This window comes from Ahaetulla prasina, chromosome 3 (genome assembly GCF_028640845.1).
Source record: "Ahaetulla prasina isolate Xishuangbanna chromosome 3, ASM2864084v1, whole genome shotgun sequence".
In the NCBI taxonomy this organism is placed as follows: Eukaryota; Metazoa; Chordata; class Lepidosauria; order Squamata; family Colubridae; genus Ahaetulla; species Ahaetulla prasina.
Genome location: NC_080541.1, coordinates 135,288,080 through 135,349,027, shown reverse-complemented (window position 1 = coordinate 135,349,027; position 60,948 = coordinate 135,288,080). Strand labels below are relative to the sequence as shown.

At 38.8% G+C, this 60,948-nt stretch overlaps 1 long non-coding RNA gene across 1 annotated transcript; it reads left to right on the top strand.

Annotated features, from left to right (window-relative positions):
- Nucleotides 1–24,112: 24,112 nt before the first annotated feature.
- Nucleotides 24,113–48,750, top strand: LOC131194714 (uncharacterized). Its single transcript, XR_009154280.1, has 3 exons — nt 24,113–24,186; nt 27,141–27,205; nt 48,740–48,750. It is a non-coding gene; the product is annotated as an uncharacterized LOC131194714 (long non-coding RNA).
- The last annotated feature ends 12,198 nt before the right edge of the window (nt 48,751–60,948 follow it).

Below are 60,948 nucleotides of genomic sequence, written 5' to 3'. Positions count from 1 at the left end.
CCCTTCCCCTCTTAAAATTTTATTAGTTGCACATTTCTATCAAAACATTTGTTCTGGCCCTTTATCCTGAATGGTATTGAATCAAATCTAGTTCCCACATTTTTGCTCCCTTTCTTGCCCCTCCCTTCTTCATTAAACAAAATACAGCCATACTTATCCCTAATGTTATCAAAGACAGACCAGTAACAAAAAAGATAAAAACAAGGTAATCTCTATAAAAATCTCTCCTACATTAAATCTCACCTTAATTTCAAAAAGGTCTCCTATCACCTATTATTTCATAATCCCATTTCAAATAAGAAAAAATTAAAAATAGTAAACAAGATAAAAAGAACAAAATGAAAAGGAGCAGACATATCCCATTTCTCACATAATTCCCTAGTTATAGTATATTCAAATATTCTATTGGAAGTTTTATCTCAAATTATTTCAATTTCACTACATATGCTTAAAAACTGCATATTTTCTTAACTTATTAGATTCCTTGTTACCCCATCCTCCTCTTCTCAACATTTTTATAATTCTCTAATCTTTAACATAAATTTTAGTTTTACATTATTATATCATGCTTTTTATAGTCTTCGCTATCATTGCCACATGCAGCTCATTTCTTTAATATTCCAGTTCTGTGATCATTTCTTATATTTCTTGCTTAAATGACAGTCATATACTTCTTATTGTCCATTGTTTTCTGCTTTATTCTTTGATGTTATGAATCTTAAATGTCAGCCATCTGGTTACAAAAATCCTCCTTTGAAATTGTCCTGAAATCACAAAGACATTTCTTTTCTATATTTCTTCCTCTGCCTTTAGGTGTCAGTCTTTAGTGTTGTTTTCTGTTTTATTCTTTGATGTTATGAGTCTTAAAAGTCATCTATCTAGTTGCTGAAATCCTTTGAAATTGTCCTGAAATCACGAAGACATTTCCCTCCTGTATTTCTTCTTCTGCCTTTAGGTGTCAGTCTTTAGTCTACAGTTACAATCCACAATTAACAAAGTATCCATTTTTGAGCCGCACCTTTTTTCTCTTTGTTTCAATTTGTTGCCTCTTTTTAGTCCTGTTTAAATAGTTTCATTATAATCCTTTAAATCCAAATTTATAAAGAATAGAGGAACTGGGAGATGCTCAATTAAAATCCATTTTTAAAATCTTAGTTAATTCCTCTCTTTTTTCTTCTTGCTTATAATCTTTAAATAATCGATAAAAGCCTCCAAAATTCTCCAAAGTCAATTTTAATTAAAAGCCATATTTTCCTCTGTTTTCTCTATTCAGTCAGGGCTCTAGACTTAGGTTCCAAGCCAACTTTTGTCAGGTTTTAGGTATCATGAATTATTTCCTTCTGTTTTCATTTCCTGTTTAAATTAGCCGCTATTTCTCAATTTTTCTTTAAATGCTTGTTGGCAAAATTGCTCTTAGTGCCTCTTCGTGAGCTGGTATTAACTCACCCGGCTTTAATATCTTGTTCAGTACTTATGCTTTATCCTCCTGCCCGTTCTTGTGGCTGTCTTGACTTCAGGCAGCTGTTGATGGCTGCGGTCCTCCTCGCTGGGTCGAGGGGAAAAAGCCAGAGCTACAGGGAATTTGCAACTACCCTGACCATTCCAGTGGCTCCCTCATTCTTTGCTGCCCCTGCTGGGCCGCTATGGCCCAGACCGGACCCCCATATTGAGGGGATTATTGGCATTCACCCCGGAGCTCTTGGAGTTCATGTCCGTTCCGTTGCTACGCTGGCCACGCCTCCTCGTTTAGTTTTGGCTTTGTGTTTTGTATGAATTGTGCCATTGCAGTTTGTGAAACAAAATATATGACAAAGGTTTCTGTGATGTAGTTCCAGCCCTCCACTGTTCTGTTTCTCTTTTTTGTTCCCAAAACACTGAGAGAAAAGTTAGGTGGGAATTAAATTAGGAAATAAGTGTATTGGTTTTCAGCAGATCTGTGCTCTTACATAAAAGTCAGGGCAATGTATTTCACAGACTAATACAAGTAACGAATAGTGAAAGCTGCCCAAAGGTAAATCTATTAAAGTCAATTTTGCATACTTATTCTGCAGTTTTTGCCATTTTGCATAATGTAATGTTCAATGTTCTATCTGCTTATCATGGAGACAGAGAAGTGCCATCCTTTGGCAATTGCAAAATGTATTTAATCATTTTTAAGCTTCATCATTTTGCTACCCTTTACCATACAAGGAATAGTACAATGGAAAGCAAGAGCCAATTTAATATAGTGGTTACAGCAGGGGTGAAATCCAGCAGGTTCTGACAGGTTCTGGAGAACCGGTAATGGAAATTTTGAGTAGTTTGGAGAATTGGTGAATGCCACCTCTGGCTGGCCCCAGAGCGGGGTGGGAATGGTGATTTTGCATATCCTTTCCCCAGGAGTGGGGAGAGAATGGGGATTTTGCAGTATCCTTCCCCTTCCATGCCCACCACGCCACACTACACCCACCACGCCACACCCACAGAACCGGTAGTAAAAAAATTTGGATTTCACCACTGGGTTACAGTGCTGGTCTAGGAATAAGGAAACCTGAGTTCTGGTCGTGTCATAGACCTCTCAGTAGAAGCTAGTGTGATGATTTAGAACCATTGGCCATAGGAAGAAGGCAACAGCAAACAAATTTATTTTCTCATTCTATAATACTTCACAATCCTGGTATTTCCTAGTGGTCTCCTGGTCCAAGTTCTAACTTAGTGATAGTTGGCTTTCTCACTATCATCTAAGATCAGCTAAATGTTGCACAAGGCTATTCAGTTATTTTTTTTAAGGGAATTGGGGCCGTTCACTCAGATAATTTTCCTCTAATAAGATAAGGGCCTTCTAATTTTATGACATAAGCAAATCTCATAATCACTGATTTGCTCCTGACAATCCATGGGATATTGGATGAAATAAGCTATTTCTTAAGTCCCATGAAATTTAGTAATGACTCTTCTCCAGTTTTAAAGTTTGTCTTTTAATGAAATGTCTGAGTAACCCTTCAAACTCCTGAAATATCCCTAAGGTCAATTGAATTTAAATAAATGCTAACTTCATTAGATGACATGGCCTGTCTTCTACACTTCAATTCATTTTATCTCTGGATGCTGATTCCTCAAACAGATTGGTTTCATGAATAATTATGTATAGGTGTGCAATATACCAGGTGTATTACTGAAGCGCAAACAATAATACATAGTCCCTAGGTTTTTTTAAAAAAATGTAAACTATCAGTTTCTTAAATAAATATTTTCCATTTGTCCTTTAATAGTGATTTGTAAAAAAAACAAAAACAAAAAAACCCCCAATGAGATAGGTATAATATACTGAAATTTGCATACATTATTTTGACCTTTAGCTGTGAATGACATTATGCAAGCAGTATTTTACTGTAAGTACAGTAATTACCTAGGATTGCATAAGATAAGTATTACCTAATGATAATTCTTTCCTTTCTTCTTTAGCAGACACAAGATTAGTTAAAATCTCTGCTAATGGAGCTGCTAGTCTGTATGCCAAGTCTCTATTAAATACAGAGACTTTCCTTGCTCTGAACTTTGACTGAAAGGTTTCGGATACTTGATAATTCACAAAAGTGTGAAGAGATGCACTGTTTGTACATCTTCTGTCAGAATAAGCTAGAGACAGTTTGCGAACCTCACTGCAGAGTGCAAGTGTATACATTCTGTTTGGATTTTAGAAAGAAGTAGAGAACAATATTTATAATATTGTTTTCTACACGCATAACTGCAGTAGAGTTATAGAATTCGTTTTCATTTAAAAGAGCGTGGGTTTTTTCTTATCCCTGGTTATGAATTGACTTTCTTTAACGTGAACAATAATAGAAGTATAGCATATTGCAGTCAACCCTATTAACTAGTGAGACTAGAATACTTAAATTGCACTGATAGCTTCTCCAGCCTATGGAACTTTCTTTTTCTCTTAATAGCTACTCTGTATTATTCTGGCTTGATTGGCTCTTTCAATGGTTTGCGACTTGTATTTAGACCAGTAGTGGGCAATCTGTAGTCTTGATGCATTTCCCATCACCCCTTTCCATCTTGTGGCAGACTAATGCTCTGACACTTTACAGTCTAACAAAATGATTTTTTGAGGGTGTGAAAATTTATTTTTCCCAGAAGTAAGAGTAGAAGTGGGATCAGAAGCATTCTGGGGCCAAAACACACACATTTCCACCCTCACTCTAACTCTCTAATCACCCTGGAATTTCAGAACCAACATTTGGTTATTTTCCTGGTAAATTTCAGACACAAAAATTTTGGGTGTTTGGGTGAGATTAAGATAAATATTACTATAATGACAAAAATGGCAACAGTTGGTTTTTTGAAGGCCTCCTGTTCCCATTCCCACTTTCAAAAAGAAAGCAGAAGGTAAGGAACAAATTAATGTGATTCTCATCTCTGATAGACTATTAGATAAGTTTTATATTTACGTTCATTACATATGAATTGTCTAATTAGTCTTCTGATTGAAACTTCTGGCAATAGAATAATTCATTCATTCATTCATTTTATATAGCTACCAATGGTTGCTCACAACTGGACTATTGAAATGTGCTCTATATGGGGCATCCTTGAAGACCACCTAGAAGCTACAGCTACCCTAGTTCAAGATGCTGTGACACAAGCAATAACCGGAGTATCTCAGTTGCCCAGGTACTCCTATGCTAGCTGCATTGCATAGTGCTCTACCATTCCTATGCAAGCTGCATTGGTTGTCAGTCAGCTTCAAGGTGCTGGTTATTACTTATAAAGCCCTGTATGGCATAGGGCAGGGGTCCCCAACTCCCGAGTCGCAGGCCACTACCTGGCCTATTTGGAATTGAGCCACAAGAGTGGCTGGCTGGAGTGCACACACAACTGAATTTTGCGTAAGCGGCGGGCTGGTGGGCACTCATGTGAATGCCTGCCAGCTTACTGCTGGTGCACATCAAGCTGTGTGCATGTGCAGCCTAGTTTCCATCTCTCCCCCCTCAGCTGGGCCGCCAAGCCACAAAGGTTAGGGACTGCTGGCATAGGGCCTAGGTATCTGAGGGACTGCTTATTAGATTATTTTAGTCTGGGATATTTGTTTGATTTATTGTTTTAATTGCTTTTATGTTTTTTCTAGTACACTGTCCAGATTCCACTGGAATTGGGTGGCCAATGAATTTAAGTAAATGTCTTTGAAGAGCATTCAGAAGCTTCAACTAGTGCAGACTGCAGCTTCTCAAGTAGTAAATGGTATAGGATATTCAACACATGCAGCCTCACTACTGTCTTAGCTGCATTGATTGCCAGTATGTTTTCAGGTGCAACTCAAGGTGCAAGTTGTCATGTTTAAAGAAATTCATGGCTTGGGCTTAGATTACCAGAAGGGTTAACTTCTGATAGTGGTTTCTATCCATCAAATTTGGTCTGGCAGGTTGGGCATACTATGGGTTCCATCAACCAAGGAATGTTGGTTGGCAAGAATTAGGAAGTTTGTCTTCTCTGCTGCTGCTCTCTGAAGCATTCTCCCTCGAGAGATTAGGATGACCCCCAACCCCTTTTTGGCTTTTTGGAAAACCTTGAAGATCTGGTTACATGACCGGGTATGATTATGTGCCTTAAGGACTCCATTTCCTAGTAGTATTGATATCTATGGTTATAATCTCTCTCTCTCTCTCTCTCTCTCAGAATGATGAATGAATGAATAAGTAAATAAATAATAAGCAAGTAAATAAAAATCACATATCTGACAAACGTTTGCATATATTCAAATATAAACATGGGTAAATTCTTCAGACTACTGTATAATTAACAAAGAATAGGTATTCCATTGTTATCAAGGTATCATCCTTTTCATTTTTTTTCTGATCCAGTGGAATGTTGGAAATTAATTATGTAAAGGATGTTTTATTTCTCTGTCAGCTGGATAACTCTGAAAATCTAGTACAGAACAGGATTGGCTTTGTGAGGGAGGGGAGCAGGAGGAGTAAGCAAATGTAAAACTGGGTTGTCTGAAGTAATAAATAAATACATCTGTCTCTTGTTCAAATGTCCATTTTCCTCATCGTTTTTTCAGTTTACAGACTTTTGATATGTAGTTAAAATACAGATGGACATTTAAAAAAAATGAGACTTCCAAACCTAAATTGATACCTGAGATAACTTCTAAAAGTGTGGCATTTTGAATAGCACATGTCAACAATGAGGAATTCCTAAAGTTCTTTGTACAAAGACAGAGCGGGATCCACAATAACACAAAATTTCTTGTCAAATAACGGTAACCACGATGTTAAATATTCAGAAATAAAGGTGTACAGATACTAAAATAGATTTATCATACATTTCCACTGAATATATTCAAAAATATGTGGACACATGGACTACAGAATTGGAGTAACCAATACACGTGCAACATTAATAATTAAATAATTAATGATATAAATAAAGGGAGAACTCAGGATTTCTAGACCCATCCTTAGCCAGCACCCCTTTGGGAAAATGAGCCTAAAGCTGTTTTTAGCACTTCAGGTAATATCACCTGTCTTCTGTTACGGTTACCTGCAGCTCTTTAGCTGGTGTGGCCAGTTTCAGATAGACCAGACAGGAAACACAACCAAATGAACTAATTCCACTTTGTTGTAAGGCAATGTGAACAAAAGCTTGTAAATTTAAAAGTACAAATCTCCTGACATCTCTTTTTACAACCTGGTAAGCTAGGGAACTAACTTCCTTTCTGAGTTTGTTTCCCTGCCTGTTATGCAGCTGTGGGCTTTCCCTGTCTTATCTGAGTGTTTTTCTAGGCAGCATTTCTTCTGCCCATATCCCAAGGACGTTCCCACATACAATTACCCCAACCCTTGGGAAGATGCTCACACTTGAGGCAGACATTTTGTGAGGAACATATTTACCTGTTTGCTGCTATAAGTAATAAAATGCATAGATGTGGCAGACACTTGGGCTGTATATTCTTTGAAAATTATTCATAAAAAGTAATTTAGAACTTGTGCAACCTCAAACACAGCACCTATTCAGGCTTCTGCACAAACCTGAGGAAATGCTCCTGCTCTAACTGAAAGTTAATACAATTCTAAAACCTGAGAAAGGTTTTGTGAAATAGTTCAAAAATTACTTTTGCCAACTATAGTATATTACAAAGGAAGTCACCACATCCTCACAAATTAATTCACAGAAGGTTGGTAGGTAGAGCTTGATTTGTCTCATATCTTTTTCCTGTTCTCTTGGCTGCTTCCGTTTCAGATCTTAGATTTCTACACTTCATAATATTTTTTGAAATACCTTTGTAGGTATCTAGCAATCTCCACGGTGAGCTGGAGTTGCAAAAAACTATGATTCCCAAAGCTACAGAGACTAGGCCTTTTTTTTAATCTTCTGGTTTGTTAGAAATGGATTTTTTTTTATTATGAATGCAGATACGTATGCATTAGACAATACACGTAGGTGTATATATGTGGTTACCATCCTAATTTGGTAACTTCTCCCTAGAAGATAATAGGATTGCCCACCCATAATCTTGTGCCTAAGTGGGTATTTTCTTTTCTAAAAGTCTGTATTAAATCTATTTTAAGTCATAGTGTATTTCCCACATTCAGATGCTATTAATGTTTGACAATTTATCTAGAAAATGATCAAGGGCAGGGCTGTCAAACTTCCAGCCCGTGGGCTGGATGGGTCATGCACTGGCTACGCCCATGCCTGGTTTAGCAAAGGGGGAAAACGTCCCAATACGGCATATGATGCTGCCATGATGATGTGAGTTTGACAACTGTGGTCTAGGGGATGTTTAAAAAATGTTCAGGATCATATACAATCTTAGACCTACCTTGGTCTAAATTGATCAGTTGATGTACATAAATCAGAGCAAGAGCATTGGATTTGCCCCCTAAGACTAACTGTTATTAACATTCATATATAAGGATGGTGAAGAAAAATTCACTGTGTAAAATCAAGCATGGACTGATATGTTTGTTTTATTTATTTATTTACTACAGCTGCTTTGCTGCTTTTATCCAAAAAGAGTGATTTACATATTTTATCATATATGTATGCATATATGTATAAAAAACCCTGAAATGATGCAATAATGTAAAGAAAACCTTGATGATTGCAATACATAGCTTGCATATTTGCAACTGTTCTATACTAATATTTCAGATGTCTATGTATGACATATTAAAATTCTTTAGGTTTGAATCCTGATCAGCTATAATTAATTGGAACAAAATGTACATATTTTTATTCCTCTGTCCCCAGTCTTCCCTTGTTGAATAGGAAATCTGCAAGATGCTTCTGCATTCTTCTACATCAACAATAGACTCAGATGTCAAGGTTCCTCATCAGTGTGGGGTTTCAAGTTTTTTTACTACCGGTTCTGTGGGTGTGGCTTGGTGGGCATGGCATGGCTTGCTGGGCGTGGCAGGGGAAGGATACTGCAAAATCTCCATTCCCTCCCCAATCCAGGGGAAGGTTATTGCAAAATCCCCATTTCCTCCTGATCACCTGGGATTTGGGAGGCAGAGAATAGATGGGTGTGGGGCCAGTCAGAATTTTTACTACCTGTTCTCTGAACTACTCAAAATTTCTGCTACTGGTTCTCCAGAGCAGGTCATAACCTGCTGAAACCCACCTCTGTTCCTCATCCCAGAAAGGTTCCTAAAGATGTCCATGTATTGTTGCTGCTCTCATTTGTTCAATTACTTTTTCTATTAGTGTTAACATCTCTGTTCACTGTTTTTTTAATCAAGATATCTTGATTCATCTTCTAATGAAGGTAATTTCAAGATGGATAGTTATCCAGAAAAAATGGGGATAAATCTAGTTTATTAATTCATTTATTTCATGAGCGTTAGAGGCTGCCTGACTCCAAGGTAATTCTGGGTGGCTCTCTATTTAAAACAAATATATAACATATAATGTACAGTATAATAAGGTGTAAATAAAAAACTCTGTCTAGTGCAAAAACAAAAATAATACCCAATTAATTAGGCGGCCACTTTACCCCATTCCAAGACCCAGGAGGATAGATAGACACTGAGACAGAGAGGGCACTCTTCCCCTATGATAATACCAGGAATGAAGGCACATTTATTACAAATTGATTTAGCATTTAAGAGCAAGAGCCAAACTAGGGCCATTGAGGATCTGCCTACCAATCCTTGAGGGTTGAGACATGGAACAACTTTCAATCAGTGGGTTGGAAGGGCTCCCTGTACCCAGATTCACACAATATCGACTTCTTCCCATCACCAGTATAAAATTCTTACATGTTGTCTCAGCTCTATAAGTGGGCAGAAAGAATGGTCTTGATGGACAGAGGAAGAGCTTCTACCAACACAACAATTAGATAAAAGAAAGCTGAATCTGGAACAGAGCCTTCTAGGGTTTCCAGATTGCAAAGCAAGACTTTTAAAGAAATGTAAGACCCTCCATCCTGGTGTTGGCAAGCACCACACAACAACCTCTTCTTTGCGCTCCAGAAGTCAAACATCTAGGCAATGGCACGAAGCAGAAGATCTTGGGCAGTCATCTGCCACATTAAAAAAGCTCAAGCAACTTAGCAGTCTGCAGTGCCTCCTTGGCAATTCTGACTTCTAGAGCCTGACAAGCTCTACTGGTTCTGACAGTCCCATAAACTCTACTGGCCCTGCCAGTACTGACCACACCAGTAGTGGGTTTCACTTACCTTCCCTACTGGTTTGGAACTGTGAGTGCATGCGCGTGCATGCTCATTTTACTCCTGTGCACGCGCAGAACCTTCTGCACATGCACAGAGCATCCGTGATGACATCCAGGTGGGTGGGCGGAGCCACTGCCGGTTTGTCCGAACCGGGGTGAACCAGTAGAAACCCACCACTGGACCACAACAACCACAGCACTTTGCAGAGCATCTTTGGCTTAGTTATTGCCCCAGTCATGAGTCTAGTCCAAAATCTATCTCCACAGGTTCTGTGATTCCTGATTGCAGTGTCAGTCTCATCTCCTATGGGTCTTGCAGTCTCGTTCCTGACAGCCAGGGCTTCAGGCTCTTCCAGTGGTTCATGGCACTTTAAGGTAGTGGTCAGTGCTATTCCAGGCTCCAAGCCCTCTTCCTTCAATAACCAGAGGGCTAACTAATGCCACAACACTTGCAGAGAGTAAAAAACACAAAAACAAAGTCAATATATATAACCAATACCCATTTATAACCAATACTTTTGGATGCCATTTTTCATAAGACCCAATGCATTAGATTAGAAAGTGATAATAAAAAAATAGCTAACATCTAATACAGGAAGTACATAAATATGTGGATTCTTTAAATATATTACACAAAAAGATTTAAGCAGATGATGGTTTAGACCCGTGATGGCGAACCTATGGCACACATGCCATAGCATGTGCATAGCATGGCACGCGTAGCCATATCTGTGGGCACATGAGCTGTTGCCCTAGCTCAGCTCTACAGCCAACTAATTTTTGGCTGGCCCTGCCCACACTGCCCCTCCCCTCTCAGCAGTCTCCACACGGCCCGTTTTGGATGCCAGGTAAGTACAGGGCTTGAACAGAGGGTGTTTTTGGCCTCTGGAGGAGTGGAGGAGGCTGTTTTCACCCTTCTCAGGCTCCAAGAAAGCTTCTGGAGTCTGGGGAGGGTGAAAAACGAACCCACCAGAAGTCGGGAAATGGGCCATTTCTGGCCTCTGGTGGCTTCAGGGTGTCTTGCTAGGCCCATAACGAGGCACGGGTGTGTGTGTGTCATGCACACATGCGCGGGGGAGCATGGTGGGGTTGCACACACATGCAAGAGGGACGTGGCATGGGGGGCATTGAATTATGAGTGCAGTTACGTGCAGGCACAACTCCCGCCAATACTCCCCCTGCTTTTGGCACACGACGGCAAAAAGGTTAGCTATCACTGGTTTAGACATTCTTATTCTTGAAGTGGAAAGACAAAATGAAGCTTAGTTAGGAACTATTCCCCTAACTTTTCAACTTACATGATTTTTTCCTCATGCAGAAATTGACTTAATGCAGGAAAACATCATTTTTTGAACCTCTTGAAATGAGAGACAGCTTTATTTGTACTATTAAATTTATTTCGCTATACTGTAATATGAATACGCCTGTTCATATTAAATGAAATTATGTTTATTAGAATTGTGAACAAAAATACCCATACTTTTCTAGATAAAATGTATACAAAATTATCTTTCAGTTAAATATTAATATGGGGAAATAATACAGCTTCCTCAGATAAGGGATTATTTGCATTAGAGAAGATGACATTGAAAATGCATTTTATTGATAGGTGGTATGGAAAGCACCACATTTTTATAACTAGGTCAGTTGTCCATTAATTTGTGCTCTTTGTTGCTGAGTGATATTAATCTAGATAGGATTACATAGATTTAATCCTTAGTAATGCTTGGTAATTCATCTTAGCGGAAATAAGATCTATTGCTTACTGTTTTATACTGTCATATCATAAAAGCTGGTAATATTCAATCTGATAATTATGCATATTGAATTATTTTGATTTGTACTGCTATTCTGATATAGGCGGAAAATAGTTGAATTTTCCTTTTACAGAAATCCTACGTTCTTGGCAGCCTTTTTGGCAACAGACTTACTAAATGTGTGAGATAGTCTGCATATGCAAATTACACTTGCGTTATTTTTCTGTAGCAGTCACAGCAGACATAGGTGACAATACAACTGCCTTCAAGTTTTTGCCAAAATGTAAATCTATCCTGTTTCATTTGGTGAGGGAGGGCATATGTGTTTAGGAATTCTGGGCAGAAGATGCTAATACTGTAAAATTAGAATAGTAAAGGGAAATGGAACATTATTGGCTATGTGGAATACAACCCTTCTCATTTTCATTTTCATTCATTTATTGTTTACTTATTATTACTTATTTCTTTACTATAATTATTTCTGGACTGGAAGTTTGCGGGGGGAAAGATACAATATCATGCCTGGCTTCTGTATTAATTTGGTGATATTCTATGAATTTAAAATGGTTATGCTGGGTGGTCACTTTGCATAAAGTCCTCCAATTGAACCAGAGAGAATGGCTGCATAGAGCAAGGACAGGCAGTCTTTTTGATGGTAAGGGTCCCAGAGATCAGAGATTGGGACTAGTATAAATTTGTGTGCATCCACTTCCATATCACAGATTCACATGCACACATTTGTACACATAGCAGTGTCTTTCACACAAATCACTGATGTATACACACATTCTATATAAAGCATATCATCTGTTTCCCCAAACTTTCTCCCTTTTCTTCTCTGTAATCTTAAATGGGTTTACAAGGGAGGGAGGGAACACTGAATTTTTCTCCCTCCCGGTAGTTTACTAGCAATTAATCAGTTTTCCATCCCAAATAGATAATGGTCATTTAAGTAGATAGATTGCTATTCCTCTTGCCCATCCAATCAAGCAAGAGAAAGAAGTACAAAGAATGAAGATATGCTGTAAAAATATATTTTATGAATATGCAATTTTCAATTATTCAGTAACTGGTTGAGCAATAGAAATATTCTGATTTAGTAACTTACTAGTCCAGAGAATCAGATGTAATTTAAAGTATATCCATCATGTTAAAAATATTACTGACAATTAGAAACGAAGCTGGCTTAAACTGGACCTTTTAATATCTAAAACTTTAATCTGGGGTAAATCCTATTTCTGCTTATATCGCTTATTTCTTTTAAAAAGCAAACTTAAAATTTGAACTAGGATAATAATAATAATCAAAGTTCATTTGAATGCTATTAAGGAAACATATTTTGTAGAAGTAATGAGTAACTTTTCAGTTTAACTACGTTTTTTGCACTCTAGCATTATTGTCATTTCTGTTCAGAACAAAACTTTTAATATTGCATAATGAGGACTTGGGCGTGATACATTTTGATATCCATATGCACAGCTCTTTTAGAAGTGTCAACTTGCTGTCGAATTCTTGGGCACGTACTCTAATTTTCCATGCTATCCAGCTGCATTTGAGTTTGACATACTTAAGGAAAGTAGTACAGGGTGCTTAATGTCAACTGAGGTGGAAGCATTGGCAAGTTTGGTTTTGCTTGCAGCCATAAAATCTTGTTTTTCAAAGCTGATGGAAATTCAAGGAAGAATGTATGTGAGTCTCTCCAGGCTATGGTTTATGCCTGCATTATCATTCCTATGCCCCTGGCATGCTTTAAGGGACAGTAGCTTGAATCCCACAGGAGTGCAAACATTTTAAATGGCCAAAAGACATGTCAAGAAATATATATTTTCTGTTTCATAATGGAATAATTTGTCCAGGTTCAGAACACAGATAGAGAAGTGAGTAGAGTTTTATGTTACACATACATATATTCACAAATGCATACAGGTTTGATAGCAATTAAATCATCATCTTTAAAAACATTGAGACAAACTCCATATTTTAGAAAAATCAACAAAATATATAATTTTGGTTAGGAAATTCATTTGTTAATACATTTCCTACTTTTAAATGGTCTCCTTTGCCATTCCCTTTTGTGAAACCTCTGGCTAGACTAATCTGCAGTAAAATAGAACATTGCATACCCAATTGGGATGTCCCGATTCGAAACATTCTCCCATTCTTTAACATGAAGGTTAAAGTCTTGTCTGAACTCAAAGCAGAGTTTAATTAGATTCCATTAATTTGGAATCACTTAACGTTTAGAATTTTTATTGTCATTTTAAAAGGCACATCATAGCCAATTTAGATGCTTTGAAGATTGGACTTCAGGAGAAATGGCAAAGTGAAAACTGATACCTGACGGAATGAAGAGCCAGTGAGTAGATCAGCTCTTTGTAATTCCTCTCTGGACAAGGGGAGGATTTTAGATTTCCTAGAAGTGATCCAGATACGTAGTTGCTCCTTGTGAAGAGATTACAAGAGACGGTCTTTGGTAGCTTAGAACTTTGATAGGTGAGAGATGGGATCTTCACTCAAACTTTAGAGCTGTGAGCTTTATGGACATTGGATTTGCATACTTCCTATTCTAATCACTTTTGGAAGTTGATTATTAATTGCTTTTCAGCTATTAGTAACTTTTGGATATTTTATAGCACTAGCTGAGTTTCCTTCACGTTCCTTAGTGAAAGAAGTCTTAAGTACAAGTTTAAGAATTCAACAAAAATTATTTTTGAATAAACAGCAAAAGATTTATTAGAATGTTGTTTTGGAATTACAAATAGTTTAAATGTACATGGATCTGAAATAAGATTTTGAAATTAATTATAAGAATCCTTTCTGTGAAAAAAGTTTTTATTTTTTGTTTTTTAAACATGATAGGATAAGACTGACATAAGTTTGACATAGAGAAAATCAAGGATGTAAAGATTAAAATTAAAGGATAACAACTCTTAAAATTGACTTATGAAATATGAATACATATTTGATGAACGTATCTTTTCTTTTATGTACATTGAGAACATATGCACCAAGACAAATTCCTTATGTGTCCAATCACGCTTGGCCAATAAAAATATTCTATTCCATTCCATTCCATTCTATTCTACAGAACAGAGCAAAATAATTTTTTTTTAGCAAATACAAGTACATTTTTCACTGGACAAGATAACTGAGTTGAAAGTGGATTTAAAATGACAGGCTAAAACAATATGGAGAAAGATTCTACATTAGGTACATAAAACAAACTGGCTGATATTTTAATAATGAAAAGAGATATACAAATAGCAAACCAAGAGAATGGCCTGGATTATTTTCCTATATTGGATTTATAAAAGAGGCTTGTTAAAGGTTTGAGAAGTTTTTTAAAAAAGGCTTCCTCAAGCTAAAGTTGGATCAGAGATTTTGTATTGGGATCAAGCTTTCCTTAGAAAGCTCCTATTTTTTAAAATCAAACTCACTTGAGTAAAGCTTACTCAATAAATAATGTTGCAATCTTATTCATTCTTCTTTACATCCACCCTACCTTATCCAGAGTTAGGATATATTTGCCAGCTACTAACTGCTATGAATATTAATATTAAAAAAATTCATATCCTTGATAATAACAATCAACCAAATTGAGAAGAGAGAGAAAGAGAAAGGCAAGAATCAAAATATAGAAAGTAAATCAGAATTTTAATTTTTAAAACTTTATTTGTTCAATTTATATTGTCATCCATCTCATATTTATGACTTTGGGTGACTTACCATTAAAATATAAATGACCCTCCCAATAAATCATACAAACAATACATTTCAAAGTGCCAGTAATAATACTTTCAAATATAGTTACAAATATAGTTTTATTGATAACAGGCCCAAAACAAAGAATGATATAGCAATTCTTCCAAGCAGAATTCTTTAGTTAGGTATCTTTAGACAAAATTTTGCCAGACTGAGGACTCTACCATTTACATCTAAATATGTGTATCTTGAATCTGTAAACTATTAGGGAGGGGCTTTATTTCCCCCCCATTTATCTCACACATAGTATCTGTGCTCAGTTGCTGCTTACTCCTCTGGAATGCACCCTCCCTCCTAGGGTTTCACTGCCTCATTACATTCCATCATATTTGATGAAGGCAGATATGAACAAAAAAGTGAGTTATGATTTGTCCCTGCCATTGCAGAATTTCCAAAGTCACATGATCACAGTCTAGATATAATGATGAAGCTGGCAGGGAAGGTTGTAAGTAATAGTCATATGATTTCTTGCTTAGTGATCACACCGCTTAATGATGAATTTTCGGGTACCATTGTAGCAATAAGTTTAGGACTACCTGTATAGCGTTAGAATTGGGAAGTGAGTAGAAGATAAGGCTTATACATCAACATGTGGATGAAATGAACAATTTGCATTAAACCAATTTGGATTGAATTATGAACCAGATTTTTTTTTTTGTAATTGGAAATAAGCAAGCTTTGGAAATATGTACAGTGAGACAAATATTGCAAATTTCAGCAGGAGATTCACTAGTATAATTCTAATTTCTTAAGAATTTTCTAATTTTTTAATGTAGGAAGTCGCAGTTGTGAGGTTTTCCCTTAATGGCTTGTGCAATCTTTTTTTAATGACAGCATGTAGGACTGATGGAATTGTCATCAGCAAATAGCCTGATTTTAATATAGTTATGTAGAAGATTAATATTTCAGCCCTAGCTGAGCTTTCTAAAAAGTCTCTGAGAATTCTGCTGACAGCTACATATGCAGTTACTTTCTTCTGTTGACGACTGAACCTCTGCCTAATTTGAACCCAGCTGTGGAGGGGAGTCAGGGTGCCAAGGAAACAGGAATTTTTGAAATAGAAAGATGTCAATGGCATAACACAGATGGTACTGATCTTTTGGTGTTTTCAATATTTGGTGTGGGGAAAAACCTTTATTCAGTGACAAGCTGAATAGAAAGTGTAATATGCATATTTCTTAGCACTCTTAGACATTCAAAACAGATACTACATATACAACCGTTTTCTCAAATTGAGCAAACATGCAATTTGCTTTCCTCATTTAAATACTTTTGAGAATTTTGCAAATATGTTATTTATGTGTTATTTGGTATTTTTCCCCCTCATGCCATTTAATTTGTCCTTTCAGACATACAAGAAATCAAGATGTTTTGAATGTCTCCCAAACATCTGAACCAAATAATAAAAAAACAGATGGGGACTCCTCAGAAAGTCAATGAGATTATAGTCTTATAATACTGTTGACAATATTCCTTTCATTTCTGTCCCTAATATGACAATACAACTACTGCTACAGTTTTCAAAATATATTCAAAATATATAAGCATAGAATCTGTGTTCATTGAAAGCTGTTGTTATGCAGTAGTAAGAAAATCCTCAGTCATCTACAGCAGTATTAAGAACCAAGACGTATTTTACAACAGCATTGTGACAGAGTTCCCACATTGGCTTAGTAAATGCTGGATACAAGAAGAATCAGTGATGTGGTTTCTTCTGAGTCTCATGTCACTTTTCAGATATTGATTGTGATTGGATTTATATGTTTGTATATATATGCAACAGTATATTGCATATAAGCTTTACTTTTGCAATGCAGATGGAGGACATACAATAGTTAGAGGGTTTACTTTATGATAGGAAGACCTGCGTAGTTATGAAGCTAAGGAATAGTAAAATATTAGGATGATTATGAAGACAATTTATCTCAATCTTCTAACAACATTTAATGATGTAGCTTAACAGCGTTGTATTTTTCTTGAGCCACTTATTAGTTTCAGCTTAGGGAAAGCTGAAGAAATGCTAATACTATATCACGGTATTCAAAATTACACAATCCCAGGTAAATAAACTATTTTCTTTCTGAACCTGATGTATACTACATTTTTCATAAAACAAATTAGATTGGTAAATGCAAATTTTCAATTGATTTACCTGCCAATTTGTTTCTGATCCAATCTCTAAGGATTTCTAAGGTTATAATTCAAGTATTATTTATTAAAATTCATTAGTTTGTGGTTAGAACACCAGGCTAGAAACCAGGAGACTGTGAGTTCTAGTCCTTCCTTTAGGCTAGTCACTTTCTCTCAGCCCAACCTAACTCAAGGTTACTATTGTGGAGAAATCAGAAGGAAGGTATACTATATTATATATGGTTGTTGCCTTGACTTGCTTCTAGTAAAGTAAGCCACAGATGAAACATTTTTCATGCTATTTTGGTAACAAATTCCAAGATTGACTTACCTGTGGACCAGGTTAAATGCAACATATGGGTCCTTTGAAATCTGAGAGAAAGACCTACCTTATATACTCATGGATAAGGCCATCTTTAGAGAAGATGCACCTATTTTTTTGACATATAAAATTCTTTGCTTAATCGCAATATTAACCACGATGTGACAGCAGTAATTTTTTTACTTGAAACTTATCTGAACTTATGCTGTTGTATGACTAAAATAAAACAAAAAACTTGACATTAACCGATCAAGAAAAAAAAACACCAATTAACTGACTCACCCGAAATTAGTATGTTCCTTCATCAAGATGTTATCATGCACCAAATCTACATGGTTTTTTTATGAAGTCTATTCTTTTCTATGAAGTCTCTTATTGGACTCAGATATTTGATGTGGCAGAATTATCTAATTCTACCTATTCTCTTTTTTGTATACTAGGATTAGTAATGGTTCTTTTCCAATTTTCAGGGATCAAAAATGAATAATCTCTCTGTATATGGTGCCAGGACTAAGTCCATCAACCCACATTTGTCTTTAGCATGTTTGCCAAGATCATATCAAGTAATCTACAGCAGTATCTTTTTTAAAATTGTGAACAGAATTTAGCAGTCTCAAGAAAAACCAGGGGCCAATTTGCTATGAATCAGAGCAAATATCTGACATTTTAAAAGCATGGTTTGACCACGAATGCCCTGAAGCTTGGGCCAATTAAATTGAAGGTTTAAGAGAACACAGAATTACCAATTCACATAAGAAATTTCTTTAAACTGAAAAAAGTTGTTCGCCCAATTTCCCCACTTTGTAATCTATAACAAAGCACTGGAATTTTAAACAATGGATAATAAATAGAAAATTAATACATATTGTTAATCCATGCTTGTAAATCCAGGACAATACCATGTTTGCACTATAAAAGAGATCTTATTTTAAAAAAAAACTATACACCATGTTCAGCAAATCACTAGTTCCTCATATATAGAAAAATACTAAATTGGGGGTATAGAATTCAAAATCACATTCATATTTTAAAATCAGATTATTTTGCCCAAAACCATATTAACCAATGTTTTGCAGCAAAGCAGTGGGGTAAGCATTAGTGATATGGTTCAGGTCTCCTCATACCATTCCAATACAATAACATTGACAGCACATCTTTTTTAAACATTATCTGAGGTATCTAATAAATATGAAAAATATCTTCTCATCTTAAGATCATAAAAATATACAATCTTTCAGAATCTTAACTACTGATTTGTTAATATCAGGGATTCAAGAATCCAAAAACCTCCAAACGTTTCACACAGGTTGCTCAATGTTGTATTTTCTGTGGTACTTTTTTACTACTTCTAAAAGATCCCAGATCAGCCTAGAGCAGAAAGAGGATACATGAAATGAAAATGTAAAAGGAACACTAAGACAGGGGGCATTCTGGAAGTGACCCTCTTTTTATAAAACTTGAAAATATTTAACTTCTAATTCATATCTCTTATATATTCTCTCTTTTTTCCTTACTTTCACTCTGTGTAGACTAACACCACCATGAACATAGTTGCTGGGGGTGGGGGAGGAACTGTTGGCAACCCTCACAATCGGATGTTGGCTGCTTATTCTGTTTCATGTGCCAAAATAAAATGAAAGAATTATGAGGCACCATGATTTCTGTGGGTGGTATCAAGAGCAACATCTTTTGCTTCAGTGTGATTGCCCGATGGGTTTCCATAAACAGTAGCACAGTTCTAAACTTTGGAAAGAAATTAGAATTATACTAGTGAATTTGTGCTGAATTTGCAATATTTGTGTTAGAAATATTGTAGAAATAATGTACATATTTCAACAGCTTGTGTGATTGCAATTACCAAATCATTTTTATCTGATTATGATTGAATCCACATTAGATTAAATTTAAATTCTTCCTGTCATCCACATTTTTATCTAAGCATTCCCAACTTCTACCCACTTTCCAGCCTTATCCATATTTAGGCAGTCCTCAATTTATGACTAAAATTTGGAGTGAAAAATTCTCCGTTAAGCCGTTTGGTCATTAACCAAGAAACAGTATGACTATGACTTGTGACCTTCTCTGCTGGCTTCCTGATTGACTTTACTTCTAATAAACCAGGAGGAAGGTCACAAATGGTGATAACAATACCATGGCTTGCTGTGATATTGTAATCCACGTCTAGTGCTGTGTGTCCAGATTGCCATCATGTGAGAATGGGAACACTGCGATAGCCAGAATTTCAAGACACAGTTGTGAGTAACATACATTCAGAGCTATCATAACTTTGAATGAATGGTTGTACTCCTAAGGATAATCTGTAGTTGATATGGTAGATTAGTATCAACATCACACTCCAAACGTTGGAAAAATTTTAAACACACATAACAAAACCAGCTATAACAAGGAAAGAACACATTATTGTAAAATGAAGACCCAAATAGTTGGAGGCAATATGCTGACTCTGTAAACCGCTTAGACTTAGGGAGCCCTGTAAAGCACTGTGCAGCAGTATATAAGTTTAAGTGCTATTGCTATTAGCCAATGTGCATTCTTGCTGGGGCTAATATATACCTGATGCACAATCTACCCTGCTTAGAACTTGGATTTTACCAAGTGCAAGTTGAGAAGAATAGAAAGTACAGATGGCTCATACTTCTGGATCTATACATTTCTTTGCTCATTCGTGTCAGAAACAGCTTATGTAATATTCCTTTCACATAATTAGATGTTTATAGATTATAGAGAAATATCATAGATGTTAATGAGGATCTGAGAACATACAACATTAAGATATTTCATAGGCATTCTGTGTGTGTCCCCGGGTGTTTGTACGTGTATGCATGGGCTTAGCCGTATCAATGTTTCACCTCAAAATTGCTTTCAAAATTTATAGTTAATCTGACTAGAACTATGTGCATTATCCATAATTGATTGAAAGAGAAAAAATAGTATTTCTCTGAAAGATTTTGTTAACATTCATGCAATCTAGCATGATAACTCGAATTCATTCCAGTTCCATTTAAATTATTCAGTTCCTTTTAAATATTTTTAGCTGGGAGTAAAATGTGATAATACTATTGATATGTATTCACAGTAAATAAGCCAATTTACTGTGTGCAAGTGTAGTTTCATATCCTTATGCCAATGTTTCAGTGAAAAGTGAGGATATTTCCCCAAGATCAATACTTTATCTTCTCATATCAATAAATTTCCCTCCTCCCAGAAAGCTTATTTTGTTGAAAATAGAGAAGTTTATCTGAATTGAAACGGGAAGTTCACAGAGGAAATGATGAAAATGCCAAGGTCTGATTAGCAGAATGATTCTTAAGTGTTATATCCAAACCTCCAAAATATTTATAAGATCATGCCTGTATGCATTTACTTAATTCCACTAAGAATAATTAGATAAATTACAATGTGCTTTGTAAAAATGTTCCTTTTGGGGATGACCTAGAGTGGGCATTTAATGTGCCACGGCCTCTGCAATGAAGGGGATGTTATCTGCAACCATATTTCACTTGGTTTTCTACTTGTAAAACACCTTTTTCCCCATTGCTTCTTCTATTTCCTTTTATATAGTATCTGTCTTTCATTATAAAACATTGCTGCTTTTATTGATTATAGGAAGAGTTAAACACTCAATAGAAGCATCTACCTCCACAATTGCTTTGGTTAGCAAAACTTATTTTCTCTGGACTTGTTACAATGATTAAAAAAATAGAGAAGAAAATAATAACAAAGAATAATGGATTAAAAACGGAAGAAAATTGTTCTAATCACTGCTGACAAAATGTAAAAGTTGGAGAGGAATTTGTACGGAAAACTGCTCAAAAGTGTCAGTTAGATCCAGGACAATAATTAAGTATATTTCTGCGTAGAAAATGGTCTGTTCATTGTTAATAGGCTTATATAGGCCAGACTCACCTGTCCCATATCTCCAAAGGTCTTCCCATCCTGTCTTTGGCCTGCTTCCCATTTGGTCACCCAAGAACTTGATTGAGATGGGCATACTCCTCAGCCAACTGCAGGGCCTAGTAGCACCTAACTTACCTTTTTGCAGCTTCTGAGAGAGGTGGCCAGCTGATGTGATATGAGACTCAGCTTTCCTACAGAGGCAGCCTCATGCTACTCTGAAAGCAGGTATTATTTTCATAATCCTTTAAGGGACTCTGTTTTAACCACTGTTGTAAGAGTGAATGAATCTGGGATGCTGCAGTGGTCCTAACTTTGAAACTAGGACATAAAATAGCTTTTGGAGAGGGTCTGTCGTAACTTTCAATGGTCACTAACCAACTGGTCATAAATCAAGGACTACCTTTAATCCAGTCCTTAGAAACAGATGTTTAAAGGAATTTTCAAACCAAAGGACAATTACAGTCTAATTATAGTTCAAATATTATTTTTCTGATACGGTGGAAAATCCTTTAGATGAAATTAGTGCTTTGTAAGGAGAAAGTAGCGGCAATTGGCCATTCAAGCTCCAGAAGGCACATGAGGTTGCTTAGTTAATTTTGATAGATATTAATATCCATATTAATGCAAAAAAATATATAAAAAAGAATTCTACTTTTGTTTTATACATTACTCCAAAACTTTTGATTGTATTGACCATTCAAAATTTAGGAAATCTCTGAAAGCAGTGGGTATATTCCAGTATTTATCGTTCCAATAAGTGGTTTCTGAAATAGCCAATAGCACATGAGGTGGATGAACAGAGTACTGGAAACAACAGGAACACATCTGCATAATGCAGGGAGAGACAGAACAACTTGGAGAGCTTTTTCTATAGGACCGCAAGAGTGGGCCAAGATTTGATGGAACACAACATTAAGAGGTAAAAATGCAATACAAGCAATTTCCTCCAGTTTCACTCTTTCAGCAAACTTACACCCATAGATATTTTCATCGACTTTTGCCAAGTATTGCATGTAGGAAAATAATGCCAACTCATGGCCAAGTTGATAGCAATCTTCCTAATTTGCAGGTCACTTAGCGAGAGTGATAGCATGAAATTTCTGTTACCATCAATCTATTTTTAAATACTTTATCTTTACTTTACTTTACTTAAATCTTTGAAAAAATCAGGCTAATACTTTCAAAAAGTTGTGGGAGGGCAATATATGAAAGTGGAAGGGTGACATCCAGGGGTGGGTTTCAAAACCCGCCGCTACAGGTTTGATTGTGGGCGTACGTGATTCACTCGTGGGCCGTTACTGTTACTCGTGGGCCGTTACCGGTTTGCTTGTGGGCGCGCGTGTGCAGAAGCTTCCGAGTGGGTGGCCAGAGCCTCCCACTGCTGCTGCTACCGGTTCGCTTGATCTGGTGCAAACGGGTAGCAACCTACGACTGGTAACATCCCCTTACATTGTAGTGAGCCTACATCTTGTATTATAAAGGTCAATCCTTCATTTCAGAAACCTGCTCTTCAGTTTTAGTTTTTCCAGTTTTGCTCTTGAATTTTCCTTCGTAAAGCAAATTTATAAACATCAAACAACTATTTTTAATCCTTATCAACCTCTTTCAGATTTGCCCCCTTTTCAGGTTTGACTTTTATTTTCCCCCTCGATAAAACACGGTCGCTGTCTTGCACCTTACATGTAAGGCTTCTGAACTGACAGCAAGAGATCGGCCGGGTACGTAGTACCAAGCAGATCACTCCAGAAACGGGGATTTCAATTCAGGTCTAGCAATGCTAACTTTTGTTGCGGGTTGCGTCGTCTGCGGACGAACATCTTCGGTTTCAGTTCAACGTTAAAAGTTTATCCCCTTCGGTTTTTTGTCCCCCCCCCCCCCCAGCTTCTCGAGTTAAGTTGCTAAAAGTCCACAATCTTGCTTTGGCTCCTTGATGCGAGAATAAATTGGGCAATCGTAGCTCCTCGCTTGGAGGAACCTTATGGCGAGGCTGCTGCTTTCCTTCCCGCCCTTGGGCTAAGCGAGCGTCCGTCCGTCGCAGCAGCCCTGGCCAAGGCCTAGGGAAGAGGGTTTCTCCAGCCCCCGTAGAGCTTCCTGCTTTCCACAAGGTGCCGAAGAAGCCGCTTCTCTGCGGCAGGAACTGAGAGAGGTAGAAGGGAGGCTGGGAGGGAGGTGCAGCTTTTACGGCCGCCGTCACGCCGGGCCGGGGAGGCGAAAGAGCGAGACTCGGGCCACCCTCGGCGAAGGCGCCTGGGAAGCCGCACGCCACCCCGACCTGCTCCCCTTGGGACGCGCGGGGAAGACGAGCAAACGAGACAAGAGCCGGCGCTTCCCTTCCCTCTCGCCCTCCTTTCCCGCCCAGGCCGGACTGGCGCCTGCCTTTTCCCTTCAGGGGGTGCCGCCGCCTCCTGGGACCCCACACCCCGAGATGCGACCATGGACTGCAGGATCAAGTAAGCGCGGGGTGAGGGTGGGGGAGCGCCAGTGGAAGCGGGGCGAAGTCGGAAAGGCGCTCGCCGGCCCGCCGCGGAGAGAGCGAGGGGAGGCGTCAGGCTAGGCCTCAAAGCCACCCCCAGCCCCACTTTGCATGTGCGCGGCTGCTGAGGAGGACGAGGCCGGCCGGGGACGGGAGCTGAGGTCAGCAGGAAAGAGGTGGGGGGAGAGCCCCCATCCCCGCTTCTGGCGCGCGTCTGTCGTGGGCTGCAATCCCAAACCCGATCGGCGGGGAGAGATCCCTTGGGCTCTCTTAGGTGGGATCCTTCGGCTGTGGCTGGGCTTGCTTTGTCCTGGGTAAAAAGCAGCTTCTCGCCCAAAGCGACTCTCCTCCCCCTCCTTCCCTTCGCAGCATGAAAGCCGACTGTCATTTTTTTTTTTTTTTGAATGGCCGACAGTATAATAATACCTGCATTCCTCCTTCTCCCGTCTGCCTTTGCTTGGCTCTGCCTCTCTGCTGGGTTTACCTTGTTGACCAGTACTTTGACACAATCACATAGAGTCAGCAAGATTCCCCTAGTAAAGCAGGGACAGCAGATTTGTGCAGGATGAAGTCCAAATAAGAAACACAACAGGCCAAGCCTGGTGTTTTCTGATTTCTTGGCAACCTGCAACCCACGTGAACAACTACTTTCTGGTGCACAGTCTCAGCCTAGATATGAACACACCGCACACAGTGTGTACCTGGATATCTTAAGATGTCATTTCCCCCTTTCTCCAATGGATGGGATGTGAAGAATAAACAGTATAGTACTGTACTGTATGCCAGGTGACAATTTGATAGGAGCGCCAAAATTCCCCTGAATTAACTGAAAAGATAGCATGTGTGGCGAGAGGGGGCAGGAGGATGTTGGCAAGGAAATTCCCATGACTGAGAGGAATGTGAGCAGAATGATGCCACAGAATTAACGGAGATAAATATTTTCTGTTTTTAATAATTTCCACAGTGGGTTGGAAAAATATACACCATTTGAATATCTGCCAATTCCAAGGACTTATTTTTAAAGTGAAAAATGAGTGAACTTTTTCCTCATTTACTGATTGCAGTTAAAATCCTGACCTTGCATGCCTTGCTAAATTTTGCATTCTGAACTAGTTTTAATAGTTTTGCAAACTGACAATGATCTGTTCATGGTGAGCCAGCTGGAATAGAAAGAAATACAAGCCCTTGCTTTTATGAACTGGTTTACATATTGAACTGGTTTGATACTTTATGATGCAAAGTGACACAATTTGAAAGGCCTTTTTGTGGAAGCCTAGAAGCAGTTATACAGAAAACAGAAATATTGACCTATGAGATGTTTATCTAGTTTCTAAAGAAGTTGTGGTTATAGTTGGAGAACTTGTTATAGAAGTTTTCTTTTCAGTCATTGTGGGTACTTCTGGAGTTAGCAGACTTAACTACACACCATTGCAGGAGAGAGCTCAGTTGCAAATCCTATTATAGCTGCAATCTTGTATACAGTTGCTAAGGAATAAGTTAGCCTCACAGAAGGACTAGTTTCTAATTGAGCAACCATAGTATTTACATTTTGTAAAGAAGCATAACATCTAATCCAGAAATTAAAAATTGATTATTTTTAAGGGTAGAAGCCCCACGAACATAAATTTGATAAAATGATAATAATTTCACGACTATTTTAATACATTGAATTTGTGTTCCACCACACATACATTTATGCTTCCTTAAGCAACTATGGAGTTTAATTTTCTTGAATGTAGCACATTCAGTTCCAGTTGCTGTATAATATCTGCTACTTCTGGTCTTCTATTTACATATTTATTGATTCTTGGTCAAGTAGTTATGTAATCAATCAGAGGGTGACATCTTTATTAGAATTTGGGGGGATGCTCACATGTTCATCTTTATGAAACACTAATATTTACAAGCTCAAATAATTATTGAGGAGGAAGTTACAGTTTGCTTATTGCTTCTCAGTTGTTGTTCTGTCTCAGATTACCCATTCTCATTCTAGCACTTTTTAGTATTTTGCGAATAAATTATTTGAGTTATTGGCTGGAAATTTTAGAAGTTTAATTCCAACACAACTGGGAAACGTGATTCAGGGAAAACTAATATTAGCAAAATTCCATTAGAGTTGATTGTAAAACAAAAATCCATGCTTGGCCATAATGTCAAAATGAGGATAATCTTTTCTTAAACCATTAGGTGAGTGTTATTTAAAAATTGGAGTGTACTGATTGAAAAGTCTTTATCAAATTCAATTTATTTCAATTATATATAATAATATTTTGAGATAAAATGTAGAATATTTTATATTCTACATGGCCAGTAAGAAATAAATAAACATTAGAACTGCAGTAGCAGTTGCTTTGAAAATTTATAGAGGACTATAATAGGAGTTGGGAGGAATAATGTGTAAGGCATACATTGTATGACATTACATAGGACATACTGGAAGTGTTGCAAGAATCCCAATGAAATTCCATGGTGAAAGGTAATCGACTTGCCCATTCACCCTCTGTGAAATGATAGAATACTTCATGTTACAGCTACAGAATTGGAAATAGATATTGAAAGAAGAACTGGCTAATGTATAGGATTATAAAGGATATAATATCATTAGTTTACATACATATGTACTTTGAGTGTATTTTCCTGTGGTCATTTATCACTATTTAATACTGTTTATTTTAATCCCTAACAAAGTAAGGGGAAACAGTTATTTTCCTAAAGATGTAAAACAACTATTATTTCTAACTTGCAGCAAGTTGTAGCTTAACTCTTCACTTTCAGTGTTAATTCCCACTTCTGTTTATCCTGGCAGGATTCTCTTTGTCCTTCTCAGTCATTCAGTGCTGAGAGTTAGTGTACTAGAGCTGGATTAACCATTACATAATCTAATGAATTTCAACAGTCAAGCTTAAATAATATTTGTTGAGCCTTCATTGTAATGCAATTCTATATGTCTCAAGGACGGTTGGTAAATAATCATTGTGTATTCTATGAGAAGTAATTATGAGTCAATACTATTATCCAGTTTAATGTTATAACAAACATAGCATTCCTGTGATTAGATTATTTAAATATTTGTGACCAATTCATGACTAGTCAGATATTGTGTTTTTACTTCCAGAGAAAATCCAGAGACTACCTTTGATTTGGTGATACAAGTAAAATGCCAGGCTTCTGAAAATGAAGGTAATGCACATGCATTTATATTCTGCATATAAATTAGTTGTGCAAAATGTAACAAGTTATATTTTTAATGTAGATAGACTAATATAGTTAGGAAATGTGCCTAATTGCTTTTTATTACCGTTATTTTTAGGAATAGAACTGTATAATTATAGCTTACTACATTACATATGTTTTATATACTATTATTAGCTGTAGCAACAATAATATTTAATTAGAGACATGCAGTTTGCTTTGAGTTTGTGCTTTAACCTTTTTTCAATTTGCACATTATAATGGATTCCGTAAGTTGTGTTTTAGCAGTACATATAATTATGATGTTTAAGAAGGAACCCTCTTTGGATATGTACACGTAAGCATTTGTGCTGCTAGTTTAAATCATTTGGTTGCCATTACTGTTTTAATAGCAAGTGGATAATGGTCATGTTAGGAAGGAGAGCTTCATGGATAGTAACAACATTATGCTTTGTCTACTTAGATCTGGTAATCTTGCTTAAATACAAAATAAAATAAATATTTTTCTCAATATGTCTCCCCAAATAAGCTTTTTGTATTGGTTTAATCTTTAATTTTTAAAGTTAGGTTTGGAAAGAATACCCAGTTTAGAAGCATTGTAGAGAATATGGATTAGCTAAATTCAAGTGTTCATGATTTCTGCAGGTAGTCCCCAATTTATAACCATTTGTTCAGTATCTGTACAGGATTATGATGGTGGAATAAAGAAAGTTATGATTCCTTCCTGCAGTTATGGGTGTTGTAGCACCTTCCCTGTCATGTGGTCAAAATCTGGGTGCTTGGTAGTCCACCTGCCCTTACAACCAGACGTAGAGTACATCTATATGTCCTCCCATTTTAGCCACCCACCCGCGTGTGCAAAGTTGTCTCAACCTTGGCAGCTTTGGCCTGCTTCCTGCCCACTTCTCTCCACCCCATTATGCCTAGGTCCATTTACTTTTGCATTGTTATGCTGACAGGTGTACTGAGCTGATGTGAGACACAGCTTTCTGTCATGGTTACAGTGCACCATTCTTTAAGCGGATCTCATTATCGTGATTGCACTATTTGGAAAAGTGGCTTTCCAAACCATTGCAAGAGCAATTGTATCTGATAGCTTTCTAGCCTTCCTAATATGATCCTTCTGAAGGCTAGATTGTTTCTGCTAACCCAGAATCTAGGCTGGGCTTGTCTCATCTACAGTGGGAGCAAAAACATGATGGTGAAGATGAGCTGGGATGGCAGAATACAGGTTAGCAGGGGTTTCGGAGTGCAGAGTGGTGAGGGTGACTAGAACTGGGCTAGGACTGCTTCCCACCTTACAAAGCAAGATGCAGGGCTGCCAAAAAGTCAGAGATGGGGAGGAAATGGGTGGTTGAGGGAGTTGGAGGTCTTACTGAGGTTTGGGGCTGGGAGGGACAAGGTATACAATAGTTTGGAATGAGTAGGTCCTTGGCTAATGATTGGTAACTTTTGCTTAACAAATAGCAACAAGGATTGCTAGGTTTGTGGCAATCCTAATTGTGATCATAAATCGAGGACTACTTTTAAAAGGCAAATGGAAGAATAAGCATCACCTGTTAAAAGCATGGTATTCCAAATTTGTATCCTCTGGAAAAATACAAATAGGATAATCCTTGCATGATGCAACTTTCTATATCAATGCTTCCCAGGAGAAATTCCAGAACAGGTTTTAAGACATTAGCAAAAAATAAAGAAAAAAATAAAGTAAAAACCAGGCAAAACATTTAAAATATGTAAAAGGGTTTTTAAAAAATGTACCTCAGTAAAAGAAAGGCTGGGGCATGCCCACTTTGAATAGAATAGAATAGAATAGAATAGAATTTTTTTTATTGGCCAAGTGTGATTGGACACACAAGGAATTTGTCTTGGTGCATATGCTCTCAGTGTACATAAAAGAAAAGATACGTTCATCAAGGTACAACATTTACAACACAAATGATGGTCAATAGAATAGAATAGAATAGAATAGAATAGAATAGAATTTTATTGGCCAAGTGTGATTGGACACACAAGGAATTTGTCTTGGTGCATATGCTCTCAGTGTTACATAAAAGAAAAGATACGTTCATCAAGGTACAACATTTACAACACAATTGATGATCAATATATCAATATAAATCATAAGGATTGCCAGCAACAAGTTATAGTCATACAGTCATAAGTGGAAAGAGATTGGTGATGGGAGCTATGAAACGATTAATAGTAGTGCAGATTCAGTAAATAGTCTGACAGTGTTGAGGGAATTATTTGTTTAGCAGAGTGATGGCCTTCGGGAAAAAACTGTTCTTGTGTCTAGTTGTTCTGGTGTGCAGTGCTCTATAGCGTCGTTTTGAGGGTAGGAGTTGAAACAGTTTATGTCCAGGATGCGAGGGATCTGCAAATATTTTCACGGCCCTCTTCTTGATTCGTGTAGTATACAGGTCCTCAATGGAAGGCAAGTTGGTAGCAATTATTTTTTCTGCAGTTCTAATTATCCTCTGAAGTCTGTGTTAAAACATATGATTCCAGTCCAGAAGAATGGAGAATTCTTCTAAACAATGGTTCCAAATCGAAAGTATATTAGAACCAAATAATTTTTATAAATCAAGGGTTTTTTCCCCAAAAACATTTTTCTAGAATAAAATTGAAAATGTGCCATTAAAACAATGCTTCAAATAGGTTCCATAGACTTTCTTCAAAAATAAACATAATGATGAATAAAAACTAGATTAGAACTGTCAAACTCGCGGCTTGCGGGCCAGATACGTCATGTAGGCTACGCCTACACCCGGTTTAGCGAAGGGGAAAAAAAGTCAGGATGTGCCAGTGATGCTGCCGTGACAACATGAGTTTGACACCTCTGAACTAGATCATTGATTGGAAGTGGGTTCACATTATCAGAAAGACATAAAAAGAATCTGGAAGGTTGTGAGGAATATCTTGAGAAACTAGAGAGAATAATAGAGAACATATTTATCAGCATTGTTTCTGGTAAATGTTTTTTGTGACCAGCTATGACAACCAATGATAGTCATTTTGTGACTGATTAGCCTCTCCCCTTATGGCTATCATGTTGAAAGAATGAGATAAATCTGGTGACTTGCTATGTATCAAATGGAAATTTTAAATCTAGTGAAATTAAGGTTTTAAATACCGTATATACTCGAGTATAAGCCGAGTTTTTCAGCACGTTTTTTGTGCTGAAAAACGTCCCCTCGGCTTATACTCGAGTCTACGTCTTCGGGAACCCCGCACAGGAGGGGGTACCGAACGGACTCCCATGGGAGGGACGGGGAGCGGGCCCGCCGAGGTCTCGCGGGATTTGTCGCCCCCAGGCCGGCCCCTATTCCCGTGTCTGGTGGGCGGACGGCACAAACTTGGCGGGCTGTGCATTGGCGCGGGGAAGCCCTGGTGGTGCAGTGTTCCCGTTCGCCCTGGCCTCCGTCCTCCGATCTCCTGCGCTGGGAGGCGGCGGCGAGCCAGCGGCAACCGGGCACCGCGGACTTTGGCAAGGAGGAAGGTGGGAGGCGGAGCTGCCGGCTGTGGGGGTTGAGGCGTGCAAGAGGAGTGAGCGTGGAAAGGCCTTTTTGTGTGTGTGTGCGTGTGTGTGCGCGCCTGTGTGCCCTAGGGAGGGAAGCGGAGCTGCCGGCTGTGTGGGGGTTGAGGCGTGCAAGAGGCGCGCCTCCTCCTCTTCCTCCACGCTCGCTCCTCTTGCACGCCCCTCAACCCCACCATCCCCACCCTCTCAGCGTGAAGGTCACCTCCTCCTCTTCCAGGCGGCGGCGGCGGCTCGGCGGCGGCTCAGCGGGCGCCACAGCCGGCAGCTCCGCTTCCCTCCCACCGGTCCCAGTCCAGCCGAACGGTGAAAGCGACATGCCGAGCGCCGCCCGCCACCGCTCGCTGGATTGGGACCGCTTGGCTTGGGTCCGCGCGCGGGCGGGGAGCCGCCAGCCTTCTCGGCTGAGGAGGAGGTTTCCCCTTGAAAGGGCTGCGGGTTGGAGGAGCTGCCGGGCCCCAGCTGGCCGTCCTGTCTCTCTTGCGGCGAGTTCCTAAGAGCCGCAAGGATACCCAGTTCAAAGCAACCCGCTGGGCTCCTCCGTCCGTGCTCGCCCGGGTCTCGCCGTGGGGGCGGCCGGGCTAACGCCTGGCGTTTTGCCGGCTGGAAGCTTAGCGCGGGATGATGAGCCCAAGGCGGGCGGCTTTGAATTGCAACCTTGGCTGGAGTTTCGGCTTCACCTTCCCTGCATCGGTTGGCCTGAGGGCTTCAAGCGTAGCCGGGCTGCGTGGGGAAGGCTACCGGGTCGACCCAACCAAACCCCTGGCTCTACACGGCTGGGCGGGCGGGGAGAAAAGGGGTGGGTAGAAGGGGGCTTGTAGGAAGGCTTCAGGCGCCCCCCGAGCAGAGCTGGAGCTCCGGCCAGGCGGGCTTTTCGAATCGTTGAGCTCCCCCATCCCTTCCCGGTGTGCCAGATGTGGAGCCCACTGGCACCGGCCGCCTGTGGATGATGGGGCTTGGAACTCTGCGAGTCTGGAAGATCCAGCTTTCACCGTTCGGGGAAACCCTCCCTCCCTCAGCCGAGAAGGCTGGCGGCTCCCCCGCCCCGCCGCGCGGACCCAAGCCAAGCCGGTCCCAATCCAGCCGAACGGTGAAAGCGGAGCGGCGCTCGGCATGTCGCTTTCACCGTTCGGCTGGACTGGGACCGGTGGGAGGGAAGCGGAGCTGCCGGCTGTGGCGCTCCGCTCGGGGCCGGGGCCGCCGCCGGAGCCGCCGCCGCCGCCGCCTGGAAGAGAGGAGGTGACCTTCACGCGGAGAGGGTGGGGATGGTGGGGTTGAGGCGTGCAAGAGGAGCGAGCGTGGAGGAAGAGGAGGAGGCGCGCCTCTTGCACGCCTCAACCCCCACACAGCCGGCAGCTCCGCTTCCCTCCCTAGGGCACACAGGCGCGCACACACACGCACACACACAAAAAGGCCTTTCCACGCTCGCTCCTCTTGCACGCCCCTCAACCCCCCCACACAGCCGGCAGCTCCGCTTCCCTCCCTAGGGCACACAGGCGCGCACACACACAAAAAGGCCTTTCCACCCTCCCTCCCCCTGCACGCCTCAACCCCCACAGCTGGCAGCTCCGCTTCCTCCCACCTTCCTCCTTGCCAAAGTCCGCGGTGCCCGAAGCCGTCCGCTGGCCCGCCCCCTCCCCCCCAGCGCAGGAGACCGGAGCCCGGAGGCCAGGGCGAACGGGAACAGCCCACGCTCCGAAGAGGGAAAGGGAGCGAGTGGGTGGGTGGCTGGGACGAGACCCCCACCACAAACACACACACACACGCCCCGTGAGACGTCTTGCTTGCATGTCACACACACGCACCGCTCGCTGGGAAAAAAAAGGATGGATGGATGGATGGAAGTAAGGAAGGAAGGATGGATTGATGGATGGAGGCGGCCGCTTTGAGCGCAACCCTTCTCCCGCAACTAAGGGGGTCAATGTTTCCCCCAATCCAAGGGTGTGGAGAAACAGTCATTCTTTCTTCCCCCCTAGTCTCTCCCGAGATCGCACTGCAGCGCCCATCATCCCCAGCCGACAATCTGAGCTCATGCCATGGCCGGCGTGGAGGTGTGGTGGTGGTAAAGCGGCCAGGAGAAAGCTTTCGCTCTTTTCGAGAGGTCCTCTTGGAAGGCTGCCTTGGAAAGGGAAAGTGGGAGGGGCAGAGATTTCTCCTCAAGGTCCCCTTGGAAGGCTGGGTTGGAAAGGGAAAGTGGGAGGGGCAGAGATTTCTTCCTCGGGTCCTTCTAGAGTCCTTGAGAAACTGATATCATACAAGGTTAATAAATTATACTCCTCCTCCTCATTGATGAGTTTTCATCCTGAAATTGATTGAAACAGTGTACCATCATATGCTGCCATAGTATAGTGTTAACAACATCTGTAAAGATGATATATGAGCATGACACTAAGTTTTTTCTATATTTCCCCCTTTATTGAAAAACTTCCATCATGCTTCTTTCTGAAAACAAAGGTCATTATAATATACCTCATTATATATTTGATTTGATGATATTTCAGTTAATAAATACCATTTAAGGTGTTAAGCTTCTTTTCTTTTTCAGCAGCAAAGTGAATTACAACTTTAAAGAACTTTATTACTTTATATTCATTTATTTTAAGTATAGATTTTAGATTTTTAAACAAATATGTTTAGAGCTTTTATATCTTTCAAGTTATTCAAATTATCCCCTCAGCAGGTATATAATGGCATCCAATTCCAATATCATGTTGGGGCTTTTGAGCAAGGGAGGAGGAACGTGAGCACCGCCTTTCGCGCTGGCATTCCGGGATTTCCCTTTGTTTAGAGCTGGGAATCCTCCTTCCCCCTTTTGCACTCTCTCTCTCTCTCTCTCTCTCTCTCTCTCTCTCTCTCTCTCTCACACACACACACACACACACACACAGACTTCTAAAGTCGATTGGCACAATGAAAGGCAAAGACCACAATTGTTTTAAGAAAGAAGCTTTAGCAGGGAGGGGGGATGGGAGGGTGTTTTAAGTTTTGGCAAACAGCCAGGCCAACTGTATTGGAGAAGGTCACACAACTGGCCTTAACATTTTAGCTGCTGTCTTTTTCCTCACACTTGGGTTTAATGATATTAGAGACCCTTATTGCCCTGCCAAAAAAAAAAAAAAGCCACCCCAACGTCTATGAAAATTAACCTTCTCTGCCAAGAGACACTGTGCAGGGTATTTTCACTATTGGTGTGCATACAGGCTTAGATTTGTGCTGGGTTCTTAGTGCTTAGAGCACTGACCTTCAGAGGCACCCTGGTCCCTTGGAAGCTAAAGGAGGACTCATTTTCATGCTTGCAGTTGTATTGTCAATTTCTGTGAGACAATGTTGTTGAAGTAACTCACTCACTCATTCATTCATTCATTCATTCCTTGTGTGTCCAATCACACTTAGCCAATAAAAATTCTATTCTATTCTATTCTATTCATTCATTCATTCATTCATTTTATTTTGTCAAATACATATTAAATAATTATATAAATATAAGCATGAATTGAATACATAAAAGGAATACAACTAAAGGGAACATTAGGACAGGGACGGTAGGCACGCTGGTGCTCTTATGCACGCCTTACAGACCTCTTAGGAATGGGGTGAGGTCAATACTAGATAGTCTTTGGTTAAGGCTTTGGGGATTTTGGGAAGAGACCACAGAGTCAGGTAGCACATTCAGGCATTAACAACTCTGTTACTGAAGTCACATTTTCTGCAATCTAGATTGGAGAGGTTCACTTTTAAGTTTGAATCTATTGTGTTCTCGTGTATTGTTGTGGTTGAAGCTGAAGTAGTCATTGATAGGAAGTACATTGTAGCAGATAATTTTATGAGCTATGCTCAGGTCATACCAAAGGCGGCGTAGTTCTAAATTTTCTAAAGCTGGGGATCCTCCTTCCGCCCTTTGCACTTTTATTGTTTTCGTTCAAATAAATATTCATGTTATTTTACTTGGCTCTATCTTTATTTTTTACATTGACCAGTAGCTGCCTCATTTCCCACCCTCGGCTTATACTCGAGTCAATAGTTTTTCCCAGTTTTTGTGGTAAAAATAGGTGCCTCGGCTTATATTCGGATCGGCTTATACTCGAGTATATACGGTACTTGTACCTTTTTCTTTTGTTCATATAATGTAACAAGCTTGAAACTATCTATCTTTTGGATTGGAGGAACCTGTTATTTGTTTTGGAAGTGGGCTAGTTTAGTTTCAGGCTCTTATCTTCTGACATTGCAAGACAAATTTGTGTGATTGGCGATTAAGCCATTCATGAAATTTTAGGCTGAGCAACATGGGAAATGACTCATAAAAAATAATTCTACTTATAGAGCTCTTATTGTCATATACGGAATAAGTTATATCTCTGTGGTAATCATGGAATTGTACACTGTAAAGAAGGAACTTCAAAGATAAAATATTCCAAAAGTAAGATTTTGGTATTTACCAAAGGCCCTAGAACTTGGAAGTTAAATGAACAATCAATTAAATATTGGGGGTAGGGTTCACTTCTCTGGTGAGTGTAAGGCCCATTAGTATTATATTAAGCAAAATGCCCCAAAATTGACAATAGCTCTGCAATTTTTCTATTATTTCAAAGGGGCAAGATTTATATTAACTTTTTAAAAAAGTATTTGCAGCAAATGTTTATGCACAACTCTTACTTGATGTTCACACCCATATAGCTCTTTTGCTTGATTAGGGAGAATACAGCCTAATTTTCTAAGGTTATTTTCCAAGGGGTGTGAAGTGTGCCTCATGTGGTCCTTTGTCATGAAACTAGTATGATTAGAGTGGAAACCAGCATGTGGTTATGTATATTTTCATTCTGATAGAAATGCTTTTTTGTTTTGTTTTGCTGTAGGCTTAGGTCCCTCAATCCTGGCTGATAGCTTGGAAAAGTTAATTGAAGTTAATTTATAAGAAGTTGCACAGTCATGGTTTTTTACAGGACGTATTACTGACGATGGCCTATAATCTTTGCATCGTTATGTTGCTTGATGCCATAACGATGGTGTCCAGCAACATGTTAAAGGATTTAAAAAGTCAGTTAGATTTGTCAGTCCTTCCTAAGATTTTTTTAGTAGTTGTTTTCCCTTTTTTAGACCAGCAAAATATTTAAACCAAATATCTATCTCTAAATTTAGGAGAGCACTAACTGTAGCATGTTTTAATGCACCTAACAGCTATCCTCAAAGGAAAGTTCAGAGAAATTCCTTATTTTTATGTAGTGAAGGAGCAGTTGAAATATAGCTTGTGTATTGTTGCATTGCCCATTTTATTTATTCATTTGCATTCTACCTTCATTATTTTTAAAAATAATGTAAGCGGTAAACATACCCAACAAACACCCCTCCTCCTCTTTTCCCCACGACAATAATCCTGTAAGGTGGGTTGGGCTAAAAAAGAGTGACTGGCCCAAAGTCATAAAACGCTTTTGTTTTATATCCTCAATATTAACTAAATTCCTGGATCATTTAAATTTATTTTATATACTGTTGTTAGAGGACCAATATGATTCAGTCTCTTTGAATATAACTAAATTTTGTTTTATTGTTTATAAAACCACTGTAATAAAAGTTACTGTTTATTTTTACCTTACTTTGTAAGTTCAGTTTCTACCTTTTAGATGGAATTTTGGTCACTGACTGTAATAAAGGCCTGACCGATGAGTAATAGTGAGGGATTTGTCCTTTCTGCTCCATGAACCGCATTTAAAAATCTTCTTAAACATTCAGACTGATGTTTCCTACTGTTTTGAAAGGCGCTAATGCTGTTTATTCCTGTAGCTGATTTTAGGCTCTTCTAGAATTTTATGTCTCTGTTGCCTTTTTAAAAATATTTCACTTATATTTATGAATCCAATATAACATGCACACATTCATCAGTTACCCAGCTTTAGCTTTAAATGGATTTTCATGCTAGGATAAGCGTTTGAATATATCATACTTAAAAATGTGACCCATTCATTGTCTGCGCCTGCACTTTTTTCTTCTTTATAAAAGAGATTTGTATTTTAAATGGGTGTTCTTTTTCTTTTTTCTTTTTGTATCCCATCTGCTTGCTGTGCTTGATCTTGCTGTGAAGTAGAGGTTAGCATGTGACATCACAGTCATAAGTGTTGCTGGGAAATATCAGGAACAGAGAATATTATCTTCTAAAAGGACTGAGCAACAAGAAAGACTGGAAGCAAAAATGATGGTCATATGGATAATACAACTTTAGTATTTTTCTGGGATTTTTATTATTATTTAAAAATTTTTTAGTATAGAATTAAAAAAAACCCCTGTTGCCTTGTTATCATGAATCTACTTATGTTCTGATAGTAGATACTGAGAGGACCTTTGCATTAGTTAATGTACATTGACAGTATTTTGCAGATTGTTTTTTTGTTATGCATAGTATTTAGCTATTCCTGTCCTTCATATTGCATATGATTTAATTGATCTGTTACTTTGGAGTGCTAACCTCAAGAAGAAGGCTTTCAGGTTCAAAGAATCCATTTTGGAAATCATTTTCAATTTCAGTATAACTCAAACGTAGATCATCCAGATTGGGCTTTAAAAAAAAAATCTGAATTTAATCTAAGACAGATCTTTTTTGTCAAGTCCCTATTGCATATTTGCAATGGTACCCATGAGTGATCCCCCTTTCCCCCCTAGTAATGTCACTCATGCAACATTAATATCTCCATGTAGCCTTTTTGGCTTTGTGACTCCCTTAGTTTTTAATTTATTGTATAGAAGTGTGTGTGTATGTGTGAAATGTTTTACTAATCTGTTATGAGTGGTTATAGCTGATAGGCTGGCTGGCTATATATGTGATATTTATTTATTTATTTATTTATTTATTTATTTCGATTTTTATACCTCCCTTCTCCCGAAGGACTCAGGGCGGTGTACAGCCAAGTAAAAAATTCACTATATACACATTAAAAGAGATTAAAAAGGAACATATTATAATGTGGCCGAAAATGTAAAACAATTTAAAATCTTAAAATATAAATAACCCCAATAAAATTTTAATCCAGTCCCGCTTGAATAAATAGGTGCGTTTTCAGCTCACAGCGAAAAGTCCAAAGATCAGGCACTTGACGTAAACCAGGGGGAAGTTCATTCCAAAGCGTAGGAGCTCCAACAGAGAAGGCCCTTCCCCTGGGGGCCGCCAACCGACATTGTTTGGCGGACGGCACCCTGAGAAGGCCCTCTCTGTGTGAGCGTACGGGTCGGTGGGAGGGAAAAGGTAACAGCAGGCGGTCCCGTAAGTACCCGGGTCCTAAGCCATGGAGCGCTTTAAAGGTGGTAACCAGAATATTCTATTTATGGCTTGAGGAAGAGTGAGAGAGGTGACGTGAAGGATGTGAATAGTTATATAGCAGGTAAGAGGTTGTACTAGAATTGATGAAATACAGGTTTATGTCCACTATCAGCTATGGGAGTTTGCTGAATAATTCTGGACTAGTCTTACCAGTTCAACAATCTTATAGAGCTATTGTTATGAGGAGAGTCCCACAGCATGAGAAGGTAAAGATCTCCAAATAAGCCACCCTCACGTCATGGAGGAAAGGTGGTGATATAAAATTGACAAATAATTACTCATATGTGTTAGTGTCATTGGTGTCAGACTGCTGACAATTATTTAATAAATACATGTTAGTACCATACTTCTGACTGGTAAATTTTTCCTAAGAAACAATAAAGTAGTGCTATTTCTCAAAAGAGCATTTCTCAAAAATTCAGTGAATCTTCATGACAGACCATGTGAAGTAGCAAGATTGGGTTATGTAAATAAGCAAAAGCCATTTCTTTTATAAGCAATATTAACAATATACAGTTTGACTGGATCACCTGAAAATGTGGAGGCTGCATGAGAAAATTCTTGGCTTGTATGCTTAGCTTTTTGAAGGCTATGTTTATACATTGAATTCCAAATATAGAAATGATAGGAGAGGATGGGCACAATAAAGGAATTTTTTTTGTATATTCTTTTGTTAGTTTAAATTTAGACATATATCTTTGTACTACTATTGAACAAACAGGAAGCCTTATGTGATCATTTCAACCAAGCTTGCCTTAAATAGGCAAATTGTGGTGCACTTTTGTCATAACTCTAATGTATTTTGAACCTTACGTAAACCACGGCTCATTTACAGAAGCTGACTTTTTAAACCTGTACAAAGGAACTAAAGGAAGTTACCCCAACTTTTGGATTTATAATGAAGATATGACATGAATATTGCCAAGTTTAGAAGTCTTGATAATCTGCTGGTTAGTGACTCAGAGCTTGATCATCCTTCATAAATTGGCTGATTGATGCAGGATGGGGGAAAACTGTATTATATCTCTCCTAGTAATTGGTTCATTATCTTCTTAAGGCACAAGAAACAATTTTTTTAGACCTATAGACAAATTTACAAATGTGAGCTTAGTGTGGAGGCCTGTCTAATCACAAAAAAGTAACTTATTCAAAGACAAGGCAGAACTTGAGTAAATGTAGAATAATATTTATTTGTATATTATGTGATCATCTTGATTTCCAAAAGTTGAACAAGTTTATTATTACAAAAACACACATTTTGTACCTCAAGTTCATCAATCAAACACACTGAATATGGACAATCTTTCTCAGCCATGATGACCAAACACACAATGTTATTGAAGAAATGATTCCAGCTTTCTTTGTTTCTTTCTGGGATTGCTTCCTTTCTCACAGACATTTCTCTTTGGCCATTAAATTCCTTCAGTGCCCTGATTGTAATCAATTCACTTTTATTACATTTAATTTTTAAGGCAATTGATTGGGTAGAGGTAGCATGCAAAGCTGTCTGATGTAAAATGACAACAGTGGTAGTAGCAGTAGGTGATGGTGTATTGTGAAATATTTTTATAACCATAGCACCTGGAGTTTATTTTTCTACTCCCATCTTTCTCTGCTCTGTCAGTTACTTGCACTCATTTCTCATTAATGTTTCAATTTCCCTTAAAAGATTTTCCAAAACCAACATCAAGTCATCTACAAAAGCCCTTAACTTACGTTTCTTTTTAAAATATTTATTCCTACAAAATCTTGTCTTATGTTTCTGTTCAGTATGTCAAGACCCAAAATAAACAAGAGAGGCGATAGTGACCTGCATTCATTTCTTGGTGGGATGCTTGTTCAGTATTGTCACAGGTGGTGCTCTTAAGGTGCTATTATCTTCCCATTTTTAACAATAGTATTCTTCCATTCAGAAGACCAATTGAAAACAGTCAGATGGAAAGTCACAGATGGTGTCATTATTGTAGTATGCTGGGACGACCATAAGTACAAGCACTCATCTAGTGCCATTGTAAGTTTGAAGAATTACTGAACAAGTGGTTGTTAAAGGAGGATCACTTGTATTTGTACATGTATTGAATTATGGAATCAAGAACCTGTATATTCAGTTGAGAATTATAAAGAATTAATAAGTAAAGATAATCTTCGACCTACGACCACAATTGAGTCCAAAATTATCATCATAAGTCATTGGCATCATTAAGTGAGGTGCCATGTGATTTCCTGGCTTAGTGATTACAGTACTGGCTCTCCCTTTGTGATTGTAAGGTGGAGCACAAGGTGCCTCGCGGTTGGACAGGTCTGACACCTCCCCAGCTTAAATGTGTCCCGTGCCAGGCCTCCCAACGTGTCTGAGCCATCCCTTGTACATCTTCTGCCGCACTGGGTTTCATATTCTTGGGCCTCATCCCTCACTTCATGCCTCGCTCCACTTGCCTCTTCTGACAATTACCTTACCAAAATAGTGCCCAGCTGATACAACATGTGGCCTTTCTGCAGGGGCCACCTTGCATCATTCTGGAGTCAGGTGCCAATTGCACAGGGTCACAATTTTCCAAATTCTGAGAGAATTCTGAGAATGGCAGCTGCTTCCAGAATCGTGTGAAGTAACCTCTGCAAAAGACCTTGCAGCATACCTGATGCGCCATGCAGCCTTCCTAAACGAATTAATGCCATTATAGAAGCGGGCAGTATTGAAGCAGCCACAATTCTTGTATTTGAGAGCAAATAAGTTGCTCTCAAAATGGCACCAGCTTCTGGGATGGCACGAAGGGGCCTCTGGGAAAAAAAAAACACTGCGGCATATCAGCTGATTTTAGCATTTAGCACTAGCTGATTGTAGTGTTTATTTCTAGCAGTTTCTTCTTTTTTTGTGCACTTATTCTGTATCTATTTTTGCACCTTGTAAGAAAGTTTACCTCATTTACTATATATTTTGACTATAAGAATAAATACGTTTTACATGAGGGGGAGATAAGTAAGTTGATTTTAATTTTTAGAGATTGTCCCATTAATTAAGCTATATGGTGTATGGGAAGGACCTTGGGAGACTGGGCAAAGAGATGCTACCAAGGCAACAGTCAGATAAGAGACAGCATGGCCCACAGCTAGAAGGTGGATAGGCAAGAGTCTCAGAAGTTACCCTTTCTAGTTTCTTAGGCTGTAAAGGAGATGAGGGGGAGAGGAGAATTGTACTTTCATATTTGCAAGATTCTGTCAATGAAGCTTCACACTAAAGCAGAATTGGTTTTGATTCCATGAGGCTGATAGAAACAGAAATATAAAAGTTTTCATTGTTTGCTTTTAAAGAATTCTGAATTGAAGTAGGAAATTTTTCAAAGTCTATTCACTTTATAATTTTTACATGAAAGAATTTGTATCATATATAGATAGTCCGTATTAGGTAACTGTCTCAATGATCATTCATTAAGGTCACAGACTTCAACTTGTTAACTTGTGGTTAGAACCTTTTAGGGAAGTTCTGTATTCTAGAGAAAAGCAAATTAAGAAGAAATAGCTTGTTAAAGCAATCTTTCCGCTGGGGTGGGTGGGGTGGGAAACACAAAACAAATAAAATAAAATGGTCAGGCACAGGATATTCTGAGAGAACTTTACTTGAATGAGATTGCAAGCAATCAGCAGTCTTTGCAATCTCTCCCTCTCTGTCATGTTGTTTGCTTATTGGTCATTTTTCTAGAACCAAATGCAGTTACTAGACAAGGACTATCTGTATTGTCATTGTTTTATTTTTCATTTTCTAGCTGTAAGGTGTTTCTTGTAGAGCTCTTCATCACAACTGGGAAAATGCTAATTATGTGAGGAGTGCGGAAGTTCTGGCCTCTGTAGGACCTGTAAAATAGAGTCTAATTAAGAGCAAATTGTACAGATTCCTAAAATTGCCTTCAGAGCTCTGTTTTCTCAAACCCCCCTTAGCCAGGAGGGATTGGATCACCCTACAAAGGGCAGCCATCAGTTGTCTGTGGATGTGATAAGTGTGTAAAATTAAGTTTTGCTGCACATATTGCCACAAGGTAATGCCTGAGAAGGATTCTTTTCAGTTGGGTTCGTTCTTTGCTTTCTTCCAGTAGTGCTCTAAACTATTGTTTCGTAAGTGATCTGTGGTGAAGGATCAGTTTTTAAAATTTCCAATTTGTCATAGACTGTTATTTTGTAAAATACAAAAAAAATGAATTATTAGGAAAAATGAAATTAGAAATCCCATTGACAAAATACAAGCCCAGTTTTTTTTTTACATTTAGCAAACAGAAAATTGCATTGATCATACGCTTGAATATTGTGGCAATGTCAGATTTCTATAAATATTTTAAACTTTTTTGAATTTGTGGACTTCATGGGCTGTGCTATTCCATGGACCACACTAAGTAGGACAGCTCTAGGCATCTCTTCTGCTGCCTCATTTCCTGTGGCTTCTGTAAAAACCAAAGACTTCTTTAGGATTCTTATACATAGAGAATCTATCTAGCCCTAATACAGTCCTAGGGTAGAACCATTCACTCATTCCAATAGCAACTAAGGCCTCAGTGGAACGATAGAGTATATTTGTCAGCCCTTTGAGTTAGTCCAGACAAGACGCATGAACCAAAAGTACTAATATTATCTTTATTATAAGGATACAGTCATAGAATCTTGCAAATCTGAAAGTGTCCCTCCCCTCCATTAATTTTACTGTCCTGATAACTAGGGAGGATCCCTTCTGAGATGCTTTTTCTACCCCATTCCCCTTCCTATGGATTTAGATTTTGTTTACCAGACAAAAATCTACACTGGGCTGTTTAGCCTGTCTTCTAAGGTCATTTCCACGTAACCTTTACGATACATACCAAGCTCTAAGAATAACCCGTTTTTGAAAATCCACAGTGTCCATGAGGCACAAGAGGCAGACCAATTTCCCCATATGTTAGCGTAGCTTTACAGAACTGTAAAGCCAAGAGGGTGTAATCTGTATATGGGAAGAGACAGATGACAATGTGTCCTGACTTCCAATCATTTGCCAATGTTGTGAGATAAAAAGCAGATTCAACATGTGTGTGAACCCCCCTCCCTCCAATTAGTTGTGGTTAGGTTCATTATGGCTATGAATTCCTGGCAGCCTCTGACTCCACAGACATATTCAAGTCTTCTGTACCATAAACCTGGGGAATTTCATTACCATCCCGTTCATGGACTCCAGCACCTCAAGAAGCCATGTTGCTGAAAGGCTGTTACATGGTCCACTCTGATCCTACAGTCCAGTATTAGGTTTCAAATTTTTTTACTACCGGTTCTGTGGGCGTGGCTTAGTGGGTGTGGCATGGCTTGGTGGGCATGGCAGGGGAGGGATACTGTAAAATCTCCATTCCCTCCCAATCAGCTGGGACCTGTGAGGCAGAGAATAGTTGGGGGCAGGGCCAATCAGAATTTTTACTACCGGTTCTCCGAACTACTCAAAATTTCCGCTACCGGTTCTTCAGAACTGGTCAGAACCTGCTGAAACCCACCTCTGCTACAATCCAACCTCTTTAAAAAGTCCTTAAGAACCAGCTATCTGCAGAGCAGTAGTTCTATTAGCTGTTCTATTTAGGGTGCCACAAATACAAGAGTTGTTACAGTGTAGGTCCTGAGTTCATGATTGATGCCATACTTGAAACTTAGCTGGGTTCGGCTGTCCCCGAGCAGCACTTAGCTACTTTTCAATAATACAAACAAGGCCAGCCTTTTCATCTACATTTTAAATCATGGATGAGATAGATTATTACAGGCTAAATGTATAACATTTGGGAACTAATGTTTTTGGAGTCCCAACAGCTAGCCTTTGAGGCCAAGCAAAGGGAGCTAAAAGGCAATATTAGTACCAAACACCAACATTGGCATTCCTGTGGCTTCTTCCATATCTCCCTTTGCCCATATACAACAAATAAATAAGAGTCAGCGTACAGTTAACCTAAAAGGAAGTGCTTTCTGCAAGAAAAATGTAAATAGAAATAAAAATAAGCTCCTTTTTTGCCTCTTCCTTTTTCCTCTTCAAGTTGAATAATAGAAATGAAATGTAATCTCATTTATGCAGTGATGAGTCTAATTTATCTCATTATGCATCTCTATTGTAGGATAATTGCCTTAAATGTCACTGGTCTTAAAATTATTGATCAAACTAGGTGGGTCAGCAGCCTAATCACCTCTTTGGATGTCCTTTGTATTTTCCCTTCCTTTGAAATACTTTTCAGAGCAATTGACATCTTCCATTCTATACAAAATCTGAAGAAAAAAAGTTTGGTTAAGCTAGGCCAAACCTTCATTAATGTAGATTTTATTTGAAGCTAGAGTACTGTATTTATAAACATTTAATATGTTATTGAAAATTATTTAAGAGTCCTTTGTATACATTCCAGCAGAACTTTTCATGCCATCCTTAGTTTTCTTAGGCTGATGGTATTGCACGTCGTCGCTGGATGTTTGTAAAGCTAATCTGAGTTTCAGAGATGATTTTGGTAGACAAGCAAATAGGCAAAAGGGACACCAGACATTTTTTTGCATGGATATATTTCAACACCTGTCTTTAGCATCCAGTTACCAACTTCAATTAAATTGAGCAGTATTCAGTAGATATTTGTGTTTAGCTTAGTACATTTGCAGAAATAGTCAACAATGTTTTAGTCAATAAGCTAAAGTTTAGTATGAAATAAAGTCATTTTTCCACCAGGGAACGTCTCTCAGATTAGTTAACTTTTTGTTTTGCTGAAGACCATGATATTTGTTCCTCAGCTCCTTTATCTTCCTATTCATTGAACAGAATGGTATACTGTTTTTCCCTTACGCTTCATTATGGTGTCCAAAACTCTGGAATGAATAATATGGGTTAACGTAGGTCTTTTTGTTATGGAAATCCAGTGATGAATTTATTCTATAAAATAAAAGGTTCAGATTTTTTTCTTATAATTTCAGTACTTTTATGCTAATATTTATTGAATTTCTGTTGAATTCAATTAATAAGCCCCAATGTAAGGCTTATTGCATGGAAAAATAATTTCCTTGTGGTTAAGTGTATCAGCCTTGGGAAATACTTTATCACAAAGTGTGACCTTACTATGGTATTACAGGAATGTTAATACTACCCTTGCCAGCAAGCATGCTATTACAAATGTCTAAGACGGCCATAAAGTTAATTTTTTAAATCTAAATATAACCTCATAATAATATGTGACATAAAGTAATAACAAACAGAGCACCAATAAGAAAAAAGACAGGTATTACTATAAATTGCCTTTCTTCAACTGTTATTTGAATTTTAACATTAAAATATTTAACTTTTATTTTAGAAGGAGAAACGATTGTTCTTAGATACTGATCTTATTCCAGTTCAAAGTTGTTATCTATAGGCCAGAGTATATTACATGTGAGTACTAATATTTAGTTTATTAAAATGTGTAGAAAGATTTTCATTTGTTTACTGAACTACTGGTAACCATATTTGGAAAAGAGAAAAAAACATTGAAAAAGAATGTTATAAGAGAAGCTGAAAGGGGATTTTTTTTGTTTACATCAGACAGTATAGAAGTAACATGCATCTGTGTATTAATTATTTTTTTCTGGATTGCATTAGCTGGTCCTATTTTCAGCTGCAAAAGCTGGATTCCAATATAAGCTGGAAAGTAAAGAACTGAATCAGCGAGTAAAAGTTAACTCTTAAGTGAGGAATCAAAGCCAAGCAATTTGGTAGATATTGGAATTGGTGCCCAAGGCCGTGCTAGAAAGAATAACAAGAGGAGTGCAGCCAGAAAGTGGGAATGTAAAACAATACTTTCTGCCCAAGAGATCCAATTTGGATAAACACAGTACTTTCAGTACTAGAACTTACTTAATTGTTTAGTGAGAAACTTCAATTTACTATTCAGTGGCTTGCTTCTTGGGACACAAGTTCTTGGTTTGTCCCACAGCAGCTTTCAGTAGCATTTCTTCATAAATTTCAGGAGCAGACCCAGCGGATGTGAGCTCAGTCCCTTCATGCTTACTAAAAGTCTTATGCCATATAACTGGAAAAAGGTTGCCATTACAGTACTCTCATGTTTTCTGAATGCAGTATCAAATCATTGCAACAGAGCTTGTTTTCCACTGGATGATAGGGAGTAGTGGAGAACTGTGATGTATTTAGGAAAGGTGAAGGGGTGATCATTTTCAGTTGCAGCTCTGATATGGTGGAACGTTCTTCTTAAGATTTGATTGCCATCCACATAGTGGCCCTCAGAAACTTTTAAAAATAGCAGGATTTTTCTTTGAAGATCCGTTGGAAATTAAAGGTTACTGTTGTGCTTACGTTAAATGCTTTTATTTTGCTTATATTTTTATTGGCTTTTATGTTTTTATTCTGTTTCTGTGTTGTAAGCTACCAGATAATTTATGTTGAATTTGGTGATATATAAATACAAAAATCAATTGGTCAATCAATAAAGCATGTCATATATGATAGTGCATATAGGGAGGAAACGAACACTTCTTGTAGAGAGAAAAATGTGCTAATCCTTCATTTCATGGAACAGTATTTCCACTGGTTTGATTCTAGATGGTCTCATTACCATTACATATTCTACAGTTTATTCCATTTTAACATTTATGATCAGCTTATTCCTTCACTCATCCGTATACTTGGTAAACTATCAACTCAGCAGTAGCATCAGCAACACTCAATAGCCAGAATACCATTATAAACCTATGCAGCAATAATACATATTTGTAAGGTATTTGTATAATTGCAAAGGATGCATAATTGCAAATTATGGATAAAGTTGTAAACAATAGATTTCTCTTGGGAGGTAAACCATGTCCTTTTTGAGTCAAATTCAAGTTTCCTGTTACTTTGTGGAAGTGATGCAACTTTCTTTAGCAACAATAGGAAGATGAATTGCCACTGATTTCTTCTGAAATTTTTTTCCCAAATTCCTGTGCTTTCTTTGTGATCTCCCATACAGTTCCTGACTAGTTGAGATCTTGTTTATCATTTAGAATTCAGTCAAGGTCAGTAAGATATTGTTATTTCTGTAGACACAAAACAAGTATGTCTAGATCAGTGATGGCACTGAGTGCCAAAAAGGTTGCATGGAAACGTCGCGCGTCCGCACCCTCATTGTTACTGCACTCCAGAAAAGGCAAACTTCCAGGTTCTAGCGTGCATGCACGCCCGACGATCAGCTGGCCGGCACGCATGCGCAGGCTGTTTTTTTTTGTCAGTGCTGCACATGCGAAGGGATTGTGTTCCTGAAAAGCCGAATGTCTGGGTTCTGGCGCACATGCACACCTGACAATCAGCTGGCCAGCATGCATGCGCACGCCAGTTTTCGGCATTGCCGCACGCACGAAGGACAGCTCACAAGGCAGTGTGTGCCAGGCAACATGGCTTCACGTGCCACTTTGGGCACGCATGCCATAGGTTCGCCATCACGGGTCTAGATAGTCATGCCTAATATTATTGTAAGACATATAAACACATTTAGTTTAGAATTTTCATTTACAGTACAATAAGATTGACTATATTGAACAAGTATGTATTTTAAGGCTGTAAGAATATTTGGAATGTTTGTGGCATATCATGAGGTGCTTTCACAAAATGGTTACCATTATGGAAATGGAAAATCATAAAACCCTTATTTATTGGAAGGCAAAATGGGGCAGTTGCTGTCGGCACCAACCCACACCTCCAGCTTACTTGTTATTAACTGAACAAGGTATATTCTTTGTATTTAAGAAATAAAAGTATTTTGTAGACCGTATTTGGGTCAAATGGATGCAAAATATAAAGCAAATGTGAAGAGCTGATTTCATGAAGACCATGAACGTTTTAAGTAGCCACTGTATGGCAAAAATCAGTTCAAGGCACAGGCAGCATTATATGCTATAAAGTGTCTCTTTCAATTAACAGCTTTCTGATATTTATAATGCACTCTGGTTTTTTTCTCTCATGCTTCTTTCCCTTATTTTAAAATTACAATAGTAAAAATGCTTAAGCTTTTATAGCAGGAAAAATATGAATCAGAAGATATCCAACATAGATTAGCCTAATAACAGAATGGAAACCAAGACACTTCAAACATCTCTTATTATTGAATGCCGTGTATTGCTTTAAATTGCTGAATCATATATCTTGCCAATATGATATCCCATATAGCTAATAAAAAGCCATTTTTAATTGAACTATTCATAGGAGCAGCATGAATAATTTATTACGTAGTGCAAGTATTATTTAGTCATTGATAATATTGAGTAGCAAGTGGTATGTAAATAATTAGTAGCAAGTAAGTAATTAGTAGTACTGTATGTATTATACACTAGGTAATTGGTAATTCTTTGGCATGTTCCAAGTTGTGAGCGATTTTGGCAAATATCTAATTGAATAAAGAACTGTGAATCAATGTGCAGTGATTGTGTTGGATTAGAACTGGGGTGATTCAGATTCAAATACATCCTCAGCCATGGAAGCTGGCGAGCTTGGCCCAGTCATTTTATAACTCAACATATCTCACAGAATTGCTGTTGTGGAGAAAAATCAGTGGTGAGTTGCTACCGGTTCTCCCCGGTTCGGGAGGGTAGGTGGCGGAAATGTTGATGTGAGAGCGAACCGGTTCGCTCCGACCATCACCTGGCCCTCCCGCCTGCCCCTGTGCTATACCTACCTTTATTCCTTCCTTTTTAGCCCAGCTGAAAGGTGCAGCAGAGCAGATTGCCATGCTTCAGTTGTTCTGGAATTCAATGCGCTTGTGCGAAATGAACCAGTGGTAACACCGGTTGGAACCCACCACTGGGAAAAATGCAGTAGGAAAAGCTTTGAGCTCCTGGAGGAAATATGGGACAGAGAAACAAAAATATGTTCTTTTTCTTCCACATTATTGTTTTCTTTCTAACATTATTGTTAAAAATTGGAATCAATATGATATGGAAATAGTTCACTTGATTTATTAAAAAAGATTTTTAAAAATGGTTGGTGGAATCTAAAAATATGTATGGCATTTTTCATAGCAGGTACATTGAGATCATGTATTATCAGTAATCTTGAATACATGTAGATTATAAATGGCAGAGACAAATCACATAAGATTAAATGTGGATTATTCTGTAATGGCTCTAATAAATATCAGGAGATTGAAAGAGCTTTCTAGTTTTATCCCAATAAAGCTGAAACTGATTTAAATATTAATTCCATTGACAATTATTTTATTTTTAGAGAGGAATGGCCTAATATGATAAAGATCCATTTCTTGAAAGTGCATGTGTTAGCGAATTTAAAAAGAGGTTGTTTGAAATGGGAGTAATTGAGATATTGTAACTAATAAGACATCTACCACTCTTTTCTGGAATCAAGTGCGGCATTTTATTGAAGCATATTTTTATATGTAATTATTAAAACATTTAATCAATCATTTGGTGTAATGGTAAGGTGTAATGGTAAGGAACCAGGACATGGTGAATTCTAGTCCTGCCTTAGGCATGAAGCCAGCTGGGTGACACTGTACCAGTTACAGCACACACCCTCTGAGCCCTAGAAAACATGTAGTGAGGAAGCAGTTTTGAAAAATCTTGCCAAAAAACCCTGCATGGACTTGCCCAGGAGTCAAAAGCTAGGTCAAAACAAGCAGTCAAACAAAATGCTATCCTAAGAAGAACATGTCAGAGGTCCTATTCAGATATAATGCTAAATAGAAGCAGGTAAAGATTACCTTTTTAAAAAAAGCTATTTTGATCATGTCTGATCCATGCCACTGTACAGTACTGAAAATCTCACAGGTATTTTTCCTCCTTCGTCTGGATGTGTTATGTTTTTGGAGTAGGTGTGGGCAGCTTATTGTCTCAAGGCTACATGCATTTCTTGCCCTGGTTCTCAGCCTAATTTCAAAAGTAAGCAATTAGTGAGCAATTCAGATCTCTTAAAAAAAACAACGATCTGGCCCTTTCCATTAGCTTGTGGTGCAGGGAAGTGATAATAAAAAGGGGTCTTTGAAAAAGAGAGAAAGTTAGAAAATGAAGTGCCAGAAAGATAATAGTAAGTTTGTAAGCCTTGGGTTCTGGCCCCAATTACTACCGTGTTTCCCTGAAAATAAGACCCTGTCTTATATTTTTCTGAACCCCGAAATAAGGGCTTGGCCTTATTATCGGGTGCGTGTGTGTGTGAGTGTCTTATTATTTTGAGGGTGCAGGAGGCAGTGAGCGTGGCCACCTCATGGCTGCTGCTATGTTGCACTAATGTAGCAGCGCAACACAACCCCTCGTCAGCTGTTTGCTGGGTCAACCAAAGGTGGAAATCTCCCCGGCATTCTTGGCATTTGCCCGCCTCCCATCCATCCATTCCCCTCACCTGAAAACTCCCGTCCTGCTCCACCTCTCCGCTGGGCAAACTCCAGCAGCCCCAGATGCCCAAAGCCTGCGCCTGCCTGGCTCCCTTTTCCACAGCACCCAGCTCCTTATCAAGGGGGATGGCATGTGGGGCGGGGGAAAAGTAAGACGCGTGGAGTGAGACGGGGCTCACTTCTCTTGCTGTCTCTTTCCCCCCCCCTCCCCCTTGGCAGGGTCCATGGAGATGTGAGACGCATGTCTTACCTGCCTTGCGGCTCTGTCACGTGTCTCAATGTTGCCTGCAGGCAAACACGTTGTAGGGTAAAACCAAACTTCTCAGCAATTCAAGAAGTTTGATTGAATCGCGAGGGTTTTTTTTTACCCTACAACATGTTTGCCTGCAGATAATGGTGAGACACACGATGGAGCTACAAGACAGGCAAGACAGTTCCACACGCCCCAGTGGTACCATAACAGCAGCCTGGCTACTGCCCTTCCCCACTGTCTCTTTGTCGAGGGGGGTGGCAGGTAGGGCAGGGGAGAAGCGAGAGGCATGGAGTGTGACAGGGCTCCTCTTGCCGTCCCTTCTCGTCCTCTTGCCGGGCACGGCAGGACTTCCTGCCCCTCCCCAAATTGGATGCAATTTGGGGGTGGCAGGTGGGGAGGGGTGGGGCTGGGGAGACGTGAGATATGTCTTACCTTGCTTGTAGCTCCGTCGTGTGTCTCGCCATTGTCTGCAGGCAAACACGTTGTAGGGTAAAAAAACCTTTGTGAGTTCAGTCAAACTTCTTGAACTTGTGAGAAGTTTGGTTTTACCCTACAACGTGTTTGCCTGCAGACAATGGTGAGACATGCGACAGAGCTGCAAGACAGATAAGATGTGCGTCTCGTGTCTCCCTGGCCCCATTCCTCCCTACCTGCCACCCCCAAATTGCATCCAATTTGGGCAGGGGCAGGAAGCCCTGCCATGCCCAGTGAGAGGGGGAGAAGAGACGGTAAGAGTCTCGCTTCTCCCCCACCCCACCTGCCACCGCCCACAATAAAGAGCTGGGTGCTGTGGAAAAGGGATCCGGGCAGGTGCAGCCTTTGGGTGTCTGGGGCTGCCGGGAGTCGCCTGGCGAAGAGACGGAAGCGGGGCAGGAGTTTGCAAGTGATCACTTCCCCATTGCCTTCTCTGGCCACGCCCATTTTGTCACTAGGGCTTATTTTTGGGGGAGGGCATATGTTTACGTCCATCCCAAAAATCAGGCTTGGCTTTATTTTTGGGACATGTCCTATTTTCGGGGAAACACAATATTTACTTCCTACCTATTCCAGCATTTCCTACTGGCATATAGTGTGATCCTAACATATTATGCCTGTACTAATGTGACCTTTTCACTAAAGAATGGATTCTTAGTTTGTTCTAGAACTAGCAATATGACACAACAGTAGCTGACCTTCCGAAGAATTCTGAACATTTAATTAAAAAGCTGTATTGTTTCATTAGGTCTTTCATGGCTGCTAATCAATTTTGCATTGTTTTAGTTTGTTTAAAAATAAATTTTCTTTGCTTTTTTCGTGCAATTTTATTGTCCTGTACTTTTAATAATACATAATATTCCTGATTAGGGAAACAGATGATCTATAAATATTTTAAATCCTGAAACAAAGTTAACTGCAAACAGCAAAGTAGGACAAGTCATGGCAACCCCAACCCCACAATGACATCACACAGAAGCTTCATTTTTTAAGTGCTTATGTTGTGATTCTGCTATGAGGTAAGGCTTAGATAGTGATGTCCATATTCTTTTGGATGCTATAAAAGCACTTATTTCTTGCTTGCTGACAAAAAACAGCCCAGCCAGCTTTTTTTCCTGCTGGTAATTGGCAATTATCAGCGGAGAGCAGTCACTTGTAGCCTACTCTTGCTCGTTTGTTTTGTGCCTGCAAGGAATGATTACAACTCCTTATTTTATTTTGATACTGTCTTCTGCTTTGATGAAAAAAAATAAACCATTTTGGGAATCTAGTTATGTTAATTGACATCACTGGTTGCAATGTGGATGCCCATATCTGCAAACCTAATAAATTTTGCTAAGTATATTGCGGTTCTCATCTATTTATTTTATAAAAATAATTGACAAGGAATTAATTCAATTCAGTCAACAACAAAAAAAGGGAGGGGCAACCAAGGAAAAAAGTTAGGTTTTTTAAAGTAGAAGCCTAAGGGCATTTTGATCTAGTAATGGTCCTGTGCAGTTAAAAATAGAATATCGGTATCATTGGGTATCTAGTAAACAGAAGAATGCTAACCTGAATGGTCCTTCAGGTGGAGATGGGGATTAATAATTTTTTTTTTGCAAAAATACATGAGTAATTTGTTTTAGTCACACCATTGTGATATAGACTTTGAATGGGAGACTGTGTGCTGGTGATAAAAGGTAGTTTTGTGATTTCAACCTAAGAGGGAACTTCCATGGATTCAACTCAAGAGGATCTTAGGCCGTGGTCCCCTGCACATTTACATGGAAATAAACCCCACTAATCTTAGTAGAACCAATGAAATAATTTGTTTGCTAGTTATACCTCTCCAAGTGTTCACTTTTTAAATAGTATGATCTACGTTTAGAGTTGCTTTATTCCTCTCAGCCTAGTGAAGTGGTCCAGACAACAAGCACATCCAGAACAGAGATGGGTTTCAGCAGGTTCTGACCAATTCTGGAGAACTGGTAGTGGAAATTTTGAGTAGTTTGGAGAACCGGTAGTAAAAATTCTGACTGGCCCCACCCCCATCTATTCTCTGCCTCCCAAGTCCCAGCTGATTGGGAGGAAATGGGGATTTTGCAGTAACCTTCCCCTGGATTGGGGGGGAGGAATTGAGATTTTACAGTATCCTTCCGCTGCCGCGCCCACCAAGCCATACACACCAAGCCATGTCATGCCCACCAAGCCAAACCCACAGAACCGTAGTAAAATTTTTTGAAACCGACCACTGATCTAGAAATACTAGCTCTAACTTTATTGTAAGGCTACATTAAGAGAATTTTGCTAGTTTGAAAGTATATTTCATATCCCACCTCACATTTATAGTTTAAGGAACTAGAAAGGATCCCTCCTGAGATGTTGCCATGCTCCTATTGTTTGTGTAGTTCAGCTGCCACTTGTCTCATTGTTTCATAGTGTGTGATTCTTCTCCTGTCTCCCAAGGTCATTCCCACATACCATTACAATTTTTGAACCAATAAAATAGTGAAGTATTAGAATTTGATCAAGTGGTATGTATTTTTTCTAAGATTAAAAGTGACATTATTTAAAAAAAACAATCTGGGAATAATAGTTAAAAACAATTTCAGAATAGGTAAGCTACAAACTTGATATATGACATTAGAATAGGATAAATAGGTTTCAATATGTTAATAACTGAATTCTCAAATACCAACTTTTTTTTAAATCATTGACACTCATTTTCCAATAGCACTAATTTGTAGTGCTATACTGGGGAGAATTGTGGTTTGGAAATTCTGTGATCTTTTTTTCTTGGAAGGTTTGCTACTCTCAAAGAGAAATTAGATTTCAGCTCTAATGCTCAACTAAGATACTTAGCAGTGGGTAGGGCAGTCAGTTGCCAGTTTGCTGTAGGTCCAATTCAAGGTGTTGTTTATCATCTTTAAAGCCAATGATGGTGTGGGTCCACCCAGGCTGGCAGAAAAGACATTATTTTGTCCCAGAGTGGTCACTACCGGAAGACTCTGCATTGGCAGTGGCCACTCTGGGAATGCGCTTCCCGCTCTATGGTTCCAACTCCATGTGGCTGCCCTGGCTCCCGGAAGACTCAACAGCAAGCGGCTGGCCCGACTGGAGTCTTCTCCGCTTTCAGAGGCTTCTAGCCAGGTGCTCTCCAGCTTCACCCACATTGAGTTGGTGAGGCCTGGGAGGCATGCAAGTTGGGGAGGGAACAGTTGCTTGCACGGCTTGTCGCCTTTGGGCCGCTCGCATTCCCCCCCCCCCGCAGGAGGGACGGGCTTGATGGTGCATGGAGGGAGTCTCTCTGTCGTGTCCCACTCCTCCGCTGACGGCCGGGTCAGGGAAATCCGAATCAGGCTTGCCTCTGCAGCTCTGCCCAAAGTCCTAGCAAAGTCCTCAGAGCAGGCAGGAGACCAGTAAGTGACTTCAGCAAGATAAGTTCGACTTTTGCCTGACTCAGAGACTGCCAGAAAGCAGATCCTTTATATAGGCCATGGGGTGTGGCTCCATGACTCAGCACTCATTAAGGCCTGCCCCTCCCTTCTTTCTGTTGCCTCCGCCTATCCAATCTTCTGATGCGAGGATCACTCCAATCAGCTGTTGGTAATAAACCCTCCTCAGGCTCACATGCTGTGGAGGAGGGGGAGGGGTCTAGCTGCTCCGTTTGCCTGGGCATGGAGTCAGGGCTGGGGCAGGGAGGTGCTCCTTCTTCTGCAGTTTGTCTGGGCATGGAGCCAGGACTGGGGCCGGGAGGCATACATTCCTCCGTGTTCGGGAGCAGATAAGAAGGCCCCGGCTGCTCTGAGGGCGGGCAAGACACAACACTCTCTTTGCCAGACACACCCCCCCCGATAATAAGGCCAAGCCCTTATTTCGGGGTTCAAAATAAAATAAGACCCTCTCTTATTTTCAGGGAAACACGGTACCTTATTTCCCATGAAAAGAATTCTTTATAATTAATTGCAGAATCTTATTTGTTTTATCTGGACCTTTAAACTATTTGTAACTTTTTTAAATCAAAGGTTTAATCACCCTTTCACTCTCCAGATCTTTTTAAGTCCTTAAACTTGTATTTAAAATTTCTTTAACTAAGAATAGAAGGAAACTCACCCAATGCTGTAAGTATAAAACATGACAATCCAAAAGTTCCTAATAGCTTAAAAACAGTTAAAAAACAATTTGCAAAAGTGGTTAGAAAAAGAAGTATGTGAACCCAGTGTCCTTTTTAAGGCACTGACTGCAATTTGAACAAGATGGCTATTGTCTCGTTCCCAAAGCTTTAAACCTTCAGGAGACTGTTGACTTGTTGTCTCCTTGCAAGGAGCAACTCTCTGAAGCACTTGTGAGCGATCTCAAGTCTTCTCCTTGTCCAGGGAGAAATTACGAAGACTATTCACTGTCTTTCTTTCCTCCCTGCATTTTGCAGAGACATTGCAGAGCCAATTTTCCATTTTTTGCCCAGTCTGATAGTCACCTTTCCTGTAGGGCATTCCATGTGTCTGCTAAAATATAACCTAAGTGTAATCAGGAGAAGCGTCTCTTTACTTCCATAGAAACAAAGAAGCCCTGGGGTCTCTTAATTTAAAGATTTTGAGTCTGTTTCATTTTTGCAAACTAGATACAGTATGAACTGAGTTCCTTAAATCTTCTAGCCTCAGAAAAAGCACCAGGACTCTGCAGAATTTTAAGCTTGTTTCTCTATGTATGGCTGAAGTGCCTGGGCAGTTCTAAATATCACAACATATAGGCCTATCATTTGATAAAATGTTTATATTTTCTTTAATATCCCAAGCTAAAGTTACAGCGGTACATTATTCTTCAATTTAGAAAAAGTCATCATTTTTGTTGATGCAGTAGTGGAGTGTATCCCATTCCAGTTTTTAAACATTTTTAGTTAATATTTTGACTCATAAAAGCTTTAAGGTTTTTTTTAAGGTATCTTCCCTTAAGATTTAAAGTTAGAGAAAAACATTTTTCCCATGACATGCAGTTTAGATTTTATAGTGAGTACTTTTTAAAAGAACACCAATGCAAGTACTTGCATCTTGATAAAACCCATGTATTGAGCCTTAAAAAAAATTAGTGCCATTATTGTTTAAGGCCTGTATCTGTTAAAGTTTTCTCCTACCTTTCTGCTTAAACAATGGAAAGTTTTTCCGTATGTTCAAATAACATCTTCATCAGGTTCACAACAGGATACCTTAGTTAATTTTCAGTTGAGTGCCTGATAGGATTTTCTTTTTCTGGTTGGTTGGGTGAAAGTCTAGACACTGAGAGATGAGGCTTTACTGGGGGCCTCACAATATAGTTATTGTGAATGTTAAGTAGAAGCAGCATCCTCTGATGTACAGATTCCCTGCCCAAACCAGAAGTACAAAGACATGGCTTTTGTTCCAAAGGAAAGGGACTAATCTAAATGCTGCACAGTGTGAAAAACTTTTTATGCAAGAGGGGAGAAGAACTTGCCTTAGGGGTGAGAGGTCAGGAGTTTAACCTTTGACCATAAAATAAGAGATCAGCAAAGAGTGGGATGAACAAGGCCAGGGAAAATCCTCTCCAAGTACTTGGGGTATTGTTTACTGAAAACGGGTCAAGGAAATGATTGTCAGGGTGGTTATGTGAATTCTCATGAGAGGCATGATTTCTATTGACTTTGAATTTCTTGTGACTGGTGAAGATTTCTTCTCTTCCTCTTTTAGTGTTAGGAAGAGCAGAGAAAATTTTGTCCCTTGGTCTTTAGTTCAAGTATAATTATTAATTACTTTGGTTTTACACCAGTTTTCCTCCTGAAGTAATGCCAACATCTCTTTGAGTGCTATGGATTTATGTGCTTTGTGCTAATTAACTATTCAGGCTAATAACTACATTTATTCCTAGGATTTTTTTCCCCATTGGTAGAAAATGGTATTACTCTTTGGGCTCTTTTTAGTTAACAAACTATGTTACGAATGTTTTTCAGATAATTTATTTGGCAGACAGTGGGAAGATTGTCCTTAGTTAACACAGAGATCTTTGGGTGGTCATTGTTACTGTACAACACCAGGGAAGAGCTGTTCTCAGTTGTAATGCTAAAGAAATTAGGACATTTTTCTCTCTGATTTTGTTTTGGCATTAAAAGTGCTCTGGACCTTACTTCCAATCCAATTATATATGATAGAACTGAGTGTCAGTTAATAGACAGATATCTGCATAGTCAGATTTACTGGTCTAAGCTAATCATTACTCTTTTTCTTCTCAAGTATATATAAATTAAATATGCTGTATATGAAAATTATTTTTGAAGTTGTTGGCTAGATGAATTTTTTTGTCTTCATCTATAATTTTTAATAGGAACCCACAATCTTATTTCAGATGGAAATGTAGCATATATTTCTGTATACATAACATATATGTACAAAAATATATGCTACATTTACATCTAAAATAGCATATTTTACCAATATATGCTAATAGTTGTATAATTCATTTAATCTTAGAATCTCAGATATGAACTATTCTTTTAGTAAATGATTTGAGCTTTTTCTCATTGCATGCATAATATTTCTGTGTTCTGTTTGAGTTTGAATGAAATAATGTAAGACATGGAATATCTGTTTTATCTGAAATAAAAATAGACGGAGATGAACTTAGTTATGGAATTTATACATTGCTCCATTCTGTCACGATTCCGGGTGGCTCATGGAATGATTCATATGTCCCAATTCTTTTTTCCCCTGACTTGCTAATTCTTTCAACCTTTTTTAGGCAGTATTTTTTTAAACCAGAAAATAAATTACTCTAAAATATTTATTATTTATTTATTTATTTTATTTATTAGATTTTTATACCGCCCTTCTCCTGAAGGATTCAGGGCGGTGTACAGCCAGATAATAAAAGACCCACAATATACACATTAAAACAGAAACTTAAAACCAAGCATATTACAAAGATGGCCGAAATTTAAAAATTTAAAACCCTAAAACAATAACCCCAATTAAAATTTAATAAAACTTTTAAGCCAGTCCTGCTTGAATAAATAAATGCGTTTTCAGCTCACGGCGAAAAGTCCGAAGATCAGGCACTTGGCGTAAACCAGGGGAAAGTTCGTTCCAAAGCGTAGGAGCTCCAACAGAGAAGGCCCTACCCCTGGGGGCCGCCAGCCGACATTGTTTGGCGGACGGCACCCTGAGAAGACCTTCTCTGTGTGAGCGTACGGGTTGGTGGGAGGCATAAGGTAACAGCAGGCGGTCCCGTAAGTACCCGGGCCCTAAGCCATGGAGCGCTTTAAAGGTAGTAACCAAGATCTTAAAGCGCACCCGAAAAACCACAGGAAGCCAGTGCAGACTGCGCAGTAATGGTGTTACATGGGAGCAACGAGTGGCTCCCATAATTACCCGCGCAGCTGCATTCTGGACTAGCTGCAGTCTCCGGGTGCACTTCAAGGGCAGCCCCATGTAGAGAGCATTGCAATAATCCAAACGAAAAATATGAATGGTATTTGAACAAAACTTGTTTTGATTTGCTTTTGATTAAAATTAACTATATTTTTGCTATTAGACATTATTCAAGGATTTAAATAAATATTTCTCCTAGTCTGTCATATTACAATTACAATTCAGATCATCTGGGCATTATGTTATTTTGTTTTAGATATTGTAGAAATTAATATGTTAAGATATTAGGTAGTCTTTTCAACTTTACTAAAACCATTGAAAATCATAACTATAAGTTGGAACCATTGAAAGCAGTAAATATGGGATGTGTGATATGTGCTGTTTCCTGACATTCACCTCCCTCTGGCAGCCACTCTGCCTTCTCACAGTTTCAGGACTTTGACTAACAACATAGATTGTATGTTGGGTTACTTGGATTGGGAAATGTGGATATTTATACACTTGACATTTATTTACTTCCATAATCTGAAAACTCTGGAAAATATAAAATTTTCATAATATATCATTTTTAAAAATTCTGAAAACAGAAATAAAAATCGGATGATTGCCCACAGTTCCTTATAAGGGGCCAACATCACAGTAAGAACAATGGAACAAAAATAATGTGCATGTGGATCAGAACCGCAAGGGAGAAGGCCTACAACTTAGCCTAATAGCATATTTTCTTTAAAAGATCTTTTTCAGCAGTTGGAGTAGCACTGATTATTTTTTCTGCAACAACCCTGTTAACCTGTTTTTTTTGCTTATCAGAAGTTTAGTATTGCCTTTAAAGACTGGTATGCGAAGCACGTCAAAACATAGATTTTCAGCTATGTTGCCTGTCATAGATAAATCAATACTTAAATGTATGTGGAACAGCATTTAATTTCCCCCCCCATGTGCTCACATGGGAGGCCCTTGGGACAGATGGCCCCTTACTGTTGATGGTTCGACCCACAGCTTCAGAGGAGTGTGAAGAAAAGAAATTGCTTTCTTTGTCAAGGTGTTTTCAATTCAATTCTCACCCATTAGCCCTGTTTTGTTAAGTTTTGAATTACTCCATCAGGTGACTGATGAGTGTATTTCCCTCTCTTTGGCTATTGAAATAGGATGGTGTAAAATGGAAAAGGAAAATCAAAAATCAAGTTTTCAGTTATTGATTACTAAAATGTCTTTAATCTGTCCCCTGGCTTGATATATTTGAACTGTAAAATAATATTAAACATAAATAGAATGCAAAAAATGAAAGCTTAACAGTAGACTAGTATATTTAAAGTAAAATACATATTTGAAACACATAAGTAGGAATCAGTGGACATTATTTTAAAGATTATTATGATTCTCTATTTTGATCGTGCTTTTCTATTTAAACTAGTAAGAGTCTTTAAATACCTCTTTGTACAAGTAAGAAACCCTAGATTCTCAAGTTAAATTCCTAGTGGGATCACAGGGCTGCAAAATAAAATTCGATACAGTTGGTAACGTCACAATCAGAGTGGTTTGAATTATGCTATCCTGGATACTCCCAGAATGGGAATTGATCTATCGGCTCAGATTTGGGTTTTAGTGTCAGCTAAGTTCCCCTGTGTGTCCCTGCATTACCTGTTTTAAGAAACAGAGGGTTTCCATTTCCTTCATACAAAAAATGAAATAAAATAGTCATTATTGAAAAATATCTTTTAGAAAGGATTTTCTTGTTAAAAAAGTCAGAAAAGAAAACCTCAGTTAAGATATTTATTTTAGCAACAATATTACAACAACAACAATACAGTATGTTTTTTAGCATTTCAGTTTCAGAACTGTTTCAGTTTCAAAACTTCTAGGTAATTGATAAAATGTGTATTAGAATTCTATATATCAATTAAATTTTCAACAGATATTTGAGGAGTGATTTTGCAGCCATTCAACCCAGGACAATTTTAAATGATCTTTGATGTGCTATTGATGTGCTATTGTAAAAGGTTTGCAGTAATTTTTGACATGACCATAATAGAGCCAGGAATTAAGTGTGTCGTTAATTGAATCAGTTTTCACCAATGGACTTTTTTTGTCAGAAACCAGAGGTAAACACTGGAATCCAGCAAAAAATAATAATTGTTTGCTGGTAATATGACTCTGGAATACTGCAAAAGGCCATAAATGCGAGCCAGTTACCAAGTATCCAAAATGTGATAATGTAACTAGGGGCATATATTTGTGCTGAGGGGGGGCATTGGATCTTTGAAAACTGGTCCTAAGTAGCTCTTGGGAGGTCAGTCGGAACTTTGGACAGTCACTGTGCAGTCATTAAGCAAGGACTACCTGGGTAAGATTTTAAAAGATATATGATTCTGCAAAAGTCCATTCTGATTATTCCCTGTCTTAGGTTCAGGTTCATTTTTATGCTTTTCAACTCTTGTCATGGAGTTTAAGGTTAGGGTTCTGTCATGTGTATCTT